This window comes from Trichoplusia ni, chromosome 5, assembly GCF_003590095.1.
Source record: "Trichoplusia ni isolate ovarian cell line Hi5 chromosome 5, tn1, whole genome shotgun sequence".
NCBI lineage: Eukaryota > Metazoa > Arthropoda > Insecta > Lepidoptera > Noctuidae > Trichoplusia > Trichoplusia ni.
Window position 1 is genome coordinate 15287576 of NC_039482.1, and position 72089 is coordinate 15359664.

At 41.2% G+C, this 72089-nt stretch overlaps 4 protein-coding genes across 7 annotated transcripts; 3 read left to right on the forward strand and 1 right to left on the reverse strand.

The window, feature by feature from the left end:
- Positions 1 to 1935: 1935 nt before the first annotated feature.
- Positions 1936 to 5762, forward strand: LOC113493712 (influenza virus NS1A-binding protein homolog A-like). The gene is given in 5 exon segments (XM_026871704.1): positions 1936 to 3396; positions 3472 to 3630; positions 3708 to 4566; positions 4643 to 4890; positions 4893 to 5762. Coding segments are annotated over 5 exon segments (2064 nt in total). The 5' UTR covers positions 1936 to 2868; the 3' UTR covers positions 5163 to 5762.
- Positions 5763 to 7717: 1955 nt separating this feature from the next.
- On the reverse strand, positions 7718 to 11446 carry LOC113493714 (chondroitin sulfate synthase 2). Its single transcript, XM_026871707.1, has 7 exons — positions 10947 to 11446; positions 10507 to 10872; positions 9380 to 9821; positions 9199 to 9304; positions 8787 to 9131; positions 8448 to 8711; positions 7718 to 8199 (listed from the first exon to the last, which is right to left on the reverse strand). Exons 1-7 carry the CDS (start codon positions 11206 to 11208, stop codon positions 7771 to 7773), a joined length of 2214 nt encoding a protein of 737 aa, XP_026727508.1. The 5' UTR covers positions 11209 to 11446; the 3' UTR covers positions 7718 to 7770.
- A 28-nt stretch (positions 11447 to 11474) lies between these two features.
- Positions 11475 to 14279, forward strand: LOC113493716 (ADP-ribosylation factor-like protein 6). Of its 3 annotated transcripts, none has more exons than XM_026871711.1 (5): positions 11475 to 11554; positions 12240 to 12456; positions 12806 to 12934; positions 13242 to 13370; positions 13449 to 14279. In XM_026871711.1, the coding sequence occupies exons 2-5, from the start codon at positions 12279 to 12281 to the stop codon at positions 13586 to 13588; spliced, it is 576 nt and encodes a 191-aa protein (XP_026727512.1). In that variant the 5' UTR covers positions 11475 to 11554; positions 12240 to 12278; the 3' UTR covers positions 13589 to 14279. The 3 variants fall into 3 exon arrangements, with proteins under 3 accessions (XP_026727512.1, XP_026727511.1, XP_026727510.1); XM_026871710.1 differs by lacking the exon at positions 11475 to 11554 and adding an exon at positions 11609 to 11933; XM_026871709.1 differs by lacking the exon at positions 11475 to 11554 and adding an exon at positions 11609 to 11881.
- A 73-nt stretch (positions 14280 to 14352) lies between these two features.
- On the forward strand, positions 14353 to 48537 carry LOC113493717. 2 transcript variants are annotated; one of them, XM_026871712.1, is made up of 4 exons: positions 14353 to 14495; positions 16898 to 17026; positions 46724 to 46989; positions 47110 to 48537. In XM_026871712.1, the coding sequence occupies exons 3-4, from the start codon at positions 46795 to 46797 to the stop codon at positions 47410 to 47412; spliced, it is 498 nt and encodes a 165-aa protein (XP_026727513.1). In that variant the 5' UTR covers positions 14353 to 14495; positions 16898 to 17026; positions 46724 to 46794; the 3' UTR covers positions 47413 to 48537. The 2 variants fall into 2 exon arrangements, with proteins under 2 accessions (XP_026727513.1, XP_026727514.1); XM_026871713.1 differs by lacking the exon at positions 14353 to 14495 and adding an exon at positions 15860 to 16324.
- Positions 48538 to 72089: the final 23552 nt, after the last annotated feature.

Consider the following 72089-nt stretch of genomic DNA (forward strand, 5'->3'; position numbering starts at 1 on the left):
ATGTCGGACGCATTTTTCAACTACTTCATTTTTTCAGCATTATTATCTCGCTTATATCTAGCACCGAGAAGGCGTATTTTATTCGAAGTCTAAGATGCAGTTTGACTTTTATAAACGATATATTCTTCGGTTCATTAACTCTTATAGAATCGCCGAAAACTCAGTTAACCTACGGAACCTCAGCGCTAACAAAAATATACGTAGTAGTACATAACATGTGAGTTCCTCCTACTCTATATTTGATTATTAATTCGATTAAAAATAAAAATGTTTTGTAGTAAAACAGTATTTTACGTTCGTTCCAAATAATTAATGCTGAAAGCATTCGGCTAACAAACAATATCAATAAATTTAAAAGAGTGCTAATTGACTTCCTATTAAAAAAGCGTACTATACCATCAACGAATATCTAAATAACAACAACGTTATTATAAGTGCGTACAACTTACAATAAAATGTTCACATTATTATTATCTAATTATATTGGCATTTCTATTTATGATATTGATTTTTATTCATTCTAACATTAACTGCAATATTATAATTATGGTTAATGACCTGGCGTTTAAATCCAACTTCTTTATTTATCTGACAAAAAATTATGTGGATTTGTAAATAGGTTAATTTTGTTTGCATCATAACAAAAAATGTATTCAAAAAAATTGTATGCCAACCACAACAAAACATAGAGATGCAATAGGTATTTAATTAAATTAACACCTACTTCACGTAATTCCTATGTTTATGCAAATAAAGAATCTAGATCTGAACCTATTTAATGGTTTTGATACATAAAAGGCAGATAATCTCAGTGAGTTTTTGTAAACCAGAATTGACATCAAGTGCTTAAATTCGAAAGACTTATTTGTTGAAAACACGTTTCAATGCAATTAAGTTATTCTATTAAAATGCATGAAATTGGCACTCAGGCCTTTTTTATTGCCGATTGCCGATTGCCACTCCAGCGTACCAAGATATAGGTATACGTAATGGGATGAACATCGTTAAATATGTGTCCCACTGTCGTAAAGGTATCGACAAGAAACCGGATTTACTCGACAAGTGTAACTCCGTAAGGATTATTTCAATTACAAGCATTACTTAAAATATGACCTACCAAAACACTTAGAAAACGTTTATAACTTTATTTGTTTTAGTAAATATGTATTAAAATAAAAAATTTACCCCAAACGTCAGCAGGTCTTGATTTTTTTTGAAGCATGTCTACTATTTTTAGTTGACATGCAATGTTAATAATATCACACTAATCCTTTGCATACTTCGTAGGTCTTGAGCTGAAATATTCTAGGTCTGCGGCTACTAATAATTTTTGTTAATTTTACTTGAATCACTTTAACTAAGTTTTCTTTTATAGCAACCCCAAATGGCGTCATGGGTATGAAGGTTTGACAAACATAACTCAATCAAAACGTCATCTCTGGTCTAGTGAATGAAAAACTGTCAATGTCATTTGTCAAGCAATTACAAAATAAAAACAGAGTGCGGGCGGTGGCAGTCTGGCAGATGAGTGTGTCGCCTGACGCCTGTGTTGAGTGGCGTGGCATCGCGCATCGCAACACCAACTGCTGTGGACACCGGTCGCGTAATGTCACTGTCATTGTCGTAGCTGCGAGCTTTACGAGTAGCGACAGTGCAAGTGCGCAGCGTGAGTGCAGTGCGGCGCATCCGCGCATCAGGTGGGTTTGTTTACGTCGCGGGCGCGCTCGCGCCATGTGACCGCCGCTAACTGCGCCGCGGCCTTCGAGCGTGGCGGGCCACGTGCTCACCAGTGTAATCCGGTTAGCGGCGAAGGCTCGCTGACCGTTGTCCGCAGGTGCAGAGCGGCGCGCAGCACGGAGCGAGCCGAGCGCGACTCCCGCGCCCGCCGACATGAAGCCGCACGACGACTACAGGAACGGCGACGGTGAGTTACACTCCGCGACTCCTAACTACTAGCTACACATACTTGGCCTTGAAAACACTCGTTTTGTACGATTACCTACGGATCGCAGTAACCTGAAGCAATTGAATATTTTCATTATGTAGGTACCTGCCCTGAGTGGGTGATCTATTGTGTTTGGTGGCAGCCCATTGATATTTGAGCCCCTGAACAGATTAGCTGCTCATGTTCTTGACCTCTGACTCTGAAGGTTGCTGCTTGTACACAGCCACAAACTAGAGCTGTGGCTCATATTATCTTTTCAAGATAGGGATTAACTCTGTAAATATTGATATAGATTATATATAGTTTATTATGGAAAATTGTTATCACAAGGAAAGTTATAAAATTACAAAATAATGGCTATTGTATTGTGTGTAGGTGGCAATCAGTAAGAGGTATGTAATGTTGTGAATGTTTATTAGCTTTGCCTCAGTGTGTGTGTCCTGACTGGTTCGGTCCACTGCTGTTCCCGTGAGTCCCGAATGCGGAACCAATTGAATCAATTGACTGACACATTACTCTATTCAAAGTAGTTGCTACTTATTAGTGTGTGTGTCTGGGCCGAGCTACTACAATATCATTGATGTAGTTAATTTAATATACCTCTAGCATGTCACTAGTGGTTTTCCTTGTCAATCTGTATTTACCAATTTCAAAGTGTTTACACCAGTAAGCGGTGTGTTACACCAGTCTTATCACTTTTTTATTAGTATGACTTAGCTTGACAACCTACCCACTACGATGATATAAGTAGATATGGCATTATACAGACTGATACCAAGAGATCGGGCAAATGATATGATTTTAAATTAAAATCTGCCTACTAGTCTTTAATATGTATAAATGGTTCTAGAAATGGAGATGATTTTGTTTCTGTCTTAATGCATTCAATGTAAACGGAATTGAGCATGTTTAACTTGCGAACAATGTCTGAGCTGTTGTGTGTGCACGGCACAGTGGGCGAGGACAGCGAAGATGAGGAGACATCTGCATTGGAGGAGGAGCTGTCGCTGTGCGACCCGCAGGCGCCCGGGCGCGCGCTGGCGGCGCTGGACGCGCTGCGCAAGTCGCGGCAGCACTACGACACGGTGCTGGTGGCGGGCGGCGCCGAGCTGCCCGCGCACCGCGCCGTGCTGGCGGCCGCCTCGCCCTACCTGCTGCAGGCGCTGGCGCCGCCCGCCGCGCCGCCCGCCTACCGCGTGGATGACGTGGACGCGGACGCGCTGCGCGAGCTGCTGCAGTACGCCTACTCGGGCCGCCTGCGCGCGCGGGACGCGGCCGCCGCGCGCCGCCTGTACCGCGCCGCCTGGCGCCTGCGCGTCGAGCCCGTGCGCGCGCACCTGGCCGAGCGCCTGCTGCGCCGCCCCACGCCCGCCGACTGCCTCGAGCTGCGCGCGCTGCCCGACCTCGCGCCCGACCAGCTCGCCGCGCTCGACGCCTACATTGCGCAGAACGTGAGTACCGATCGTCACTGGCCAGCATGTCACACACCAGGACTTACATTACATGCGATTTCTTCTGTATTTTAGTTTGACGAGGTGTGTAAAAGCGGAGCCTTGGCTAATCTGCCATTGATTCGCATCGAGATGTTGCGTGAGACGAGCGCCGAAGGCGGTGAGGAAACTGCATTCGCGGTGGCCGAGGCTGCGTTAATATGGCTGAGAGATCAACAAGCCATCGATGCAGACGTGAGTATCTGTCGATTGATTGTCGAGGAGGTCCCCACTAGGATCCGCCTTAATCGTGTCGTGTGTTTGTTGCGTAGCTCGACGACTTGTGTTCGCGCACGCACTTGCTGTACGTAGACGGGCGCGGCGCGCTGCGGGACTGCGGGGAGCTGCCGGCGGCGCGGGGCGACGCGCCCGAGCTGCAGGAGTACCGGCGCGAGGCGGCCGAGCGGGGGCGCGCCAGCCGCCGCGCCGCGCCCCCGACTGACGCCGCGCCCCCCGCCCTGCCTGCGCTACCCGCCCTGCAGCTGGGCGCGCGCACGCCGCGCGGCTCTTGCGCCGTGCTGGCGGCCACGCGCGTGGCGGGGGCGCGCACCACGCGCGCGCTGCTGGCCCTGCGCGGGCGACTGGCGGCGGCGCGCGTGGCGTGGCGCGACGTGGGCGGCGCCAGCGGCGCGGGCGTGGCTCAGGGCGGCGTGCTGGGCGGCGCGCGCGAGCCGGACGGCGACGAGCGGCGGGCGCGGCTCGTGCACGGGCGGGCGGCTCACGGCACGGCGGTACTGGGCGGGAGGCTGCTAGTCTGCGGGGGCTACGACCGTGCGCGCGTACTTCGCGCCGCGGAGGCCTACGATCCGATTGCCAACGAGTGGACGGCGCTGCCCGACATGCCGTGCGGGCGAGCGCGCTTCCCGGCCGCCGTGCTGGGCGAGGCGCTGTACGTGCTGGGCGGCTCGGACGGCCACGCCGAGCTGGAGACCGTGGCCGCGCTGGAAGGAGGCAAGTGGCGAGCCCGGGCGCGCCTGCCGCTGGCCATGTCGCATGCCGCCGCCGCTGCCGTGGAGGAGCGCGGCGAACTCTATCTGATCGGCGGCTGGGCGGGTGGCGTTAACTTGAAGCGCGTGCTACGGTACTCGCCTGCAGCGGACGAGTGGACCGAGGCGCCGCCACTGAACACCGGTGAGTTTCGAGATGCTGTCGAGACCGCGGGCGGGCGTTCGGCGTGGCTCGAGGTCACTGACTGTGTGGGTTTCAGGGCGGTCGCAGTGCGGTGGCGTCTACTGGGAGGGAGCGCTGTGGGCGCTGGGCGGCTGCGACGCGTGGCACTGCGTGGCCAGCACGGAGGCGCTGCAGCTGGGCGGGGGCGCGGAGGGCGCGGGCTGGCGCGCGGGTCCCGCCCTGCCCACTGCGCGGCGCTCGGTGGGCGCGGCGGCGTGGCGCGGCCGGCTGGTGGCGGCGGGCGGCAGTGACGGCGCGGCCTCGCTGCGGCGCACGGAGTGGCTGGGCAGGGGCGCGGGGGCGCGGGGGGCGCGGAGGGCGCGGCGTGGCGGCCGGGGCCCGAGCTGCGCCGGCCGCGCGCCGCGCTGGGGCTGGCCGTGCTGGGCGACGTGTTGTACGCGGCGGGCGGCTTCGACGGCAAGGAGTTCCTGTCGTGCGTGGAGTGCCTGTACGAGCCGGACGGGGAGTGGACGACGCTGCGCGCGCCGCCCGCGCCCGCCGCGCCGCTGTCCACGCCCGCCACGCCCGAGGCGGGCCCGGCCCCGGCTGCGCAGTAACCTAGTGTGTACATACATACACTGTGCCGCTGCAAGTGATCGATTCGCTACCTCAAAATTCTGCGCGAGCGCGTGTCGCGGCGCCTTCGGGGCGCGGCGACGCTGCTCGTGTGTCGATGCCTTTACTTCGCATTTTACTATGTTAATGTTAACGTTAGCAGGCGCGGCCTGTGATATATCGGCCCTCACAAATCTGTAGTCTAAATTATTTTATCACTGAGCGTTATTTGACGGGATCTTGGTTTACTTGTTGGCATGCTTCCCGTCGTCGTATTATTGTTACATTCCTATTTGATAAGATATTTCTATGATGCGTAGAAAGTGGTTTGTGTAATGTCTTATAGATGTTAGTTTTTCATTGTAATATAACAATTACATAGAAATATGAATGTTAAGTTGACTAGCGAGCTTCACAAGCGCTTATAGTTACGTAAATCGTATAACGAGCTCTATTAGTTAGTAAAACCGGCAATGCTTGTGGGCCGCTAGTCGTGTCGCGTGGCCCAGCGCCCGCGGTCTCTAGTATTGTGATAGCAGTTAAGCGTGTGGTGGTGGCGCGCGGGACTACTCTTTATATGTTAATAAATCGTATTCCCAAATCTCATGACGTTTCAATCAACAACATACGTGTTATTGTATTTGTATTACATCATTCCAATTTTTCATTACAATCAAATCGCATCATGTCAATAATATAGTAGTTAAACTTGCCTTCGGCCGCTAGTTACGTTTTTTTAAGAGTCATCGTGAAAAAGATATAAAAATTTCAATATATTACCAAGTCTTCAACCGGTCTCAGTACCATGCAACAACTTATGATATTCCCTATAATCACATGATTAAATAGATAATTATTTCATAATAATGAGCTCAAGGCTCAGCTATAACCGCATAAGTGAATCGATCACAGGTTAAGCTATGCTAGACGCGGTTGGTCCGTAGATGGGTGACCATCTTTGTCATAAAGTGTTCCTCCGTGTTTCGGAAGGCACGTTAAATTGTGGGTCCCGGCTGTTAATCCTACATCTTTGATAGTCGTTACAGGTAGTCAGAAGCTTGAAAGTCTGACAACCAGTCTAACCAAGGGGTATCGTGTTGCCCAGGTAACTGGGTTGAGGAGGTCAGATAGGCAGTCGCTCCATGTAAAACACTGGTACTCTGCTGAATCCGGTTAGACTAGAAGCCGACCCCAATCTAGGTGGGAAAAGGCTAGGCCAATGATGATGAATCACATGATTAAATAGGTATTGTTTATTTAATAATGAAATTCTTTCACAGCGGTTTTTGAGCATTTTATTTTAAGGGGGTGGGGAGGATACTTTATGCGATGTGTGTTGCTGACGCAAAACACTTCTAAGGAACGCAAGTTACATTTTTCCCGGCACGCGGACGGAATCGCGGGCAACAGCTAGTCGATTCATAAATAAAAAGGTACGGATATTTATTAATACATTAATGTAATATTATTAAAATATTGTAATTATATTATAATGTGTAATTGAATCAATTGGAGATATCAGAAAATAATACAATGAACACTATCTTTACGATATCTATCTATCTGTGATATAACAGAAACAATCTTTCATTTTCCTACCAATAACCGACTACTGTGGCTAGCCGTGGGATAGGAGATATGCTAAGGTTAGATCATTAGGTAAGATTTGGGACATTTTCAAATGCATTTTATACAATATGAAATTGGCATTTATGTTTAAAGTATATATGTTATTCGATATTAAGGATATGTTGATAAAATTTGGCTGGTCGTCAACAATAACTGTGTTTAGGCTATACACAAGAAACATTTTAGATGAATTGTAAATCGGCGAGAGGACATAATTGAACTTGCAATATTTTCATCACAGACTAACGATCAGGCAAAAATAGTAAAGGGAAGTTAGTTACATATGGAATGTAATATAAATACCTAGGATTAAGGCTCCGTGGTTTGTCACCAGGCTGTACCTGATCCCTAACAGAATCGCAAGGACCGATATGTTTTTAGAGATAATCTCTCTTGGCAATGGATGTCTTCTCCCATTTTCTCATCAAATGAAGCTAAAAACTCATTTGATTAAGTCATCAATAGTCTTTATATCTTCTAATATATAAAATTCCCGTGTCACGATGTTAGTTACCATACTCCTCCGAAACGGTTAGAGCGATTTTTATAAAATTTTGTATACATATTGGGTAGGTCTGAGAATAGAACAACATCTATTTTTCATACCCGTAAATTTATGTTTTTCTCCATCTGTTTATCAAGCAGGCTGTCCAACGTGAGGAATACAACAATCACTTCATAACAAAAAGAAAGAGTCGAACTCAATTGTCATTCTTTTTACTACAACTAGCTGTCTTCTTTATTCTCTTATAGGCTTTAGCTGGCAAGGGATGGACTATCCCTTTGCCTCTGAATAAGGATATTTAAAAAGTTTTGGGTGGTCTTGTACATTTTACAACGTTCGCCATGAGTCCTTATCAAGCCAATAAGATTTTCGCTTTAACTCGTCTGGTTTTTGGTAGCTAACAAGAGCAAATAAAACGACCGGTTACAAGATACAAAACATATATATTCGGCGGCGCGGGGCGGACGGGCAGCGCGCTAGGGCTCGAGGTCGGCCTGTGTCTCGAGCAGCAGCTGCGCCAGCGAGTGGCGCGCGCCCGCGTCCAGGTCCGCGAAGTGGCGGTCGCGCAGCGCGCGCGCGCAGGCGGGGGGCGCGCCGGGGGCGCAGGGGCGCGGCCGCGGCGCCAGCACCAGCGCGGGCTCGGGGGCGCGCAGCACGCGCAGCGGGGCCCGCGCCAGCACGTCGGCCGGCGCCGCGCCCCGCGGGCCCCGCCACGCGCCCTGCGCCGCCTCGTAGTCCGCGCGGTACACCGACAGCGCCAGCCGCGAGTGCAGGTTGAAGCGGCCCGTGTTCACCTGCGGCTTGCCGCCGCCCGGCGCCAGGAAGCGCGGGTGCGCGTACAGCGAGAAGCGCGCGAACCCGCTCGGCAGGTACCACTGCTCGCCCGCGATCGTGTTCATGCGCACCTGCCGATTTTTGTTTTTTACTATCTCTATTCCCGCAATCAGGAATTTAATCCTTGTCTCGTACAAAGACACCCAGACTCAGAACAGGCATTCGTGGGTTCATACAAATGCCCGTCCTACACGGGACTCGAACCCGCGACACGACGTGCCCAGTGGGTTTGGCGTGGTGACCTTAACCTTACATGCAGCTTCATTGCTACATGTTAGCAGTGCCCTAAAACCGGTGCGTGTAGGCTGGCATGACTGACCCGGTTGAGGAAGTCCTGGTTGTACTCTGCGTGCGGCGCGAGCAGCAGCAGCAGCGAGTCCCGCGGCAGGCGCGGCAGCGCGGCGGCCAGCGCCAGGCGCTGCGCCCGCAGCAGACGCGCGCCCTCGGGCTCCGCCCCCGGCGGCTCGGGCGCGTCCTCGTCCGCCACGTCCAGCACGTCCAGCTGTGCGCCCGCGTGCCGCCGCGCCAGCGAGCCCACTGCCAAACGCACCGCCTGCGTCTCGTTAGCCGCGCCCACTATCACCTGTACGCACACGACATTGTTAGTAATTTACAACATGGCATTATGATGGATTCAAAGAGAGTGCCTTATGCTCACCACGAGCAGCGCGGTGTTCTTGTCCTGGTTGAGGCAGACGGCCTCGTAGCGCTGCAGGAAGGCGACCGCGTCGTCGTCGTGTCCGCTGGAGGGCAGCGCCAGCAGCAGCGACAGGCGCGCGCTCTCGGTGACGTAGCGCACGGGCACGAGGCGCGCGGCGCCCAGCGGCCGCACCACCTCCAGCAGGCGCAGCGTGTGGCCGCCGCCCGCGCCCGCCAGCCGCAGCAGCAGGCGGTAGCGCAGCGCCGCCGCCGGCTCCCAGCGCCACGCGCCCTCCAGCAGGCGCACGTCCGCCGCGCCCGCCCAGCGCCGCAGCCCCCACGCGCGCGCCGCCGCCAGCACCAGCTGCCGGACATCACCCGCCTCAGTACAAACTCGCACGAGCTGTAGCCGCAGCGCACTATATACTCACGTCTAGAGCCTCGCGGTTGGCGCCCGTCAGTGGCGCTACCTCGTGGTGGTCGTCGGGAAAGAACGCGTGCGTCGCGTTAAATGAAACCCAACGTAGATGGTCAAACCTGTGAAGCCAAAGCAATGATATCAGATGACATCGAGGTCAGCAGTTGCGGTAAGAAGCGCATTAGTAGTCATACCTGGAGTCCGGCGTGGGCGGCGCCAGGCCGGGGTCCGCGCGCAGGCCGGCGGGCCACGTGGCGTTGCGGTAGTGCGGCGGGTGGCGGGCCGCGCCGCGCCACAGCGCCGCGCGCAGGCGCCGCACCTCGGCCGCGTCGCGCTGCAGGTGCACGCGCGACACGTACGCGTGCAGCGTGTAGAAGTTGGCGGCCTTGGTGACGGGGAACACGGTGACGGCGTCGGCCAGGTCGGGCGCGAGCGCGGGCGGCGCGTCCGCGGCGGCGGCGCGCACCGCGGCGTAGCGCTCGCCCTGCGCGGCCGCCGAGCACGACAGGTGCGCGGCGTGAAGCACGCAGCGCCCCACGTTCTCGTGGTGGTGGGGGCTGTACGAGTTGCGCACGCACCAGTCCAGCTCATTGTGGATGGCGCGCAGCACGGAATTCGACAGCAACACACCACCCTCTATGATATACCACAAATTCAAAATTAATCAAGGAAAATTGATACACACAAAACACAGGAAGCTACACCAGAAAAGATGTCCACTTCTGTAATAAAATAACTCATAGCTATCCAACTATATCCATCAACTAAACAAAAATAAAGTTTTAAAACAATGAGATAGAAATGTAATTACACACCAAAAATAACTATAATTGCTATTTAAAATAATATACTTTTAAAGCCTTGAATACTATTCAACTAGCTGCAAAATATGAGTGTAGGTTCAGCTGTTTAAACATGTTTGTTCTCTATTCATGTTTGTTGATGTCCCGGTAACTATCTAAGCACATGCACACATGTTACACAGCTCGCGAAACATCATAAGTTAAAGTATATATAAAAAAATATCAAGAAGAGGTGAACACGGCCCTAATACTGTTATTTCAAATAGCCGAAGAAAGAATGAAATTTGGATTAAAATTAAAATTTTCGTATTCTCTTAAGCATTTTTCTACACAATAATTGTAAAAGGGATGGTATACTCAAAGTCAATACAATTAACTGCCAATTATTATATTGGCAAAATGTTTAAGAAAAAAGGAATAATTTCAGATTTAATCCAAATTTCATTCATTCATCGGCCATTGTAGAATAGCAGAATCAGGGCCCTGATCTTGTGTACGACATATTTAATTCAGCTTACCGAGCAAGCAATAATGGCTATCATCTTCAGCCACAGTGCCCATGTATATGTCCTCGCTCACACTCAGCTGTGACACTAGCTCTGTGAGTCGCCGAGCATTCACAAATGCTGTATCTGAGACCAAGAAAAAGAAGTCGTACTCCTCCAAATAGTTGTCGGCTAAATACTTCAGAGCATGAAAAGGTTTCAACATCTCCCGTGTGTCTGTGAAGCCAACTACATTAGCCAATCCTGGCACTGAACTCATAGCACTAGCTGTTATAAAGAACTTAAGAGCTGGATGTAATCGTGCTGTGGTGTGGTTCAAGGCGGCAATCTGACTCTTCAGGGCCTCCTCTGAGCTGAGCACGCCTGTGAGGAGCGAACCTGTAAGATTACAGCTACATGTGAGATTCTGTTAAACAACGTGGTGAGTGTGATCCTTGGTGAGTCGGGAGTACCTCGCATGCCTAGCTCAGTGCTGTAGTAGCGCGGGCGCTGCAGCGTGCGGGACTGCGTGCGCGGCGCGGGACCCAGCGGCCGCTCCTCGCGCTGCGGCTCGTAGTCGTCGCGCGGCGGCGGCCCGAGTGCGCTGGCACACGCCGCGCCAGATTCTTCCTCCAGCGGCACTACCACCAGCGACACCCATAGTCCCAGCGCCAGCCCCACCAGGAAGTACGAGTTGTGCTTCACTTGGGACACCACGTAGCGCGACAGCATCATGGACGCGCGATCACACTTCTGACAAAGGCGCACCGATCCGTCGCTACTCGTGTCTCACTCGCGGACGTGTCTAACTAATAACGAGTATTTTTTATTGAAAATGCATGTAGATGTTTATCTTTATCAGTCCACTTTATCTTTAAAAAGACGTTTGTTTAACTTATCTCGTTGTTCGAAGGCCCATCGTTGTGAGTTTACTATAATATAGAACACTAGTTGCTCACGTCACTGCTGTGATCACTCGCTGCAGTCGCTGCCACTCGCATTCGCATAAAAACACGTCACTTTGACATTGAAAGAAATACGTTCAATGATCCACAGATTATAAATACGACGAAATGTCACCGTAAGATTTTTTTTTGCAATAAATTCACTAAATTCAATTATAAATTGTTTTAAACTCATTTTCAATTAATTCATAGTGTACTATCTATTTATTTAAACTTAATAAATATGACTTAAAAATGTTTTAACGCATCTCTTGTTGTGAGTGCAGTCGTCATGGTACCTAGCGGCGACATCAATATTTAACCAATATAAACCTTACTATTTTCTAGATAGATAGTATTGATTGAGTTTAAGGAGACTTACAGAATTTATTAAACTTCCTCTAACTTTGTTGGTTCAAATAAGTAGGTACATCAGCAGTTGCAAACGGAAATCAAAAACCCAAGTAAGATATAGAACGCTTACAAGGATACTGAAGGTCTGAAAAGTTATATCAAGTGATTATTCGAGTTCATTTTTATAAACATGAGGGCCCGTCATCAATTAATGATAGTGACTATTTATTTAGTTATTCAACATAACTATTTAATATTGGAGTGCTGGTGTATTGGACTCTGTTGGCTGCTTCTGTCGTCGGAGAGGCCTGAGTTGTTACTTTATTTTATGTCTATTCATTTACTTAGTTCACAAAAATTGCTCCAGTAATAATATGCTGCAGTACATGATTGTACTTGGCCTTAAAGAGCAAAAAGCTTTGACTTGAATGTTTTGAAATACCTATTAAAATTAGATGACTTTTGTAGGTAAATAAGTAGTTGCATGGTAAGTGTTGGTGTGTAAGTATGGGTCTGCTGGACAAGCTGTCGGTGTGGCTGGGCCGCGGGCGCGCAGAGCTGACGGTGCTCGTGCTGGGGCTGGACAACAGCGGCAAGAGCACGCTGCTCAACGCGCTGCGCCCGCCCGAGCAGCGCGCGCAGCATACCACGCCCACCGTCGCACAGCAACTCGACCACTTCCAGAGTATGCATGCTTTTTGCTTGTACAGCTTATTGATTGGAATATTCTTAAAAATGTTCAAGTGCCTTTATCAACCCGACTGCATAACTACGTAAAAGGATTTTTTTTGCACGGATCATTTTTATTTTATTTTTAAAAAAAATCTATTGTAGTGTCCCCTCGAGCAAAACGTTCTGAAGGTGTTTCGGTTATAGATCTTGCATGTCCGTCCGTCATTAAAATAATAACTATTATTACTATTAGGGACTAAAAAGGTTTAACAACCACGCCACGCTTCTGTATATTAATGCTTATGTCAATGTGCTAAAAACTATGAGCTGGTAATGACGAGCTGCTTTTGTATGGTCCTCAGGCGGCGGCATATCGTTCAGCGCGTGGGACGTGTCGGGCGCGCCGCGGCACCGCGCGCTTTGGGAGCGCCACTACCGCCGCGCGCACGCCGTCATCTTCGTCGTGGACTCCGCCGACCACCTGCGGCTCGGCTAGTACACTGCTATTATTCATATACTTAATTAACAGCCATCACCACTATAAATCTCCTCCCAGAATTCAACGACAAGTCAGTCATGTTTAACGCGGACTAAAATACACCTGTCTATATTAAATAGGAGGAAACGCTGGAAATGGATTAAATAAGGAGTCACAACTCCGAGTCCTAACTGAAGTTAAAAATATATACAGACACCCACCCCATGTAAGATATACTGACATGGGGTGGGTGGTACTGGCCTAACACCCAGGCCAAGTCAGTCCCTGAATGTTACTTTATGACTTGTATCTATGAACAGTGGTGGCGCGCGAGGAGCTGGAGTTATTGCTGGCGCACCCGGACATGTTCGGACGGCGCGTGCCGCTGCTCGTGTTCGCCAACAAGAGCGACGCGCCGCACGCGCTGGCGCCCATGCAGGTCGCCGCCGGTACGTGCTCCACTGGCCTGGCTACATCCAGTACCTACGACATGCAGTCACTTTGAGACACAGGGTGTGTTTTTGCAGCGTTGGGGTTAGAGCGCATCGTGGAGAAGCCGTGGCATATCGGCGCGTCGTGCGCGCTGTCGGGCGCGGGGCTGGCGGACGGCGTGGCGTGGCTCGCGCGCCAGCTGCGCGACGCGCGCCTCCCGGTCTCGCACTCCTAGCCGTCCAAGCAAAAAAGACGTTCATCCAAAAAAACATCTATCATTCTCGACAGTCATAAATTCTGCTTTATACTGCAAATGTTGTCACTATTGTAAAGGGATTGCCGTGTCCTGAAGCGGGCGAGGTGCCGCCGAAAGCGAGCCGAGTCCATTACGTAGGGCATAACCCTTAGTTGTTTACACAAGACAATGTTACGCATCTTTGTTGCTTGTTATCATGTTCATGCGCATGTACGTAATTGAAATCATGTAGGAGATTTACCTTCCCGGGCAATTTATTAGCTGAGGCTACGGTATTAAAGATATTTAATTGAATACTATTATGAACACCATATTGTAAGTATCTAATGAAACTGAAACAGTTTACCAACAGTAGATTGGTTGTTGAGCCGTCGTCGTTGTTGGTAACATTATTTTTAATTGTCTTTAAACCGTAAACTTTTTATAAGTTAATCTTTTTAGTCTATGGTGTTTATTCCTGCCGAAAAAAAAAAAACATTCAAACGTCAGACGAAAATAAATCGAAAGTCAACGTTATAGGGAACTTTAGGTAACTTACCCACTTAATTTAATTTTACGCAGAATTGACGGTTTTCTATTCACACATTTTCCAATAAACAAAATATATTCTATTTTCATAATTTTTGTGTTAAATGTAGATAAGTGATTGGAGTCGTTGTTGCATTTAGTCAGTTTTTTATTTTTTTTATTTATTTATATAGGTTTACCAACCTATATAAATAAATAAAAAAAAAATATAAGTTTTATTGTAATGTGATTAGGCGAAGTGCATTATTGAGAAAATTTATTAAATGGCTCGATTTATTATATGTCGCTCATCGTATCTTAGTGAATGGTGATATGATCTGTACTGCGAATTCGAATGAGACATCAAGCAGCTTGCTAGGTGAGTAAACTATTTCTGACCGGCCAAACAAAAGCACCTAAAGTAATCTTTAAACTGTCATGTTTTTAGTAACAGTTGTAGAGTAAAAGTTGTAAAGTAGATCGGTATTTTAAATAATTTATCTTAAATTGAAATTGTAAACTTAGAAAGAAATTCACTACAAGAGGTTGTCTTTGTGTATAGTCCAACCACCAGCAGCGCGGCAGCGCCGTTGGAGTGATAAACACTTAGATTATTTTTAGTAATAATTACTATTTGAAATAATTTGAACTATTTTCTTAATTAATTAAAAATAAGTCATAAATAATTTTTTTATTGTTTTATTGAGTTCAATCATTTCTATCGTATAAAAATATGATCTGTAAAATGGAGGCATAGGGCACAGCTGTAGGGTATTATGTCGAGGTTACTCTACGGAAAGATATCGTCAAGAATATTACAATTATACATTTTAGTCTACTTCAACATAGCATAAAATACAAGAAAAGATATGATACTAACCATTTTTTTTGCGGGGATAACGAGCGATAACGAGAGACGCGACGGTACAAACAATGTAGCCTTATTAATTAATTTATAATTTTATTAGCAGTTGATGTTGGCACATTTCTTAAGTTTTTAATAAACTCAGAATCCGCTCAGCCATTCTGACGTGTTTTTGTGTTTGTTTAAACCGAGCTTTGTACCAGTTGCTGAATTGCTCAGCACCTAGGTATCTTCGGGTGTAAGTTCGTAGTACTTAAATATAATTTGTGATGTAGAGGTGATGATTAGTGTCAATGATAAATACACGAACCACGGATGCGCTTGTTAGGGTGGGTCACTGATGTCCGCCTGCATGCGGCGGCGTGTTCACACTGCCTGATTCCGTCCAAAGAACTTTAATTAAACCCTGACTTAGGTCTGGAGACGTCAGCACTCCGACGGCCGTACAGTTAGGTATCTTTACACAAAGTCCGATATAGTCGTTAGCCGAGACAAATGAAAAAACTTTGTATTATTATTTTTGTCTGCGATCGAGAGATAGCGCAAAGTTGTAAACGAACTGAATGACCCGAGAGTGGGGAGGGCGTTAGTTACTGGTCTTAAAGACGGTCCCGGCTACCAATGTTGTGTGGCAAGAAAACCTTAAGCTTAGCCTGGAGGAAATTGATTGAATTGTGTTTCATAATTATAAGACTAAATCAATCACTATACAAAACTTTACAGTAAAGTATAAATTAATGGATTGATAATACCTACACAGCATACTTACCATAGCGAGAAAAAATATTAGGCTTTTTATTTAATTTTTGTATAAATTAGCATTTAAACTATTTGGATAAATAAAAATAAAAATAAAAGTGTTATGGACATTGACAATCGATTGATAAAAAATATATGGAGAATATTTTTCCATTTTGCTGAATCAGGAAGGGAAGTAGAAAAGAGGTAGAGGTCAGGATCAGGCAGCGCGGCGCTCCTGCCGGCGGCGGGAGGCCGGCGCCAGTCGTGTGGCGACCGCCGCGAGAGCGACGCGCACCGACAGCGCCCGGCGCCCGCGCGCTCCTGTCTAACGTAACTTCAACTGTTTATGGATAACGTCCATTCTTATTTACATACAAAATGTATTTACACCTAATAGACAGTTAATGTTATTACTAGTTTTGGACCACAACTGTAAAGTTTTACTATTTGTTTAGATATTTTATTGACTGTATATTATTATGTCAAAGATTTTAGTTTTCTGATAAGTAGTGTGGGTTACGGAATAACAAAAATAGGAAGTGGACTATGTTATGAGCATGAACTGTGTTAGAGATCCTGATTACTGCTCTTCTTGTTAAACGGTAGGTTTATTAATTTACCAAGCAATTCAGGGTTCTACTATAACAAGGTCGACTCACACGTTAATAGCTTCTCAAATACATTTATTCGTTTGTAGAAAGCTAGTTCTATAATTATACTATTCTATTAATGGTTAACATGTGGTTTCCATTACTTTTCACATTGAAATAGCATCCTGCATCCTAAAATATTAGCATGGAAAATACCAAAGAAATTAATTTTTAATTTATTGACTATGTCTGATCACTACAGCCCCTACCTGTTGACCAGTTGTCGCGGTACTGTACACTGAGAAAAGGCTGTCACTCTTCCTTTTATCACTTGTATTACTATGTCAAATTCTCTTTGATTTTTTCTGAGCGGAGATCCCTGCTGGTTCCTCTCCACTGGGATGACCCTACCTTTTTAGGCCTACTAGAATTAAAAAAAAAATTATGATTCTGGTTTTTCCTGTATTTCTACGAAATTGTATTACTAGTCTTATTTATGTTCGTTGTTTCGCGTTAAGAGTTTATAGGTCACTTTACCGCCGCAGCTAATTCAGAATAATCGCCAATACTTGTTACTTGTTTTAGGTGATGGCATTCTGAAAATAATGAGTGCTGTTAGCATCAAAACATTGTGAGGCAAGGTTGCAGACGGACATTAGCTGTGCGTGTGTGCGTGTTGTGTGTGCGTGTGTGCTGCGCGCCGGACAGCGCCGGGTGAGTGCTCACACCTCCCTATTTGCTGACTATTGTTAATGAATTGGTTTGTTTACACATAATACACCGAATATCTATCCTCAACACTCAATAAAAGTCCCTCGGCATTGAATGGTGTCAAGGTGATAGTTTCTGACATCACTACTGATTTACCTGCGTAATTCGGGAGCTATTTGCTTGGGCACTGGATAAACACCATGAATATTAATTAATGCTTCACCACGAACCACCCTCTGTGTGGATAGTACTGAGAGCATGTTGTCTCAGCGTCCGAAAGCTGTGAGGTGACCGCAGGCCTCCTGTGATGTGCACGAACATATGTCATAAGGTTTATATATTATGGAGTAAATGGGGTAAAAGCAGAAATCAAAGGTTTCGTCGTCTGTCCGTTCAGCCGCTCATTCGTCCGTCTTTTAACAAGCTGGTTTTCTTAAGTTGTGGCCGAGGACTTGAACATTTTACATATTTTTTTTTATGAAACCGCGGATGGTACTATAATGACGCGAGCCCAAAAGCTACTAATTATACGGAACCCTCAGTGTCGCGAGTCACACTCGCACTTGACTGGTTTTAACGTAGAAGTGTATTGTTCGAAGCTTACGAAACACAGTGAACTATTAAGTTTCAGTAATTTCGTGTGATTGTTTTTGGGAATTAATTTTAATATTCCCATTATACTGAGTAAGAGATAAAGTTATATACACTTGTTTACTACTTGTGCGGTGAATGGAGAGTGGAGGATGTCGGCAAACCTCCCGAGTAACTCTTCTCTGTGAATACACGCATTCTTACAAACTTTTGTTTTGCAAGGAAACTCCAGTTCACTATAACCTAAAGGTATAAATAAAAATAACATAAAAAAAAACAATATCTTGTGTCCAACATTTATAAAAGAACAAATCTCTCGCATCGCTTAAAGTTGAGTGGACTAGGCAGTGCTACGTCAACCGTAGCCTCGTAGCGCCGCTGCGTCGCCGCCTACACACTGCTACAGTTATCGCTCGGCATACATCATAAGTCTCTCTTATCAATACGATATTGATATAAATCGTTAGGCGATATTTGCATGTAAATTAAATCGTAGTGCTACGGGATTGGGCGCCTTATGTCAGTGGTATAAGGTACATAAAGGCGGTGTAGGATCTAACCAACGACATCGTACGTTATAAAATGCTATAATAAGATGTAATGGTATTCTGGACCCCAAATGGATGAGCTGGCTGTGGAGTATATTAATGTTTTGTTGTACTCGGAGACTGTGACCGTCGTCATCCTAAAACCAATGTAGATGCACGGGTACTCTGGCGGCCTTTTTTGAAAAAAATGAATTTTTATTCTACTATTTGATCAAGAAAACTGTGCACGCAGAGAGGCGACACGTATGCGACAGTGTTGTGTAAGAGGCGGTCGCGGTGGTAAGCTGCTTGTTAGCTTCAGCCCTGGAGCGACGCGTGTCACCCGGCACAACACGTCTGACGCTAGTCCTCTAGTGTAGTCATTAGACACACCTTATATATTTAAGACAATGATCCTTAACTGCGCGTGTAGATACAATGCGTTTCATCATCATCTGGCTGTAGCTCTCATCTCTCGGTAACTATAGTATAACAAATAAAAAACATTCCTCAACACTATAATATGGTGCAATTTAATGAGCTAGGACGACGGGTAACTGATTAGGATTATGATGACATAATATATGATTATGTAATACAATGACATGAATACTCCATGCATCTGCAAGTCCCCTTCTGCTCCCACCGCTGTCGCTTCTGAGCTCGACGTGCCGTTGGGAAGTGAGGAGACAAGTTAAGGTCGTGGCCTACTCTCAATATAAAATCACACATCGATAAGTATGACACACATCATCAGACTTCGTCCTCTATGCTACTACTGTGCGGGTTCCGCGTAATGTACTCAAAGTGTTCACATTCCGCTCAGGTTCCTACTTCGCGCTGACATTGTCCCAGTTTCGATTCTTCTATGTGTGACCAGGTTTTGTTACAAGTTTTGCTAGAACTAGGACCTTTTACGAAGGAGAAACCGGCTGTAGTTACGGTGTAAGTTACCGGTCGATACTTAGTCCACTTATGCATCTTCTTGTTGATGACTGATCACTTCTAATGTATCTTCTACATCTTGTAAAGTGGCTCTATTAATGTCATTCTTTCCTGGCTGCTTTGCTCAACTGGTGTGATCCTACTAGTAAGTTTCATAACAAATTAACAATAAAGTGATTTAAGTAAATATTCAGAGCTCTCAAAACTTCTATGATGTTGCTTCCCAAACTTATCATCGGCAGATATCATGAATGGGTGACTAAGATAGATTATTAACAGGTAAGATATTACTTTACTATCTAATTGGTGAAGTAGTTCAATTTATGATCAGGCGAAGGACGGGGCGGGGGGGGGGGGGGCAGGCACGCGGACCGTTTGAGGGGGGGGGAGTTGGAGGCATCCTTTGGAGCGTCAATTAACGCGAAACGAAGTGGTGTCGGGTGATTAATCTGTCGTTGAATATCATATTAAATTAATAATTCTGTTGTTCTTCATTGTTTCACTTTACTAACACGCCTCTGTTTTATAAAGACAGTATTGCTGTGGTTTGGTTGGTTCCTTATTTTGCTATTGGAATGTATCTCTACCATAACACAGTACTTTGTGATCGAATTGACCGTGTCCTGCGTCGGGCAGCGAGCACGCGTGTGCGGCCTGTAATTAATGTTGGCGTCCGATGTTACGGCGCTGACTCCCGACACGGTCGCCAGGTGTAATTTTGTGTAATTTTAATTCCGGAAACTCTCAAATAAAAAAAAACTGACTAGATGTATTCGCAATGGCAAAACAAATGTTTTCACGTTAGTGCAGTGGTGCGACTAATGCAAATGGTTGAAAATAATAAAATCTTTCCCGTAGGTTTTACGCGCAGCACTAACTCTACGCTACTGACACGAGATGGCGTCGGCGGCTCGCTGTCGCCAGTAAATAGTTTGCATATTGGACAGACACGGTCGCCCGGACGGCCGCTCTGCATGTACTCGTAAGCAAGTGGTGTCGTCATTTTGGACACAAACGGTTAAAATTTGTCGTAGCTTTGTTAAATGTAAGCGCATGCATGGACAGTAGTTTCACTTGAAAGGTTTTTGAATTTAACCAAGTAGAGAATTCATGAGATCTGTGATTCCGATAAAACTAATTACTTCTACATTCATAAAGCTTTTTATTAATCAGCTAATGTAAGGTGCACTCTACTCGGTCGAACGTGTTCACGAGATCTTTGCAAAGCAAATGTTTACAGTACATTGAATGTCCGCGCTGTATGGCGGAGGTCAGGGGGCAGCTCAGCGCGCAATCACTCGCCTGAATGGAATGTAAATCACTAGCCCACAGAAATGGCGCACATTTATCACTTTCTGTACCTACTTAACATATAGTTAAAAGGAATCACTGTAACAAAAGTAAAAAAAATATGTTAAAACTAACACTTTGTTCTCAGCTTTGTCCATGTTCAAGTCTCCAAAAACTCCCTTTCTCCTTCCAGGAATATGATCTTCCTTTACAAAATTTTAATAGAATTGAAAACGTTATCATAACGAATTAGTCAGACATAGAGAACTGCTGAAATAATGTTGTTTTTAACCTTCACATAATTAACACACGAACTCTATTTTTCGAAAGGACTATTGAAGGCCTAGCCAGTGCATTAGGACTGGCAAAAATATAAAATTTCATGTCTGTGGCAATAGCATTCCTCTTCGACACTTGACGTGACTTGTCAGTTCCATATTATTGGATGAGTGTTAACGCTCGGAGTAATGTAACTGGTTTTCGGGGCTATACGTGACCGCGGTGGGCGGCAGAACTCCTGGCCGCATGTCAAGGCGTTCTGTTAGTCGCACTAATACGATTATAAACCCATCGAGTCGCCTTCCAAGAGATTAAATTATAAGAGAACGTTTTTCTCCTTTTAATAAGTCGTTAGAGTGTACTGGCAAATTCTTAAAAATTGACTTCCATGTCTACTTAGGGACATCTCTGAATTTGAATAATTCAAAACTATGTTCTGTCAAAAACCAATTTGTTTACTAGTTCGACTCACGACCGATCTCCGCGTCAGCTCATGATTTAGGTTGTGATAATATAAGTCCGAAACTATACTACTACTCTGAAGATCCCGATAGTTACGCCTAAATACATCGTTAAAATAAAACAATTGAGAAACTCTGATCTAAATAGCAAAGAAAAGCGCACTCTCTTAAACTCCACTAATACTATTAACCGAGTGAGAAGGTGAATGAACTTGTGATTTAAAGGATCGCAGCTAGCGCCCCGCAGAGCTAATGTTGACGCGTTTTAATTACACGAAGTGGAAGTTGGTGCGGAGTTCGCGGCTCGATCTAATAATTGCTAATTTCCTCAACAGGTATAAACTTGTAAAGGCTTACTTTGGAAGTTACGCACCGTGATTTATGAAATATATCGCATGTATAGGCTCAGTGAGAACACACCTTGTAGAGTACAGTTGCTCTGCTGGCGGTTCAGACAAGAATCTAAATTCTGTTCTATTATTGTTGTGTTGTCTTATGCGGCATATTATAAAACATGATGTTCACTTCCAGAGTCTCCACGCTTATTAATCCACAGTACATATATAACCCTTACCATGGACGCCGCTCGCAGCAGGAATCCTCAATCCTTTATAGTCTCTCGTCCGATGTTCATTAATTCGCAGAAGCTCGGTATTTAGAGCGCAGAAATAATTCATCCGACTATTATAGTTCTCTTATTTCACGTATGACATTATACTGTATGATGTACTGCGCTAATACGTGGCACAGTCAAAGGATCCTCTCTGCTCATTCTTAAGCTCAGCATTTTTATGGCCTGTAGTTTGCTGCTAGAAAAGTATCCCAGTCTATACTTGTCCCTGTGATAAATCATTTAGTTATTGTGTGACTCTATCGTTAAACAGAACAGTCAATTATTACATTTTAATGATGCAATGGTTGCATCATTTAATAATGCATCAGTCTCACGTCAGTTACCTACTATAAAAATATAGAAATAGTAAATGTAGACATTCAAACAAAGCCAACACTGTATCATCTGTGTCATTATAGAGTGAAAGTTTATGTGATCGTCACGTATATAGCTAATATCAGCCATAAAGGACTCGGGGAGCAGAGGCCCAGGGAAAGTACTCCTCAAACTTTTAAATTTTACCGAACAAGTTCATAAACGTGTTAGCTGTCACCACTCATTGTTGCCAGTTTAGAAAACGAAGTTTGTTCTATCATTACGGGACGTGCGTTATGCGAGCGACTTACCTCATCAAGGGGATGATTTGAATTGATCTGCGTTATCAAAAAAAATCTTAACGCTTAAAATTACCTATTAATAACGTTGGGTATTCCTTGAAGGCGGGGATTTAGTTCTAGTCTCCAAAGGAGTTAGTGTTGTATCTTAGGATGACTTAGTGTCGTGTGCCCCGTCCCGCGTCCTCCCGCTTGCGACGTCGCAGCCTCACAGAGTGCAGCACAGCCGGTCACTAAGCGCGGCTAACTCCTCCACACTGTAATTAGTTGCAACGCAATTAAGTGGAACACGCACGTGAGCTTACGTCTTACCCGCGTTGGTACTCACTGTACCGAGTGGCTACAGGGGAGGTTTTGTGTTCCTAATTATCATGACACAAGTTAAACAGTTTCGCCAGTTGTAATAGTGCTCACTGTGCTTACAGGTACTCGGTACGCTTTGCTGTTTCAGTTTATAAAACGACTTTAAAGCTTAATATACTTTTGAAAAACAAAAATGTATTCGTGAGCAGCACTTGCAAAATGCAGCAAATTATTATTGTTGTTGGCTGTAAGCCAATGATCGTCGAACGGCAAATACCAGTTTCACAGAAAATCACGTAAAACTTATAAGATTTTTTAAGCTATTACAATATCATTTTTGTTCCACCTAGAATGTGGGATATGTATATTGGTCAATACTAAGCTATTCAATAAAATCAATTAAGCCTACATAGTTGGCTGTCAGGATGGAAGTAAAAATACATAGGTATGCAGTGAGGAGAGCGCGGCGGTGGTGGGCGGTTAGCTCTCACCGCAGAACTTAGAGTTATAGTGGGAAGTGGCAATACATCGCCGTGGTATTGCTATCACTGGCGACAAACTTGCTTATTCATTCTTTGAATCTCGCTCTTCGTGGTTATCAAATACGATCAAATCAGAATCTGTCAAACTTTTGGTTTCAATCGTCATTTTCTGATGCTTCCCTCTTCTTTTCTATATTTGGTGATAGTGGCTCGACACAATGGAAATTGGGAGCATTTGTCGAAGCAATTACATCGCAGCAAAGTGTACACGTGACTGCCTTGTACACGTAATCTGTGTAGGTTAAAAATGTGTGAGATTTTAATTATTATATTTTTATTAGCGAAGCTGCGAAGGTGTATTTTTTTCTGATGATATGCTTTTAGTCGGTGAATGTGTAACACATAACTTCATAATTTTGATAAAACCTCCCCGGAACAGTGCGATTGTACTGTATGATACGAGTGACTTGCGTAGCGTATAATATCTCCCTTTATATACAGAAGTTGAATGCTCCCTGGCGACCAGCGACGGCCTACGGTAATAAGTTTAGCGCGGCTGCGGCATCTCCGGGGCAAGCAGCTCAATATATATTATATTAAAATAAAAATAATCCAAACAAAACGAGACCCTGTAAAGCTCACGCAATCATATTTAATTATATAGGTTTATCAACAGCTTCTGTGTACAGTAATGCTTATGTATATTAATAATCATCTAAGACTTACATAGTTGCCAATTACTGGTTAACATGCATTCACAAAATAAGTGATGAGTGCTGGAAAGTATATAAAACTAAATTAACTAGGTAACTTAAATGAGCTCGAGGCTAAAATATAATATAGCAATAAACTTAAAACATACTTATAAAACAAAAACAGGAGAACAGGAAAACTTATGACCTAATAATAAAACCTACTGATATCGGAGCTGAACTTAATAATCTATATCTACATATACTTCTATCCTAATATATAAAGCTGAAGAGTTTTTCTTTTGTTTGAACGCGCTTATCTCAGGGACTACTGGTTCAATTTGAATAATTATTTTTGTGTTGAATAGACCATCACGCTGCGACTAATAGGAGCGTACAATGGAAGATGTGGATAAAGCAGGGTAGATATAAATCATAACTTATATCTTCTAACCACGCGGACGAAGTCGCGGGCAACAGCCAGTAAATTTATAATAAAATATTCTTAAAATGTTAAACTCTGACTAACAACTTTCGCGGCTTTAAAATAACAAACATAATAATGTTCCTTATTTCTTTAGTACGAAATTCTGCCCTCGGCTTTGCACGTGTGCGTGTTGGGTATATTAGAGTGAGGATGGTCTCTATCTAACTTGCGCTATGCGTAAAGGTTTAATTAACACGGATAGTTAAGCGTAAGACAAATATCACAACTGTACTACTAACTAAACTCAAACTGAGGTAGAATATAAACCAACATACATTACACTATCAAACTCGCGTGCTTTTAGGGCCGGTGCAAAGATGGCGGAAAACCGATTAGTTAATGACATTTAGAAGTACTCGATGCTATTCTTGTCAAACAATGATGCACGTGATGTGGATAGTATTTAAGTTTATTTTCGAGCATCTTTAGCTTCACGCCAATTATGCGGCGGCCGTTACAATGGTGACGTCATCGTATGTTCACGCAAGACACATTAAGCACGATGTCTGTATCGCGTTGTGTTGTTCCCAATAACACTACTAGGTATTATGTATATTACTACGACACCGCGGTGCGATCGTCTCCTTACGATCACTTTTTATCATCCATCGCATCCTTACTGCGGAGCCTTTCGTTACATTTGCTTCAGTAATGCGTAATGTATGTCAGGCCATTCGCGACGTTCGTTTTCTTTTATTTGTACTGAGCAGTAATGTTTTTTGTGGTAATAGTTGTTATTGGTTGACGATCAGTGATCTGATTTTATTCGTCCTACTAGAAATTCTGCCGACAGGGTAACTTGCAGGTTGTAATGTTATGTATAAATGGCAATACCTACTTTTAGAGATATTGATACGTATCCGGTATATGTAAAGGTTCCGTGATTTAACTATTTTATCATAACCTAACTACATTTGTTTAATTACAAGCTGCCTCCAGCCCACAGTCGACACAGTACGACATCATTATTTTGTATTTGGATATTCGTTTGTTGCCCAGCAGCCGTCAGCTGAGCGCGTGACGGACGCTGACGCGGGATGGCCGCGCTCACAGATCACAACAAGTAAAGCCTTGTGTAGGTTGTGTACACAATATTGTATTACATCATACTGTAAAAGCTCTCACAAAGAGTAACAACAGCAGCACGAAACAGACAACAGTGAAATAGTCAATTAAGTAAGTTGCAAGTTTTATTATTGCTGTTTCTTTAATCGCTGACAAATATTATACAATGTGAAAGTCACTGTGTCTGTCTTTCGGTTTACCTGTTTCACAGTCATAGCTAAGCATATCAAATAAAAATCGGTTTTTTGATAGTTTGAACTTCTTTTAACAGCTAAAGTTTTTGCCACTTTAACAAACATCCACACAGATGAAGCGTGTTTAACAAGAAGAATTGTTTCTCGCAGTATCGGTTATGTTGAGCAATGTCCTCAACTCTGCCTGCGGTACCCTGAATGCCAGCAGACCTGCCCCCGCACAGCGCTCCTCGCTCTCGACATCCTTTCGTACCGCGTGAGAGCTTGTTTGTCACCCCCCCTCCCCACCACCCCTCCTGCGTCTGGTGTTTCGATTTCCGTTTAATATCGCGTTAATTTCGCTCCGCGCGACGCTCACTTGTGAAGCTGACAAGTTTCCTTTTTATCAAATAACCGAGTGACGCGCGTGACTGGAGGCGGGCCGACGACCGCGCGAGCACTGTCTGCTATGTTTCCTATGTTCTCTTGTGGATTATGATTCATTCACGAACTTTATTTATTTTCTTTCTTAACAACTCTATTACATTATTTGTATGTTTGATAAAATTCATACTAAGTTCCCCTTAACGAAATGTATGCACGGAGGTAAGCAGTGAAGTAAAAGTGTTTACAGTATGACATGTGTAAGAGCCCTCACACGGTGAATAAGCATTGAGGGATGTAAATAAAATAATTGGCTTCATCAAAAATAATCACTTGCTCAGGAACATCTTAGAATAACTAAGCTAAATCTAAAATTATTTAGGTTAGTATTAATTTTTCTGGTCACAACTTTATTTGGTACAATAAAATCCAAATATTATGAATCGACAAGCAACACGTCCCGCGCTGTGGGTTCGGAGTGGTGACCTCAACCACTCGGCTATCCGTTCAGTCTAAAGTTACGAGCTTATTACTAAACCTAATGCGAACGATGGCTCAATCAACAAGTTCACTCACTTATTACTTATTCACTTGTTTTTTACTCCGCTCTGATGAGGGCTTGACGTAAACATTGTTCTACGTTGGAGCTTTTACAAATAAATTTTATTTCCTGCATTCTATAACAACTTTACGACTTGACACTTGACATAATTCACGCATTACTTTCATACTTTAAATAAGAACGAGACTACGTGGGCCGCGACGTCGCAGCGACATAAATACTAAATATAAAAGCAATTCTTCCAAAATTCCCCCTTTTTGTGTTGCGATTACTTTGAGTGAACAGAAACAATGGCATTCTATTTACGTAAAGAATTCTCTTTTAATCGCTTAACAAAAGAGTTCCGTCGCGATGTCGTCGTCAAACAATATCTTTGGGAAACTTTAAACTTTTATTCGATTCACATTTTTTTATTGTTACGTGATAACCGAACATTCCGATCATGAAGCAAATATTATTCTTGCTTTAGTTATATTTTCCGCACTGTTACAAATGAGTAACGAACAGTTAAAAACATTTTACTTACAGAACAGTTTAGGTATAGTGTAAGGTATTGTAATGATTCCCAACCAATGAACCATTGAACCATTTTAGTCTCGTAATAAATATGTCTCATCAGCAAAGTGCCGATGACTAACTTACATTTACCACCTTTTCCACTACTACAGCTGAAACCGCCGCTGTTATTAGTATAACAGGTCGGTGTGCCGTGTGGAGTGGTGCCCGCGCGCCGCAGCGCCACTCGTGCTCATTATAACGAGCTGTTGGAGTGAGCAGCGCAACTCCTGTACTCCCTCTAAGAGTCGGCCTTATTTATGAAATAAGAAATATTGCTGTTCTTGTATTATAATAAGGACTTATAAAACAATGACAGCTTTAACAGACTTAGTTATACGTGTAACATAATTAAAACATTTACCATTTTTTTAACTGTACTTCTATACGGCTTACGAAATTAATTTCCATTGAAGTATCATTTAAATATTCGATCTGATTGAGTCGTATTATGCGTCACGCACGACGCACGCAGCGCTCTGATTGGTAGAAACTGTTTGCCGGTCAGATCTCAAATAATAAAGCAATGGAGCGGCCATGTTTGCTAATAACTACACCTTATTGACCTCGGCACGTGCCCGGGCGGCTCCATAACAGCTTACCTACAGTTTTGTCGGCCATATAACCTTCTGATTAAAACTAAACCCATACCTGGCTGTGTGTTTTCCCGTGAGATTTGAGATATTTGAGTAAACGTAATACATTTGACCATGACTTTTGACCGTACAAAATAGTTATTTTGACTGATATCAACTAAAGGGCTAAAAAATGTTAAACGTTGTAGCAGAAATACAGCGTCTGTGCAAGTTGTAACGTCTAGCTATCATAGTTCATGTGAATGAGTGCGGTGACTAACAGAGGCGCAAACTCAAGCAGACCGCGGTGCCCCAGAACTAGGATACCGTTTTGACATTTCAAATACGGTACCCTAAAAAGTATTCCTTTAAATAAAAATTTGTAAAACTCGGAAATGACCGCAAGCGGTCGTACCGTAGGTTGTGTACAATAACTCGTAATTCTTAATTTAGCTTTTTCAATTTACGAGAGAAGTGTATGGCGGACGAGAGCGGTGGTGAGAGGGGGGGGGGGTAGAGAGGGGTAAAGTATTCAGCAGTCGCTGGCGATGTGAGGCGGTATGTAGCGAGGCATCCACCGGGAAGGGTCACCACACATTAGTACTGGGGTATAGTCATGCAAGGCCAGAAAAGACCACCGATTTGATTTAGATGTGAAAAAAAACCTTTTTTTGATTCAAAAACAGGGCAATTACACGTTAAACATTCCGGTCAAAACAGTCATGTTATCGTTGTGTCGGCTTGTCGGTTGGTCGGCAATCAATCACAATTGTCGGGAGCTTTGTAACGACTTACGTCAAATTAAATACAACCACTCGTTATGACTTGGTGACGTTCGGCGAACTAACTAAGCGTATTACATATAAATACATAGAAATAAGTACTTTCATTTAAAAATAAAGTTTACTATCGTGATTTATTTTATGATATTAATCAAAGGCTTCTCTACCGCTGCTCTTAATGGCTATAGATGTATATATATTGTCTCAGCACACACTTTATACGACAAAGATTCGCGTTAAAGAGTTTATCACCGATAAAACTAAGTTGTTTCATCAACAAGTACCAACATCACAGTCGTCACACAATATCATGAAAACAATGATCTCTTGATATTTCAATAATATTTTGCTTAAGTTACAGTAACGTGCTAATCGCAGTAATGCTTTGTCGGTAATATTTTACAATTCCCGTTTACGTGCAGTTTACTATAGCTTAAAGCCTCGCCTAGGTCCTATTTAGATTTAATGTGGACTGCTCACGACACGCCGTAGACTCTGAAGGCGCTAGTACAGCGGCGACTGACTTGATTATACACGCAAAGAGCGAGGTCTCAGCGCGCGTTTGAAGCGATGTGGCTTATCACGATATTATGTCAAGATTTCTTATACTATGTAGTTTCACCCAAGGTCATGACAGGTCCATGTAATTTCTTTTGAACATTAATTTTGAAGAATAAAAGCGGTATCTAAAATACGTGAAAGGCCTGATTAAAAACTTTGCACGTGCAATTAAGTTTAACAACAACAATTACTATCTAAAACCCGCAGAACAAGTTGTGTTTCTCTGCCGCTGAAAGTTCTCCCCCGCGTTCCTTATGAAGTATGACCCCCGCTCTACGTCATCAACTTCATGAGTTTTCAAATACAACGCGGACTACGTCATGAGCATGAGCTATAACTTGCCTATTACTTTACAAAAATAACGTTATCGCTACTCTATGCGAACTAAACCACTAAATAAAAATCGCTGAGGTCGTTATTATCGTTGGTAGGATAGTTATTGTTTACTCGTAGTTCATGGACAAATCTAAAATATCAATGGAATTGTGGATGCTCCTTTAGGGTTGTCCGACTACTTTCGGACCCAACCAGAGTCTCTGAATTTGTTCTGCTTCTAAACTTCGAGAATTCATGAATAATTTAAATATGAATTAAGAATAATTCATTCATTTGGGTCCAAAACTAGTCGGAACCCGATAAATAGGTGATAGAAAATCATTTCATCATTAACGAAACAATGGTTGATAACTTAAAATGTAAATATGCCATAATAGATTCGTGTATTATATTGAATCTAAGTCCCTTCAGTTATATGTTCGAGATTAACTGTGTTGGTATGTTCCACTAGTCTCTAGTTCCCTAGTAGCCCCCGTAGTCCACGGCAGCGCGCGAGGGTGTTGTGCTGCCGTCGTCACGCGTCGCTCCGGCGACACCGAGACCCGCGCTAATGTATTCACATAAATTATATCCCGCGCTGTTTGCGAAACAATAACACGACCATTGTTTACTTTTATCTTTTGATCAAAGGAAACTGCCTTTTTAGGTTTTTCTTTTAAGTTTAATACTTTCTTCTTTTTTAATTCTGGCCTGTTGGTATTGATAACATCTCCTACTCGGCCGTGCTGGAGTGTTGTTGCCAGACTTAACCGGACGCGGCACGGTATTGCATGCAACGGGTGACCATGAACACTGCACTGTGTTGTAATGCACACACAGTATTTTCAGTAAGTATAAAAGCATAGCAAGTTGTGTCAAAGAAGTTACCTCGCAATCCTTCATGTTATTTAGTTGTAGTTATTAAGAGTGCTTTAAGTTCATTTAGTGTCGAGTCAACTAAAATATGATGTATGCAATGACAGCTATGTGATAGCCATTCCAACCATGCTATTGCTAATTTAATTGACAATTTCGTCAAATTCATAAGTCATTGACGTTGTTTGAGCTAAGTAATTTTCTTCGATTCCTCCGCCTGGCTATAGCGTGGTGTCCGCAGCGTCGCGTGCCGGCCAGTGCGGAACCCTCTCTAACTAGTGCTGGCACACGATCGCACACAAAACCATAATTGCCGGATCTCCGGTCACTATTACCGGCGGCACGCTGACCTGCGAGGTGACTGCGATCCGCAATATGTTGCTGAACTAAGAGCGTGCAACGCCTGCTTTCTTTTACAACTGCAAGAAATATTTCAATAAAAATGCTTTACCTGTACGCTGATAGCTCGGTAGAGTGCAGATTGTGCTTGCACAGATTATTGGCAATAGAAGAAACTATCTGATATTAATAGGTTATTAATTGCTTACTAATTACTTAAGGACTTTAGTTCTTTATGTTGCAAAGCTTACTTATATAATTTAAACATCAGGTCTGGTCTAGTTCATTGTGTCATTATTAAAAGCGCCAAGTGTGCAGCATCAGCAGAGTCCATCAAATGCGTGCACTTGTGTGTCCCCTCGCGGAGTGTTTCGTGTCGGAGTGCTATGGGGCTCTCTCCAACCTTACTTGAGGATCCTTATCAAAAACTTTCATAAAATCAGCCTCATGACAATATATCTGTAGTATGCTGTTTAATATACATTGTCTCTCGGACAGTACGTATTAGGGGTACGAGTAGATGCAAAGTACTGTGAAGTAACTCTTAAACACTAATATTCTAGACCTGAAGAGTTCTGACTAAATATCGCTTATTAGAAATTTTCGTTAGGATTAGAAGAGCAAAGTACTCGCAACCTACTTTCGTAGCACGTAGGCTGTAAGCGCGCAGATCCTTGAAATATATCTTGTTATATTTTCGCATCATTACGAACAGGAAAAGGTACACAAATAAGTAACAAAGTTAACGGCGCGTGAGACTGGCATTAATTACCGCGGCCTCGAGCTAAAAGGAGTCTAACTTCTTTGCACAAACAATTTGCTAGCATAACTGTATTTTAGACAAGTAAAACAACACAAGTATAAACAAATAAGCCATAATGACACTCTTACATTTATCTTTAAAACATATATGGTACATTCTTTGTAATTAATATCTCCTTCCAGCAAACTTACTAAAAACAACAAAGACTATTTCCTAAACGGGTGCAAGGTCATGTCAGATGTAGCTTATCAGCTACGAGGTGCTACGCCGTTGCGATACAAGTACGACGGCTTACGGTAAATTAGCTACAGCGCTAATCGGGGAAGACTCGTGTGTTAAAATACTTATTATGATGTAAGTGTACAATGTCATACGAATACTAATCACTGAATAGGTGTTAAGGTTTGTTTGGCGGTCACACGCCATGACGTCACGCATTGCGTCACTGAAGAAAGATCCCGGCGGAGATTTACGAGCGCTACTGTTTATTCCGAAACAGTCCTTAGGATAAAGTTATGGCAGATATCTATGATAATGCTGCTTGTGTTTTGGTATAGACACACTTTTATAGCTGACTCGACTTCTCGATGTGGGGCACATACTACGAGTATTTTTGTTTTCAAGTTTGATCACGATTATGACTTTTTTGGCCTTGCGCACTATACTGAGCTTATCGTCTAGTACTTTAAAGACTGTTTTATGAGTAACTTGGATACGGTACCCGATCTCATAAAGTTGTATCGATACATGTATGTATACCGGGATACTACCTACCTGCACAGATCAGATGCTGCCGGAACATGATCGTAACTTGACGCACTCAGTGGATTGCTAAGAGGAGCCGGTTCAAGTGATTGGCTATCTTGTTTTACAGTTATGTTTCTCGATTTGTGGTCATTTCAAACCAATAACGTATTTTGAAAACCTATCTATTAGATGGAGAAGGAAATTAAGATTGAAATGTATTTTTAAACGACTCTCACTTTATTTAATTTATTCCTTGTGCAATCGAGCATAAAGAAACCCGGACTCAGGAAAAGCAAATGTGGATCAGACAAACGCTTGTCCTACGCGGCGACCGAACTCGCTATACGCCGCAATTAGAAGGTTTGGCGTGGTGTCAACTACTTGGCTAGTGCAGTGAAAAATGAAAAACTAATTCACCTAGCGTAAAACAGTATCCAGATATTATATAACGTCCTTACCGTCACCCTGACTCCCCCGTATTACGTCGACACCATCATGCCGACTGGAGCCGGCTAGACTCCTTCGCGACGGGACCAAGGAATTAGTGTCTTAATAAAGTGCTCGACGAAAACAACCCGAAACGAAATGAAAGCAGCAGTTTTGACTGCTGAGCCACGTAGACACTGCCGTCTGGAGGTCGGGAGCTAGAGTCGTTTGCAAATGTTTATGGAGAAAGTTGACTGTTTGATAACGGTGGAATTTCGGCTATTTTATAGTTTAGTAAATAATCTGTAAGTTTTCTTGGGTATGAAGTTTAATGTACTATTTTTTTTAACTTTGTCCTTTACAACTATATTTAGGTAATAAATATACTAAAACTAAAGCACAAATTAACATTTTGGAATTTGAACATGACTGGAATACTCGAACATATTATGGTAAGAAGAAAAATAGAATCCACACAGCAAATTATTGTAATATCTATAGTGTATTGTAAGATCGTCGAGGTCGCTCTTAAAGGGATTTTTACAAAATATAATAGACTCCCTCGGGACCCAAGACCACGCGGGTGAGGCGCGGTGTGGAGACGAGGGGGGGGGCAAAAGGTAGCGTATTAGCGCGCGATCTTCAGCCGTTTGATAAATTGGAACAACATCTTAATTAACATAAACTGTCGCTGCGCCGACAGCTCGCTAATAACATGTTATTAATTAACTTCACACACCCATAAACACGGTCCGCGCTGCACATACACGTCGTCTATACTGATTGGTTAAAACGTGTGTTAGTAAATATGTTGGAGACACTTACAATATACACAAACTGTTGCAAAATTGCATGATCATAAGCTAGAATCTACTTATTTATTGCAATATGGAGAAATAACAACTATACAAGTGTGGAGTACTATTCGAGGTTTATTCTAAATCGCCACGTACTCGCTAATTAAGAAAGTTCATTGCGACATTAAGGATACTAGTGTCCAGTAACACACATACAGCGTGACGCGTTTCATAATGATGTGGCTTGACGTGTCACTAGCGGCGTCACTGCAACTCGGTCCCCAACCCGCTGATATTTTATGAACGCCGCCGCCTTTGTGTTGCCTTCGCGGCGAATGTTCTGAAGATAACCGCTCTTTGAAGTTTTCCACTTCACGTTGTAAACACTTTTCGCTCTGATCCCTATTTAATTGGCCGCGGATGAATATTAAGATACTTAAAAATGATTTTGTAATGAATTAATGTGCTTAGTTTGTCGAATAATCGGATTATTTTGTTAATTATGTACGTATTAATTTATTTTTGTTACAAAGGCGTACAAGATTAAAATGCCGTCGTCTGACCTGGCATAAATATCTATATAATTCACTTATAGAGATTGTCACTTAAAAATAAAATAATTATTAAAGAGGGTTTTGCCCAGGGATTGGATGATCAAAACGAAAATAAATTTATACACCTTACTTACATAATTCATAATTTAATAAAATCTGTAATGAAAACAAATTAAAATTGTATGTGTCTTCAAAGGTATGGCCTTCTTTGATAATAATAACAACGAAGTTCTTGAGAAATCTGACGTAGGACGGGATTCCACTGGCGACAGTATTGAGTAGTTGATTGCACAGTAAGAGTAGACTTTTATAGAAGGACAATAAGGTTGGTTTTTGTAATATATTGTAAGCAAAGAATAAGGGGCCTATCTCACTTCTTAAAATACGGTGTACAGCATGGGCGGCGCGTAGAGCAATGACTCGTATACACAACTGCATTAATACTTTTATAGATGTTGGAAAACCCCGGTGTTCTGTTCACACTTCTGCACGCCATTGATAACACTGCTCTGTACCTCACTGTACCACCTACATAGTGTCTTGTACTTATAGTATAAGTTAATGAAAACAACTAGCAAGTATAGAACATGGCGCAGAGACAGTTTACGTCTGATCGTGTGGGCTCTGAGCTTTAACCAGGCTGAGTGGGTTACGATACAGTTACTGCTTACTACTTAAGGAACTTGAATATCTTACTAACTGTTGCCAGGGGCTCCAACCAGCAAAAAAATGATCTTACGGAGTCACAAAATCGTTATAGAAGCTATTCTATGTGATAATCTGTTCAGTGATTTCTGTATTGTATTAATAGGATGTGCTTCTATGTACTTGTATATGTTTTGTCATAGTTCTCTATTTAAACCTAAAATTGAGTCTGTCTATAGGTTGGGCATTGATTACGGGCCACAAAAAAACGCAAGGTTTTGATAACAGGCTATAGTTTTGTTTTGTAATATAACGTATCTGCCAGGGGTCCTCTTCCCGCGTCGGTGTGAGCGCGGCCGGTCGTCGACTTTACACAAACAAATCTAAATCGAGCCTAAATCCCTCGTCGACTCATTCACTCAGTCATACGTTCAAATTAACAGATCTGCTGAACCGTTCCCATCAATCCATTCATTGTGTATTCTAATGTAGAGCTCAGTTAGGCAACTGTTTTTGCTCTGTGTAGGCTGACGCTCTTTCGCATATATTTTAATGTAGCCTTTTGGATTTCATTACTATCTACATGAAAAGAATATATTGTATTGCTGGGTGCGGAGGTTGCCGGGGGGGGGGGGGGGGGCGCAGGGACGCGGGGGGAGAGGGGATAAGGTTCGCGGATGCAATACATATGTTAAGCAGGAGCGACACAAAGCTGTTTGTGTGCTGAATGTATAGAGGGTCGACTCTACTAACGACAAATAAAGTTTTATATTTAGTATATCATAAACAACTTCTTACGATACTGCAGCATGTATTTTGACCTTTATTCTGCTAGCACAGTGTCATTTACTTATATAAATTAATACTAACAAGGTAATACGTTGTGTTGCTCCTTAGGTCTGCTCTCAAAGAGACTCTTAATACAAATGTAGGTTATATTCTTGTACGGAAATGAAGTACACCATCTACATCATAATACAATGATGATAATAATAATCCGCGCCTCAGTCACTGTGAGCAACAGGTTGCGCTGCCACGCGGCGCCATGCGGCGCCACACACCGCGCTGTGCGAGGCTGTTGCGAGGCGAAGCGGGAGAACGCACCGTGGGCTAGTGCGTGTATTGTAACAGAAACTACTGGGGGCCGCCGGGGATGCTTAGGAACGTAAATCTTGCTTATAGAGCACGCTACTTTAATTGTTTAAACTGGCCCGATAGGAAATGGGTTTCATTTATATCATTAAGTAAAAAGTGCAGGTTCATTCTCGTTTTTGGCTGTCTGACTTCGAAATAAACACAATTCTTATTATCTCGTTCTTTGTTTGCACGTACAGAAAAATTGATATTGAATATTCCTGCACAAAGAGCCAGCTCTCCATCGGCAATATCGCACAGTAAACAGCCGCCGTCATAAGCTTGTCCCGCGGCGTTCTCGCCGAGCTACAAGTATATCGCGAGCGAGCGCCCGTCGCCGGCTGACGACCGACAGATAAATCTGCAATAACTTTCAATTCATCGTGTTTTTATTCGCGGAAGAGGATTGTTTGATGGGATATTGCTTCCCTCCTCCCACCCCCGCCTTCCCCCTGTGGACCGAAGTGTTGGTTATTATTGTATCGCGTATAAGTAGCGGCGTCACGCGGCGTCACTCGCGCTCGTAATCTTATATCCGATTGTGTTTTGTTATCAGATGATGGCAATCAACCGAATGTTCGAAAATAATTCTATGACAATATACGCCACCAAATTACAGTTCTGAGTGATTGTGTACGCGATTTACCCAAAAATATACGAATATAGCACAATTTATGCAATAGCAAATTTATTTAAATTAATAATATTTTAAATTAATATAATAATATTTTTTAATTTATTTCTTTGAAAAGAATAATGACAAACAAATTATTTCGTAATTTCTTGTTTTCAACCATACTGCTGGGTAAAGGTCTCCACGCCTCATGCCTTTTCTAGCTACCATTAGTTTTCTAAGTTCTTTTTAGTTAGGTACTGATTTGTCGGTAAATACCGCAGCCAATACAGCGCACAATACATCATCGTATTGTTCAGTGATCCTCGCATTACGTCACACACAGCGCTACGTATCGAGAATTAATACTTGTGACTAATGACATTCCGTCCATGCCGAATGATAAATCATATACTATGTAAGTACATGTAATACAACTAACTAGTACACAAGTACGTACTTGTTACAATATTATATCGGAATGTCTTGTTATAATATTAAGTCTGAGGAGCCTGTTAGGTAACTCTAATTACAAGGGTACATGTATCGATATGACTTTCACTAGAAGTATGCAGTATTTAAGGCTTCTGTGCCGGATTAATATCGAAATCTAATATTAGGATCCTTCTTATAGCGAGTGAGAGAGGTTATTATGATATGAGGTTTCATGTAACGAGAAAATAAGTTTCTTCATGTTTTGGGATAGATCTATCGTTAGATTTATAATGGATACGTATGTCAATCCTGTTTCGAAAATTCCAATATCAACAGACTCACTAGCGATGGATGCGATGCATACATTTTATCGAAATTGGGCCAGTCGTTTAAGTGATAAAACGTAGTGGTTTCTTAGGTTTACGCGAATGTTAGACATTGAAATGAAACTACTTTTACGGATTTTATGGCGGTTTAATTTTAGATTACCTGCAAAGGTTTGAAACGTCGGGAACCGCGATAAAATCCGTAAAAGTAGTTTCATTTCAATGATAAAACGAAGTGAACACAGTCATTATAAAATGACTTTGGCATTCATAACCTAAATGTGCTATTAATTTATTCAATAAACTACAATCTGTAGTCAACAAATATAATCTACATACTAATACGCTAGACATCGCTACATCGCTGCTAACCATTAGCAATGGAACAGACATGAATATATTAGTCCAATTAGTGCGCTGGTTGCACCGTACGCCCACAGTGTCGCCTCTGTCCGCGTGACCGACCGGCGCGCGGCGGCGGCCGCACTGCGAGCTGTGTGAACACGCTGTATACAAGCTGTGTTTATGTGGATGGATGCCAGCGACTATTAACTGCCGCTATCACAGTTACTCAGGCAAAATTGCTCTGGCGTGTGTATTATAATGGTTTAATGATTCGACCGATGTATTGACGGTTTTGGCATAATTATACATTATGATTTGACAAATCTGGAATGCATATTCCAGAAATAAAGAAAGAATATAGATCTCATTTTTAAAAGGCTAGAAAAAATGTTGGTGGATAATTTCAATTGATTACGTTAGCTAAAATCAAGTTATGCTCCGTTAAAATTAAATGATAGTTACCCCAAGCACCAGTAGCTAGTAGTTAGGAGATTTCTAAAAATGAATTAAGTCAAATCGATTTTTCAGAAATTACCTTCCTTTTCCTTTGACAAATTTCAGAAAATGTTAAAAAGGCTATCCTAGTAATAATTATTTAGGAGCGTTTTCTTTGAAAATAAAGAAATAGGATCTGGTTTCTATTCGAAATCTTCCTACACGAAACGGTTTTTAACAGGTTTGACAACTCTAGACTGTGGCTTGGTATGTTCAGTGCTGTTCAAAGTTCTGTGGAACTGAGCAAGCAATGTAACGAGTCCACTGTGTTCGAGTCGCTCCGAGCCGCAGTACAGGAGAGATAATCTTTTTGTCAATTTGACACCGCGCGCTAAATTGAGTTAATTAATGGCCGACGGATTTATGAATAATGACTGAAAAGTGGAGCGCAGTGTGTGGCGCGGTGCAGGCACGGACTGTACTTATATACGAGATTGATAAACGTGTATGTAGGTATTTGTGTATTTGATAAATTGTTGAATAAAAGTATAGAGTCACTTCATAATATGCGTCCTACGGAAACTGTAGAATTCCAACGCTATATCATTGCCTTCATAATATTCATGTACAGGCTGAATCCCGGTAGCAGTCTAAAGGACAATGTACTGAACAATTATTTAAGTTTACAAAGTCGACGAATCTATACATAACGTTATAATCAACATTATTTAAGATTTTAATATTCATAAACAATACCCTTTTCACAACCCCTTTGCCAGCGGTCATCCTTCCTGGTTGTGACGTCACGACCGCTACGTCATCCCCGACGTAAACGCGTTGAAACTAATTGCTATTAATAATTAAGTCGTAGTCTGTCTGTCATAGTCGGGAACTCTCTTCATTATTAATATGGGTCGTCAAATAAATTATTGTTATTGTTTTATCGAGTTTACTTTAAGGAAATAATAAACACTAAATGTGTTTGAATCACGCGACGTTATCGGAGTAGTTTCAGCCATGAGTGAACTCTATACTCGTGGGCTTACGACGCGGGGCGCGCGGCTATAAGTGAAATATTAATAGTAAGCTGTATTTCAAGGGTTTTTTTTAAAGGCACTTCTTTATTATATAAGTATACTTTAATTCGGTGCGATTATCATGAAAGTACCACCAAGCGCAGCGTGGGTTGGCCACCTGCCAGATGGACCGACGACCTGGTGAAAGCCGCTGGGTCTCGTTGGATGCAAGGCAATGAACCCGTCGCGCTGGAGAACATATGGAGAGGCCCATGTCCAGCAGTGGACGGCTATAGGCTGAGATGATGATAATGATGATGATATCATGAAAGTAACAATTTCTTTCGACGCTTTTTAACGTATTTACAATGGTTCTATATATTTATTTTCTCATATTATGATGCAAGTCCAGTAGCCACTCCGGTCAGTATTATACGTGGCCGAGTTTCGCTGTGTTATGTCCGCGTGACTCGCGCTCACTGACAACTCGCTGACAACTCGCAACTAACAACAGTTCACTTTGATCCCTTCTCACTCCAATTACTTCGAAATCACTTTTTACGTTTCTTTCAACATTTCTTTTTTTGTGTGTTTATTTATTTCTTTCTCAGTTTTTTTTTTCAATCTTATTAGTTCTAGGTGACTTCATTATGGTTTTAATAACATCTTTTGTCAATCTATTTTGGGCTCCCACACGTACATTCAGCTATAACAAATATTTAGCATTCCAAACTTTTTTTATAATTAGAATTAGACATAATATCGGCCTAAAAGTAATCTAGTGTTAATATTCCCACAGTTAGCGACAGCCCTGGCCTCTGGAATCCTATTACTTATAGCATTTTATCACGTACGGTTTTGATGGTGACCTTCATGCCATTATGAACCTTATCTCGTTGACGTACGGTTTGTAATACGATAGTATTAGTGTTTAATTTACATGCAAATATCATCCCACGATTTATATCAATAGCGTATTGATAAGACGAGTTATGATGTATGCCGAGCACTAACCGTAGCAGGGAGTAGGCGGCGACGTAGCGGCGCTACGAGGCTACGGTAACGTAGCATTCTTTATGGAATTTTGACTCGATGAATAATGCAAAATGTAGATATTAATAAATAAATGGTTTTAGAGCCGCATTTAACTTTTCTCCTATTATTGTAGAATTATCAAAATCGTAATGGTGCAAAGAATTTATATAAACCAGTAGTAAGTGAACTCCGAGAGCTGATATAAGTAAGGATTCAAGTTGGTATCTAGTTACTTACTCGAATACCTCTGCCTAATTAAAGCGTACATATCCTAAGTTAGGTCCTGCGGAGAGCTCAGTTTAATTAAACTTTACGTTTCCTCACCTCCGACAGTTACATTTGGAACGCGTCGATTTACTCAATTTAGTCTTTAGGGTTTTTGTTTACTCACTTGCTCTTTTCCAAATGGCGCAAATTTTGGGATTGAATATGAAGGGACATGTAAGTGAGTTTTTAATTTTAAAATTAATCAAGATTTTAATGAATTCCCGTTATTAAAAGTCGGAATAAAAAAGCTATTGTAAAACAGCGATGACTTTTTCACCCAGTTTTTGTTAGAATAAAATTCTCAGACCTACATAGCTATCTGCTAATCACGCTGCAAAGTAAATATATTGTTTATTCCGAGCACGGGGCACAGAGCTACACACAGGCGTCCCCGCGGGGCAATCACGCGCGGTCTGCGGACCTCATATCCTCGTCCTTAGTGCAGGCCAGAGCGGCTACTGAGGTACACACTATTGACTCTAGTGACCCCGCGAGACAATACGTGTGGGGGGAGGAACATTAAAAGGAAACGTTGCCCTTCATTACAGCGGGCGGACATATTGTTGTGTTCAGCTTGTATTACACACTAGTGTTTACTTTTTATCACTACTTAAGACAACCGACTCTTATTAAAAGTAAAAGCGCAGGCTAAGGAAATATATATGCTAATGCCAAATAATAGCTAGCAATATGTAGCTCTGTGGCAAATCTTCCGACATCAAGCTACAGAGGGTTCCCGTTTCAGCCTTACTGCGCTTATCTTGTGACTGAGATAACGCTAATCTGGTAGTAATCCGTGTGTCGTCTCCATCAGACGTCATTAGCATACAAACACGTTATGTTAGGCGAGTGAGCGAGGAGAGCGACACCGCAGCGCTTACTAAGATGCGAGCGGTTAACGCTCATTGTGGTTAAACGTGCCTGAACACATTCTACGAGAATGCTGCGGCGCAACAGACTACTCTACAGAAATACTACTTTTTCAATGAAACTTAGTAGTTTCAGGAAAAAAAACTGTTTTGTAATCTTTATACAATCGAAAGACGTAGAGGAAAGCATTTTATTCATAATTTTTATAACGTTACATTTACGTACTATGTCCTGTTGTTGTATTGTATAAAAACCTCCACGTACTGTATTTTGTGACGTTAACTTTTATTACTTTCATGTGTTTTTTTTTAGATTTAATTTGCACTTAGGAATTTAATCCTAGTATCGCGGGGTGTTTCACCAACATTCAAGTCACAAGGTCACCCAGACTGAAGACAAGCATTTGTGGATCATACAAACGCTTATCCTACGAGGGGATCGAAACCGCGACACGTTGCGCTCAGTGGGTTTGGCTTGGGGTCACCAAGCCAACCAACAGTCAAGTGGCTTACCTTCTGTAATAACATGTCGTGTGTCGGTGAGTGCAGGCGTCTTGTGGAGTGTGGAGTGTCTGCACTCAGTGCGGAGGCGTGCTGTAAGTGCTGCAGGTAACGGCTGTCGATGTTATCGCCGCCGAACTAACCGCTCTCTCTAACTGCTACAACTGTATCTACATACTAATGCGCAATTTAGACAATTTGCTAAGGAAATGTTCTTTTGGGCAGTGATTACAGTTTGCTCGCTGCGTATGATTCGGTTGCAAATGTTATGAGTCCCCGTATAATGGTAATTGGCAGGCTATTGAGATTAGGCTTCCAATATTCGTACTAGGTTTGTAAAGTACAATCAACTATTTCTCTGCTAATTTATACATTTTAAGGGTTTGTTATATCAATACAATATCGTATCGATTCATAGCTAGCACAACACAAAAACATGAACATAAATGTTGTCTCGCTGTCGTTCTTAAATCAAAGTATTAATAAGAGCGAGTGTTGACGTAGTATTGTTTGCGATCGCGAACCGGTTAACCGGTCAACTTTGAACCGTAAATTACGCGAATAGTTGGCAAGCTCCCAATAGACATAGTTGATAACATCAGATTAATGGGTTTGCGTTCGACGCCCGATTGCGCTCATATTTACAAATTAATTGATGAACTTTATTGTTTGTGTTGGTGATTGTTTGCGCAGACTGTGCAACAAATGCGTGTGTGTGTGTGTGTGTGGAGATGATATTAAGCTTGTTGTTTATGAGACGGGTAGTTGTTTGCGCTGCAACTTAAAGTAGAAACGTAAGTGCAAGTTATTTACTTGGTACCATTTAATCACGCCTATGTCTGGGGTTCATCGAACCGTAAATAACTAAACAATTAAGAGTGGTATGGCTTATGCAACTGTTAGTGATAAACTTTATTAATAAAACCTTAACCACGATGACAGTGTACAAAACATTTGAGTCTATCTTTATAAGAAAACCGCAGAAAGTAAGTAACTCTCTTAAAACCGAAACTTAAACTTACAAAACTCAAATAAGCAAAGTCATGAAAGGTAAAAAAGTTAGTTCCAAATCAAAACTGAAACAGTACAAGGAGATAAAACAATGAAATGAGTGTTCAACCCCCCCCCCCCACAGCCCTTCCCCCACGGCGCGTCACCGCAACATGACGTCACAGCTCTGTATGGGAGTGTTGTGCAGTCGTAGGAGCTCGATGCCGGGAGATAACTGCTCTTTCATAGTTCTTTATATTTACGAGGTTTGTTTATCATTGGAGTTGAAAATAAACTTAAAACGTTGCCTTCTTGTAATTACATCTAGCTAGTTTTCGCATGCGGCTTGACGTCGTGGATGTAGTGAAAGTTTCCAAAATATTAATCCCAGGCAAGGTGTCCATATCAAATTTTATCGGCATTGGTCCAGCCGTTGTGGCTTAATGAGGTAACAAACACACAAAATGTTTCGTCGTCTTTATAAGTTGTGATAGCATTTAACAACTTTATAAATAGCAAGGTAATATTTTAAAATAGTTATCGTGTACCATTTCTCGTGAAACCTCTGAACGGAGCTCTTAGCGTACATGTACATTTAGAAAGCTTTTTATGAAGTGCACGAAGCACGGGTTTGATTCCAGACCTAATGGACAGTGTTCAGTAGAAACACATAATTCTTTATTTGACCGTCCACTTACATGTACGCTGTAAGGAGCGCAGGATTATATTCCTTTTAGCTTTTCTTTAAAGAATAGTGACGTGAGAGAACGTAATGGCGAAGGGTTTTACTGTTACGTTCTTTCTTAGAATCAGACACGATGAAAAATGCATGGTGGTTAGTATAATAATAGTAATAAATAAGTTTTTTTTTCTTTAAAACACGACTCCCGCAATAAGGAATTTAAATCCTTGTGTCGCGGGGGTTTAACAAACACACAAATCACTTCCACAACACACCCAGACCTACGCGGGGATTGAACCAGCGATACGTCGCGCACAGTGGATTTGGTGTGGTGACCTCAACCATTCTCGGAGACCCAGTAACGCCGTCTACACAGATTTGCTAAAAGACAAAATGTCACCGTGTCCTTGTAGAAAGTTGCTTACACTTTGTTATTGGGAGTGTGGTATTGAAGTTGTTTGTAAATGCTGACTGAGAATAGAAACTTGCTACTGTGGGTGTCATTAGTTTCAGTTTATAAGTTTGATTACGCCAGCTTTCCTTATAACAACAATGCGACACCAGTTCCGTTCATACGTGTAGGTATGTACATGTACCTTCCAACACAGGCGTTAACTTTCTGTTACTTATAAGAGGCACGTAGCTGCGTAGGTACCTACTGCCGGGTAGCGCCGGGTAGCGCCGGGTAGCGCCGGGTAGCGCCGGGTAGCGGCAGGGCGCTCGCTGCTCCGCGGATCATAAATCCTTTTATAAAGCGGGAAGTGATTGTGAAGTTTATGAACTTTGTATTTGTCTGTAGCTTTGGAAACATAACAACAACACACATACATACACACGTGGCAAAGTAAACCTGCTGCGTTATAAAATTAGCTTTACCGGATAGAAGTTTTAATCTTTTGAATGTTTATTTTATTATTGTAATGCTAGTTACCTACTGTTTCGGGTTACGTACCCAAAGGATAAAGATTGAAACCCCAGTACTCAGGCTCCGCTGTCTGTCACCAGACTGCAGTTAACTGTCGTCGTACAGAGAACAACACAATGTGACAACAGACATCTAGTCAGTGGACACATAAATACAATACACATTAAACATACATCGATGTGATTCATATTATTCTAGTCAGATTGTAGCTTCAAATCAATTTGTTTCATTATGTTTAACGGAAAATGAACAAAGTATAATTTGACTTGGTTGCAAATAACTATCGGCACGTTTTATTAATTTGTCAACGTGATTGGAATTCATTTTTAAAATGAAACTTTAATTCGTTAAACAAATAAATACTATTCTGTTCTATTCAGAATTGTCACATAATACTGTCGAGAAGAACGATACCTAGAAGAGAAGCTATAAAAGACGCAAATAACGTTGTCAGAGAGACAAATAAAAGATTAAATAGAGGCTTCCGCACTCGAGCCGCTAACAATAAGCTTTTCTTAGAAGCACTCCTGCAGTGCGTGCGGCCCTGGTACATGAAGAACGGCACTGCTGACCAGAAACTCAATTTACACTGCTATTGAAAAGATTGCAAGTTAATGCAGGTTATCTATAGAGTATTTAATTGGGTAATTATTGAAGGTAGATGTAACGTCTAAATAATTCTTAGACACAATTGAGTATTTGTGAAGGAAAGGAACAACATCTCTCATCACCATCCCGCTTACTCGTTCCTCCTATTCATACGAGCAGGCTTATCGCAGAAGTGTGAAAGCAGTTCGAACGTAACCCACATTTTTATTGTTGTTTGACGGACGTATTGGGCTAAGATACGCAAAACCAACACTAGTAATAAAATCGAAGAAAAGTGTAATCTGTGCTTTGAATATTTGTATATAACAATACTTGCTGCAGTTGCTGCGTGCCCTACATACGATACGGAAGCCTTTGTTTGTGTGTCTGTGCGACTAACTCGGCAACGGCTAATCTAATTCAGTTGCGGCTTCCTCATATGTTTGGTATAACATTTACTTGACATTACTTTAATAAAAGTTTTGCCAAACTAATGAATCTGTTCTATAACAAAGAACATTTTTTGTATATAACAAAGTTATATACAAAAAATACTACCAAAATTTACTTTTCCACTGGCATAAACAGGCAGAAGCCCCATCAGTGCAAGTAATCTGAATTGAAGCCACTCTGGTTTGGTTCACGGCTGACTACTTGTTATTGTTTCTTATGACTTGCCTACTATCGGAATGGATTAGGATTAGAACACAAGCAAAAACTGTTCTAAGTAAAAATAATGATTGTAATCTATTTTATGAATAAACATTGTGTGCGGACGCTCGAATCAATCAGTTTGAGGCAGCACTTTCTAAATATTCGTCTAAAGTCGGGCTGTAATGTGCGGCGACTCATCGCGTAATGGATTGGAATATAAATCAAGCGGAGCCAGGAGTCGCCGCCTAGTCACGTCGCCACGCCGCTACTTCATACCTACGTGACGCAGCGAGAGTAAAACCTCGCTCGCATTTTACCGATGACAGGATAAGTCTCCTTCGTTTCTTGTAACACAAAGAACAATTGCTTTTTATTTGGCACAGCTCCAAACTGAGTCCGATGTAAGGATCTTTCACGGGAACCATCAAAATAACAAATGGACAATTACAAATACTTGTTCAACATGCAATTCTAAAAATGTACTACGATTTATAATTTTGATCATTTTTGATAATAAAGTATATAAATAAACTTTTTTATTGTGTGTCGATGGGTAGCTGCTGTAGCCGGGCGTGGATAGTGCCCGTTAAACTATCCAGAACCGTGATGATGACATTCTTTTTTACAATGTTTGATGAATAATATCATATCCGTATTTTTTCTTTTGTCTCGCAAACAAATTACAGTAAATGAATGATGGAATGATCATGTGAATGGCAGTGTTTTCACTGCTATTCACATGATATTCCATACGAGTGTCACCCAAGCCGTGTAAATATTTTGCTTCTCCGTCATATTTTAAAACAGTTGATCTTGGTCATTTTGTTTGTTTAGTTATAGTCGAAAATTACACGAACGAAATAAGTAATCGTTTCAGGTATCTATCTGAAGGACTGTAGATAGTCATGATTGCTATTACGAGATCTTTAAATATTGATTCTGCAAGTCATCATCCTCCAAGTAGTCGCGCACGCTGCAGACTGGCGAGGACCCACTTCCCCAGTATCCGTGCAGTCGAAAAGAGCACACACTACGTAGGAAGTTAGTATGAGCAGTTCTGAGTTCTGCCTACGAAGGTTTTAGACAAAGTAATTAATTATTTGATAGGTGTTAATTAAAGAGTTTGTTTTAACGAGTTATGTGTGTGATAAGCGGCCGGCGCACAGTGCCGGCGCGCGGCCGCCATGTTGCGATGGCTTGTGCTAGTGGTGTTCACTTCTAGTATGAGTGAGTATTCATCACTTACTACTTCTACCAAACTATACTTGTTGATTTAAGGCCATCCGGAAGATATCTCTGTATGCGATAAGACCAACAATTGGCCAGTGATTGTAAGAGTACAACTCTTACAATCTATAAAATATATATGTATGTATACGTGCAATAATTCTATGGTGTTTAATCAGTACAATAGAGAATATTCAATTCCTGATAAAACTAAAGACTGTTAAAGAAGAGTGTGGATGTGGTGGCCTGTTCCAGTGTTGTGGAGGGGCTGCGGGCCGGTGTACCAGCCCGGCACGCAGGACCGCCTGCGCTCCAAGCTCAACAAGATGGCGATGGAGCTCTTGAAGGACGCGCAGATGAAGACCACGGGCATCCGCTTCTATCGCGACCAGTACTACAAGAGCTTCGAGTACCAGATAGCCGAGATGGTGTTCCAAATCCGCGAGAAGTTCAGGAAGATCGTCATCCTATACCAGCTCACCACCAAGAACATCTCGCAGGGACGCCTGTACCACGGCGAGGTATGCCATACATCTAGCTGGGCTCGGTGACACATGCCCAGAACACTTTGCTCCTGATCAGGGCATGTGTAATCTTACTTCAGTAATCCTACATTACCGATCATTAATTCTGCCTTACAGAACCTTCATACTTTGACGAGAATACAACAGAAGGGCACGGAGATTGATAACTTAATATTGATGGTCGAAGAAATGCTTATTAGGAAAGAAAAGAAAACAGACATTCACAAGCGAATGAGGGCAGTGATCCGTCAGGGGGACGCCTGGAGCGACACGAGGCTGCGCGCGGAGTACGTGCGCGCGAGCGAGACGCGCCGGCCCAGCGACTACTACACGCGGCGCCCGCGCAACGCCACCAGCGCCACCTCGCCGCGCCGCCGGAACCACAAGTGGGAGTACATCCCGCCCAACGACCAGTTCTGACACCACAGCGGCATCACCTCCACTCTTTATATATATGTGTCGCGTCTAGACTCGGCGTGAAATGATTGTGAATTTGATTTGCTTATTGTCTTGACTTTTATTGTTTAATAAATGTAAACAAATAAACGGCTGCCAGTAAACTTACATTCGCAAACATTTTCATGTTTATGATATTAAACGGGCGGCCAAACAATGGTGACGTCACAGGCCGGTATAATTGTAAATGTTCACAAACACTGAGCTTACAGTGTTTGCAAAGTAATCAGAGAGTTTTGAATTGCTCGCGTGTGCGTGTGTGCGCACGTACTGGCGACTACAGCGTGTGAACAGTATTTAATGTATCTTTTCATAACTCAGTTACCATAATAGATGTGTAATATTGTACTAATCTATTTCTTGAGAGGCCGAGTATTTCATGCATGCAGGTATGATCCACAATTTACTACAAGACATACTAAAAATACCATTTAATGCAATCGCGTGCCGTGCAATATAAATTATAAGTCTATGGCCATTACAATAACGTCAAACTATAAATCAAAGAGAAAGAGACCGCTGCTAATGCTGGGCTCGGCTCGGGTTGCGCAACCTCGGGGACACTACAAAACCAACAAGAAGATTACTCCATACATAAAACCATAAAATATGAACTTAATATGTTTACGTTCATAATACTGAGCATTATCCTCAAGCTCGGGAGCACGTCGACGAAAATGTTTGGATGTCATGTTTTGTGACTGTTTCCGTGTGTCCGAGACGTGGCGGATATTTCGTTCGGATCGTGTCTTTGATATTCGGATATTATATTAGAACAGCCAGTAGCTGACGCTAAGGAATACTGTGTTTTAGTTAGTTTTATTTAATAACAATACTCTACAAGGCAGTCTTTGTAAAGTCGTTGCATTTTTAGTAGACAGATAGATATTAACCGTCGGTATTAATGTTATTGATAGTTACAAACACGCCGTTAATCTGTTTGTAGAACCTCACAGTTCCATCCCCAATTAGGACAAACGTTATAAATGCAAATAAAACTATTAAATTCCTTACTGAAAGAGTCGCTTATAAAAAAGGAAATGGCTGGCAGCACCACAGGTATATAATAAACTAGCTGTTGCCCGCGACTTCGTCCGCGTGGTTAGAATATATAAGTTATGAATTTTTGAACGGAAGCCCTCGAAGATGAATAATTTTCTCTCTTTTTTTTTCATATTTTCCATTGTATGTATCTTCGCTCCTATTAGTCGCAGCATGATAGTATATAGCCTAAAACCTTCCTAGATGAATGGTGTATTCAACACAAAAAAAAATCAATTTGAACCAGTAGTTCCTGAGATTAGCGCGTACAAACAAACAAACAAATAAACTCTTCAGCTTTATAATTAGTATAGATAACCAAAACTTTTGTTTCGAGTAATTATCGGCAAATATACATAAGCAAAAGACTTTATTGCGAAGTCATCACGGCGTCGGCTCATAAACCGAACTCGTAAAGTTATTGACAAAAAGACGAATCGGAGGAGGGGTAGGTCAGGCTGGGGGGAGGGGTGTTGTCTATTAACAATACAACATGAATTTATCATAATGAGCGATCAAATGAGAAGAAACGGTCAATAACTAAGTAAATTCGATATTATCTTTATACAAGGTTTGGCTAAATATTGATTCCGACGAGAACTGGGAAATGTTTTCCGACAACATTTCATTACTAACTAACCTAACATTGCCAGTTAAACATCGGCTCCTTTAGTTCATTTCATTTTCGAAATGCAATCCTTTTCGTTACTAGTACATCTGAAATACATTTCAGCCACACTTGTATTAGCCGATGTGTATATGCGATGCATTATAATGCCCCCAGTACGTCGGCCACGTCGGTTGACGTTCGTCGGTCACCTGCGGTCGCCATTCATTCAATCGTTCGTAATTTTGGTCGAAAACCAAAATCTAACTTTAGCCACGTTCTACCGAAATGCCGAGCCGTTTATTTCGATGTGTGATAGACATACCGCTACAACTCTTTATAAACTACATTCCATAATATTACACCCCATAAGCGGATTATAAGCGGGTAATTAACGAAGACTATAACTAGATGCATATTCGTCACAACCTAGATATATTCCGGCTGGAGAAATTCTCCATCACGGATCCATGGCGGACAAGCCATGAATGTCCAGCGTGGGAATAGACATATACTGCTTCTTGCCGAAGGTGGAACTGCATCAGCGAGACCTTAAGCCCGGACCCTCCTTTCGATTACTTGTGTAATGCAACGATCAGCATTATCTTTTCCTTGTTATCATAAATACGACCAGCCAAACAAAGTTCGACACGTTATATCATCGTAAGAACACATACAAAACGATCCATATGTAATGTTCAGGGTATCCGCTACTGACGTCCCGGCGGTATTTACTGGTCATGTGTTGGGTACAAGTTACTTAGACTCCGGGAGGCCGCGCCCTCAGCCGGCAGTCGGAGCGAATTAATTGACTCGCCGCAGCTTTCTCTAAATCACGAGATAACAGCTCTCGTCTGTCGGAGAGAGATGTTTCCTTTCAACGAAATCTTTGTTTTTTCTTTCAAAATAGTTTCTATACATAATATACACTTAGTTTATGTGGTGTTCCTCGTAGCTTCTTGCAAGTCGGTGCGTTTACTGCACAGTTACTTTAATATCAGATTTGAACATGAGTTAACATTCTATGACATGTGTATATATCAATAAATAGTATCCAAAGTGAATACTACACACGCTTGAGTTTGTGCTCAGGAAGGAAATACTTTTCTAACCGAACACTTTGACAAGTCGTGGTATAAAACTAGTTTCGTTTTCATGGTACGTATGATAGAAGGTCGTCGCTAAAGGCTTGTAAGCCCGGGCTCGGGTCAACATGTTCTCGGTGTTAGTCCGTCTCGTCCGCCGGCGCTCGCTGTGAATATAAACTACATCTGATCGTATTCCGGACACCCCATGCGTGTAGTCTTCATTAAAGTGTTGTACAGACACCAAGTAAAGTGCCAGTTCCTAAATCAGTATTTTGAACGTCCTAATATATTCTTTCGACTTTGTGCATAAGATGGGGTTCGTCACTTTTCAAAAATTGGACAGGCAGATGAAACGGGAATGAATTCGTGAGAGTTGGCCTCAATTGAAATAGATTTTTAAATATGGGATTGAAAGACAACAGTGGGTGAGATTACAAAACAAGCAAATGCCGTGCTTCGTTATGCAGAGCTAGTAGAACAAACAGGAGCTGTGCGTCCCGCTCGCCGCTCGCCACTCGCTGTGCGGACTGAGTTGACTATCTTTTTACGACATTTTGCATGTGTTCGTATAACAAAACAGAAAATCTCGAATGTTAATTTTAGTTTCCGGTATATTCGAACAATTACGTCATATGCAGCAACCGCACATTAAATAGTTTATACAATATATTTTAGAATGGAGAACAAAAAAGAAACAGTTATAGTTTTATACATATTATATGTACCCTAACTATCACTAATATCATTATTGTTTTAGGCTACACACTTTGACAGTTATACAAATGAATGTCACGACAAATGTGTATGAGTATAGTGTAAGGGCAGTGATATCTAATTCCTTAATGAGCTGAACAACAGGTGAGGCGGCAACAGGTAGGCGGCCGCGCGCGCCTCGCGCCTCGCCCTTACATCTCGCCTTTACTTCGACGCCTTCACATCTCACAGGAGCTGGCACCTGCTAGTGCCTGCCAAATGGTACTCACCACGATCTCTAAATTTATTCTTCTGCTGTACATAGGACTCTATTGTTATGGGCTCTGATTTTTTTTTTGTACTTTGAATCTTATTCTACGAATCTAGTTCTTTTAAAACAACATTGTTAACGATAGACAATCGTTTCGAAATTTCTATTAAAATTTTATATCGTTTTTTCATTATATTCAAAATATTCTATCATCAAATACAAATTGTTCTCCCAACGCCGATAGTAAGAGATCCGGTAAAATTCATGAGGTATTTATTGACTGGGCAACAGCCGCGACCCCCCCCGGCCCCGCCCGCAGCCCAGTGCCCCCCTCCCGCGCCCGCCCGCCTCCATTGTGCCTGCTCAATGAACCCGGCGACGTGTCGCGCTGCACTACACTCCGATGTGAAGCTATGATTGACGTATACACTGTTACGTAGGCTTTGTATGTATTCAAATGATTCATTTGATTTCAATATGAGTCTGTGCTTGAGAGATATTGCACAAATTCTCTTTAGACAGTGACCCTGCTAACGTGCAACTACCGAGCTGAATTATAACCATGTTACCAACTTATACATGTTTATTATGATTATTGAGAATCACACTGTTTTAAAAGATAAGACGTAAATTAATCAACGAACAAGTGTAATGATCAGAATGTATCTAGTTATAATGACTAATTTTCTATGCATACATATAGGTAGGTATCTGTGGTAACCTACTCTAGAATAACTTTTGAAGCAATATTATTATGCGAACCACGAGGAACTCGAATCCCTGAACCAAATCTTTCCAATAGATATTCATGAGATGACCGGATCCAGACAGAGTGACAACTTTGTAACATAGTTCACTGTTTATACAACTAGGTTAACTGTCATGGAATGTTTTGTACGTTTAGCAGGTTTGTTTGGCAATGAGGAAATTAAATGTTTACTAGTATCTGTTCTTGTAGGTACTCAGAAATGAAAAACAATATAACATTGATAAACTGATTAGTTTGTTACAAGAAAATGAATTACATTGGGACACTCTTCCTGCTCAGATAAGATCGTATTGATTGGTAATAAAATTTACCTGATAGCTTATCTGTACTGTCGTGACTATTGTACATAGTGTTACACCTTCCAGTGCAATTTGTCACATGGATCAATGTACAAGAATAAGTCATTTGAGACAGATGTTTAGTTTCGTTACACGCAGAATCCTCTTGACACCCACTCTGTGTGGCACGAAGTAAACCTGAGCGGCCGCGGCGTGTCACGTCTCCCATACTTAATCGGTGCGTGGTAACGGTTAGCTTTTTCTCAAGCACGACTTATAGAATCAACCACCACTTGTCTTTACCAAGAGAACTATAATATATAGCTATACTACTATTATAATGTAAATACATAATACTCGTAACATACCAACAAATCCGATACATTTATTTGGATGTGTTTCAGATTTCTGGTCTAATATATTTGTTGTTTAACAGTTGCAGCAATACCGTGTTATTTGTTCAAAGCATACAATATAGATCTGTTTTGTAAATTAAATATATTTAACCTATTTATTTACTAGGGGTGTAATTAATTGCGAATGTGTGTTTCACAACTTTAACGCTTATTCAAATCAATAAATGGTAATAGTTTTATATTAAATAACAATGAACATATTAAGCATTTAACATTTATTGAACAACACTATTTACGATGAACACAGGGACCGCCAGACCAGCTGTGCTCCTATATGGCGGGGAGAGGAGTGGTGGAGGAGTGGGGGGGGGGGTGCCACCGCAAATAAGAACGCGTTAAATTGAAAGTAATTGTAGATGTTATCTGCGGCTCAACAGGCGCCTGCCGACAGCTGGCTGTGCCGATATGGGTTTATAGCTTTTTATATTGCACGTGCATTAGGTAATGAATTGAATTTAAATAAAATGATTGTTTGCCTGAAAGTAAATTTATTGGACAGTCTTTACGTCAGATTCCTGCTTCAATTAGTGCTGTGATTGAAAACTGCTCTTAGTTGGCTTTATAATTTTGTTATACGTTAAACCTACTTCTATTTCATCCATGAAAACTCGAAAGAGTTTTCAAGTAGAATTCTACAAATTTGTCATAATGTTTGGAGTAGTAACTCTGCCTATCTACCATGAATATCTTGACGTCTTGACCCAATATCGTATTACCATTTCCACCTGCGTCCCTGTCAGCAGGCTCTCCCTGGCGACGCTCACAGCGACCTGTTGCCTGCCACGTGCTCGAATAAACGCGCACTTTAGTCACGGTGTATTGTGAATGGGATCGGTGCTAAGTACCTGCCAAAAGTAAAAGGAAATGCGTACAGTTAAATAATTTAATTGGTATTATTTATCGCCATCATGATACAAATTTATTTGACAATAACAATGTGTAACACTGTCGCTTTATCTTGGCAAGGTTTTCGTACTGAAACATAACTGTGTTTATTGACAAGAGTTTATGTGTTGCAGGTCAATAACTGGACGTTTCTTTTAACTCTACTTTAGCTCGCAGTTTTTATAGTACATTTTGATGATCTGGTTTTTCAACACGGAACGTCAAAGTTTGTAGGTCGAATCCCGATATTATTCAAATACAGTGACCGGATATTGATGCGATCTAGAAACCTACATTCTTCAAAAGGAGTTTACGTAATTTCTACGAAAGAAGGATTCATTTTCTAAATGATGTAGTTAAGATGGTAAACAATAGAGTCGGGTAAGCCTCAAAGTAATCGCCGCGGGCTGTCATCACTCTCATTAGGTTTGTAGATTGCAGATCCGCGACGACCGCTGTACTGGCGGCAAATTAAATTTAACTTCCAAATTGCACCTTTTTTGATTATGTCGTTGTCCTTGAGGCGGAGAAGATAAGAACGGGACAGGGGTGAGGGCAGGGGGGGGGGCGGTTCTGATTGGTTCCGATCTTATTCGCAAGGAACGTGTCTTGCCCTTCCATCCCTAAGGCATACCATGATGACACCGACCGGCAAACACTACGTCAGCGGAATACATAATGAAACTCCAATTATATACTTAACTATAACGAGTCAGGTCTCTATTTCTGGTCTCATAATACGCAACGCTAGTATAAACAACTGTTCCTATTTACTTAAGTAAAGTGCACTGCTTCGTAAACAACTAAGATGGCAGCTTGCTATGCATTTAAATTGAGAATTTATTTCTAAAGTCAACTGTTTTTGTAGAGACGATCCTTAAGCATAGTTTCTGACACAAACTGACAGAAGCACAGTAACAGTATAACAAGTGTTGTGAAGGAAAGTACTTGAATATATAACTCGGTTCAATACGTCCAGATATAGAGTTCAAGGACCAAAGGATATTGAATAAAGGGCCATCCTTCAGCACACTTCGTGGAAATTTTCTTCTTTGCATTATGTGCGCCTGTTGGGCTTTCATATAGAGGAGTATTATTTTCAGACTTATATAATAAAGGTAGTTTGTTTCCTACCTTATAACGCTCAAAGGTCTAGATAGATTTGTTTTTTTTTAATGGAAATATGTGTGACCTTGAATCTATTAATGCAAAGGCTATTTTTATGAAGGTTATTTTTGAAACAGATATATTCGACTCGCGACCCCGTTGCGGCGACAGCTCTTGATTAAGGTATCCGGTTGGGTCCAAAATTAGTTGGGGTGTTCCGATAAACACGCGTGAGTAAACCGTTATATAAATAATTATGATATCTAAGCAGACAAAAGTACCTAAATATTATTATACCTAAGAAGACGATTCACGATTGCATGAAGCTATAAAATTGTACAATACTTTTCCATTTTCAAGTCTTGTTTTTTGCTAACATTAATTAGAGTTGCTTCTGCATGCAAAGTCGCGAGCGGACACTAGTTAAATCTTTAACTTAATGCTATCGTTTGATGTAACAAACGCGTACCTTTGGAATGTATGCTCACATAAGACATGTGAATGTGCGGAGCGCCTGCCCGCGGCGCTTTGCGGCCAGCGGTATAGTTTCTGTGGGAACCATAAATATACTCCAGTTAGAGCGGCGTGGTGCTGTAGCAACAGGACCTCGTGAATCTCAGACGTGCGGTAAACCGGGCGGTTTTGCCCGCAGACGTCTTAAATGGTTCTATACTACTTCTTACCTAGATAGACCTAGGTACCGCCTAACAGTCGATGATCACAGCTGGGACAAAATATTAAAGGTGGACAACCCTTATCACTTAGGGTTATGAGCCGATTCTGAGACTTCTCAGACTGAATACGCATATAAAATTTGGTAAAAATCGGTAAAGCCGTTTCGGAGGTGTACGGTAACTAACATCGTGACACGGGAATTTTATATATTAGAAGATAATGAGTTTTGTTACTCTGAAAGTTCTTGACATAGATATCGTACATATTATATGATCCATTTGCAAACGTCGTATGACTTGTGCTGTATATAACATTGATTAAAATTTCCCGAAAGGAACTACCACAGAATTTTCCGTAATATTTCGTGAACACTCGATTCAATAAAACATGTTTTACGATGTCCACCAACAAACGTCTCTTATCAACGTTGTTCGCCCTTGTACCAGTCCTACACAAATGTAAACAGCGCGGAGACAATGGCCTCTCGAGTTAATTCCGTCCCTGTTATTATGTAAATCAACGCGACTCATCTCAAACAAAAAGCTGTTAGTAATAAGAGCCTCTTTGTTCATTTAATGCGTTTTTTTATTCCGCCCAAATCCGGGAGCTAGCTCATAAACATGTTAGACTGTCGTCTCGGGGACAGCAGAGAGTGGAGATCGTAAATATTCGTAAACCTCTTTAGTGATAGATAATGTTTTACTATATACGTACATACATAAATGTATGTATTATGTATATTACTCATGAAGAGAACTGTCAGTGTGCGAAAAGACTTGGAAGTGCCTTCGAGACGATCGAACTGTTTGACAACTTATACGCGTTTTTTTACTTAAGCCGACTACGTTCTTTGTAAACAACAAAGTTGTGAACCTACTTGTTTAATCACATAGTTCATAGTTTGAGTCCCACACACCTTGCCATTTAATATGAAGTTCCGCGTGGAAACTACCCAAGATTAAGTAAAAAGTAAAAGGAATAAGTAGTTGGTTAACTTTATTTCTTCGTTTTTTTTCCAACATGTTTTTTCGATGTCGGCATGGAACAGACAACCGAATGTTGTCGATGACCACTCACGCGTCACGCACCGAGACCAGCGCCAGATAAAAGTACCCACTTATCGCGATTTTCGTCTTAAACGCTGTAATTGCTTCTCGAAGATCGATCGGGAAACAATACTTGTGCTCGTATCAAAGACTCGTGGAGTTCCGACAAGTTTCGACGAGTTCCGCCGAGTTTCGCCGAGTTGCCCCAACTGGCGGCGGCGTGCGCTTTGATCTGGAGTCGCGGGAGAAGGATCGCGGTTTTACTTACGAGTACATCGGCAACTTTTGTTCGCATTAATTAGAACACAAGTTAGAGTTTTGTACTTCGTGTCAATAAGCTAGTGGGTTTTTTAGGGTCTCTTCTGAAAAAGAAATTCATAAAAGAAATTCAGGTTTTGCTCAAGCATCTTTAAATAATGTCCGTTAAATAAAATAAGCATTAAGTAAATTTAATTTGTTTTTGTCACCAGGGAATTTAAGAAGCTCATGCTAGCGATGCATCTCATAAAGGCGTAGAATTTAAAAGACACATTATTTGTCGAGGAATACTGATACACTAATATGACTAAACTTGTCGTGCTAACTGCAGATGTACAGCCATTTAACCGCAACAAGTTAGCAACCACTCATGGGCAATTTCCTCACCCCCTCCTCCTCAGCTGTTTCCAACAAGCCGGCGTCCACTGTCCAAACGAAATGATTTCATTTCCCGCGCCGGCACTTGTAGTGAGCGCCGATGTCAACTTGATGGCGCCGCGACCCGCGACTGCAGAGAAACTGTTTGTCAACATGCAGGCAGAAGTACCAGCTTGCGCAATATTTATCTGAGATCTGTATAGTTTTCAATGCAGTTGTTAAAAACAAATAATGTAAAAGAAACTACCGGAGTTATTAAATGATGTAACGGTTTACTCACGCGTATTTATCGGGGTAGCCCGACTAGTTTCGGACCCAACCGGAGTCCTTAATCATGAGCAGACGCGGCGGGATCGCGAGTCGAACTGGTTCGACTCGCTTAAGTTACATCATTTAATAATGAATCATTCTCACGACAGTTACTATCAACTACCGGAGTATCCGTAGAAAAAATTAGAAGGCTTGTTTTTTCGTAGCAGAACTACTAAGTCTTATATTTAAAAATCTTCGCTTTTGCGACTAAAAACCGCATAAGAAATAAACAAGTCGGGAAATTTCCCCGAAAATGTAAGCAGCTCAAGAGTGCGTTTTCTCGAGAATAATACTTTCGTATTGCATATTGATGTGTATCACGTGCTGATACTCACAGCTTGTGTAAAGTGGACTTCTGCAGTGTTCACACGTTGTGACTTTATCCTTTCTTTACATGAGTATAGTTTGATTTAGTACAAGAACTGAACCTTTGATACTCGGACACCCAATTTTGACGATTGCTATTCGTGTTGAAGGGCGTAAAAAGTAGTGGTTACCGGTTTATGTAAAAGTGTCATATATATTATGTATATGTGTGTAAACTCGATATCATTTATTCTGATAGCTATTTAAAAATATGGAGTTCGGTTTCTTTCTTCGTTATTCTTATAACATTTGTTAGATAAATTCACGATATACTAAATTTAATTTATCCTCTTGGATTTTATCCTCAAAAAAGTTGATACAGATGACCTAATGTTTAAATTCGAAATTATTGAATTAAATCTTCGTCCTTTACTTTCAATAAACACTTTAGAAACTCAAATTCTAGCAAAATCAACATCGGTTTCTCAATCACTCGGCTCGAGTGTAGTTTGTAGTACATAGTATGTGTGACGTCATAAGATGTTAGTTTGGTCTCGGCTCTCATCTCGGTGCGCTCAGCAAACAGCTCGCGGACATATTGCGGAGTGGTGCCAGCATGTGTATGCACGATGTACCTAGGAAAGATAAACTTCGTGGGTGCCAACAACCGCTAGGGATTGATTGAGGGCTGTATCAAGTGTCAAATATTTGTTGCTTGTGTTGTCTATGAATAATAAACTAAGTGAAAAGCCTTGAGTCTGATTCCGAGGCGCTCATCGTCTTTTCGAATATTGAGTGCGTTTTATAAATAAATACCTCGGCTTCCGTGTTTCGAAAGCCACGTAGAAGTTCTAAACTTGATCTCTTTCTAGTCGTGTCGGGTTAATCTCGGTCGACTGAGAGTATAAACAGAAAGCGCACCTTTGCTTGCACTCGCGCTTGTGCACCATAATTTATCCTGCGTCTGTTGTCTTGCAACACTAGATTAGTAGCCGTGGCTGAAATCAATCGGGATATTATTTTTCTTATGTTTGTCTTTTGGTTGGTTCTTATCTTATGGTATAAGTCATCAGGTCAATCCCACAGACCGCGACGCGACCTACTCGACCCCCAAGTAGGGCTAGCGTTTATGCGATTTTTAAATACTCGTTTTGAGAATCGGTGTCTCTGTGATTACTTAATATGTTATTAAAACTCCTCGACAAAAGAATTAAATTATTTTTCCACATTATTGAAGAGGAATGTTATAAAGGTTATATAAAATTTAGAGATGAAACAACCATAATATGACCTATATCTATCTATCTTAAAATAACCTATCTTGATGTTGACTATCTAGACAACATATAGCCTATCAACAGAGTTAAATCTAATTTACAATAATGGTTAAAACTTAAATACGCGGCGGCGGTAGAACTCGTTTGAAACTAAGTTATATTGCGTCTTAGCAGTCAGCTCCTCGCTCGCGGTAATGTACGGTGCGTGCAGTCTGTAGCGCGTGTACGCGGCGTGCATCAACTTTACTTATTACGTTACGCTGTGGAAGTTGCAACGCGCCACTTTATTCAACTTATGTTATAAGAGAGTTCCTCATTTTGCGAACGGTAAACAATGCACTTAGGTATGTCATGTATTTTGTCATAGACGGGAACTTCAAACTATCTGTTGGCCTCTAAAGTTGATTAACACATCCTGTTAAACGGCCATATCATTAGGTTAGTTAACCTAAGAAGGATATATCGTATAGTTTTAAATATTTTTTTGAAACATAAAATAAACTTCTGAATACCGACTTACTGCTCTGAATGGGAAATAGATTTTTCTCGTAAAAACCTCTATTCAATAAAATATAAACGTACATATTGACCGTAAGATACGATCAGGGTCCGAGGCAGCTGTAATAGCTCAGCCGGCCACTCTGGCCTGTTTGTTTACTGCATATTGCGATTGCTACGATTTATGTTGATTGTACAATATTATCTGCGTAATTATCCGATGTCCGCTGTAATCCCGCTCACATAATATATTGCACGCGCCGTACACACTAGCCAGGCACTCCGTTTGTCTCGTGTTATGATATCACAAATACTGCGCTGTGGAGTTAAATCACCTGGACTATAATACTTAGCGATGATTCTCTTTAAGAACTACAATTACGTTATAATTTATTCGATAAAGTAAGTTTGTAAGCAAATAGGTTGGATGTTATCAGATGACTTCAGAAAGCACGTTTTAGAGATAAAGATTATCTTTAATCTGTGTAATAAAGACAAGAGCCGAACGGAGCTTGAGATACCAACTCAAGACCTAAATCATCAGCTTATAGCAATAAAATGGTAATGTCCTTTGTTAAGAAAAAAATAATCTGACTGTTTTTCGCTGTGCTGAGTTTCATTAAGTTGAAAGCTTCAGTGATGACAAGCACAGCTGAAAAACAAACCTTCACTAGAAGTGCATGATAAGCGTTAATCGCACTTCACTTTATATGTACAGCGACCACGTTACTTTTATACATTATTTGTGAATGCATGCAAAACCATTTTAACACGGCAAATATTAAAAAAAAAAAACAATAAGAGTTCTCAACAAGGTCCTGCATGTTTTGTCAGTAACCCGTGTACGCCTTAAAATTATCCCCTACATGATAAGATGCTAACCATGACTTAAATCAATCCCGAGTACCAGGAGCTCAGGCAAGTCAAATAGGTTAGTTATCATATTTCCATTCCATGGTTATCCCACAAGGTGTGTGGGGCCTGCTCTCGGCATGCATCCTGCTTGGTTTTATACTCAGTAAAATATTCACGGTGATCCCTCGTGCATGTTTCATGTGGAGTATTCTCTCAAGTGGTGTCGTAAACCTCGGCGCTTACTGCTTACCCCATGATTTCCTGAACGCCTGGTACGTGTACGTTCACGCTTTATTATGGAGTATCTACATGTTATGAGATTTTGTGGTAAATCTTGAATTTTTTATACCTTGTTTTCGACCTTACGATTTTTTTTATATAAACTGCTTTGTTTTCAAAGGTAATGACGCAAACTAGGTAAACATGAAAATAAATAACGTCTCGCCGCTCTCCCGGATGAAAATACTGAAAAGATTTCGCTGAGATCTGATGTAAGGTTATTTTTGTTTGTAACTTTTACGGTTTACGGTTTAGCTAATTTAAGATTAGAATAGTGTGTGTCTAACTGATATTAGTATATTCTAAGTTATAGCTGTAGTAGATTAACTGCTAATGAGTACTAAATTCGTACCTCGAAAACACATAACCTATCTATTCATATTTATCTCTATAAAGTAGTTTGAATGGCGCTCGATTCGACGGCTGGATACGTATTAATTACGGTCAGTGGAGGATAATTATTCAAAACAAAGGAATGTCATTTACGTGATGGCGTTTTTATGCTAATCATGACGATAACCTTTAAAACAAGGTGGTAATAAGGTTTGCCGCGACGTCTCGATGTGGCTTGTGAGAGAGAGATGCCTTTCTACGTCTTGCAGTGCTTCGTCTCTCTTCAACAATTGCAACGTTATTCTATAAGAACTGGTAGTAGATCTTTTCAAGTTTCTGTCCTCCATAAACCAGATTTATCAGCTAGGCTCTAGAGTTTCTCTTAGGGAGCGGTTTAAAGAGATAGGCATTTTAACTGTAGCATCCCAATTTATTTTAGATAATATACTATGGATACGACAAAATCTTCACTTATACCATAAAAAGAGTGATATACATAGTATAAATACACGGAACAAACATAAGCTAATTGGTACATCGCACCGTTTACATAGGGTACACAACTCATTTGTAGGGCTTAGTGCTCGCCTCTACAATAAACTACCTCCTAGTTTATTGGAATTGCCATTCAACTCGTTTAAATCAACGGTTAAAGATAAACTATGCAAGAAGGCTTACTATACAATAAATGATTACTTGAATGATAAAAATAGTTGGTCGCCGTGATTAACACAGGACGGTTTTAGTGTGGATTAATGTATGACGTGTTATTACGATTATTATGTTATTTGATAGGCATACTTTATGTATGTAACATTGTGTTACCTATTTTGTTTTATTTTTAGTATGATTATACGCATAAACGTATATGTTCTTTATTAGAAATTTTGACATGTATAATTTTATTAATTATAAGATTGAATGACGTAGCAATTTATGCCGCCTCCGTGTTCGGGGCTGTGCCAGGTAAATCAACGTTTGGGGTATTTCTTTCTTTGAGTTTTATTTTATTAGCCGGCAGCAGATACGTCATGCTCCCTTAGTCGTCACTGCCTGCGGTGGCGTCTTGGGTCGGGTCACCTCCTTCCCTCAAATATGGCGAGGGAGGTGATGGCTGACCCTTGCGTCATACTCGTGAACGGGTGCTGCTTGCGGTGGCTGGTCGGTCTGCTGACCTTGGCCGAGTAGTTGACAGTTTAAGTTCATAGTGGCTTAGGTACCATGACCTCAAATTTTTGTTTATTTGGCACGGCACCTACACACTTATTTTGATATATTTTTTAATAATTATATTGTAAATGGAAAGACAGCGTGCTGCTGGGGAGTTTGTTGCGCCGTTTCTTCTCTCACAGCAAAAGCACTTAGGAAGCGGTGAAGGGTGGGCGAAACTGGGTGCTGTCAATGTAATTTGACCTTCAAAAAGTGCTACTTAGTAGCCTAATTTGAATAAATGACTTTTGATTTTGATTTTTTGATTTTGAGATGATAGGTCCCGCGGGCTCTGGTGGGGGGGGGGGGAGTAACCGCCGGCTAATATATGCATTAACTTTCTGCTTCGTCACACAATCAACAACCTGCGCTCAATTGCCTCGTAAAACGGACTTCCGGAGAAAAAGGTTATTTAAAATGAACTATTGTGATGAAGTGTAATGAACAATTTAACATGAACTATTGTTTACAAAACTAGTAGGTTTTTTCTCAGAATATTGCGAACCAAACAAAATGATAACAATATTGAGAAGACGGAAGCAAGGGATCCCTGGAGAGTACTACTCAGAACGGAATATATTTGATGAATCAGATGTCCTTAACGAGTGACAGTCAGCTTGTTTTAGTGAGCGTGACGCTGTAAATAAACACACATATACTTTTCTTTTTATACCATATGCCACACATAGTCTTTTGCCTCATTTGACCCATGAATAAGATTGTTTTATGAAACGCATGTGCTATACCTACATTCCATAAAATTCATGAATATCAATATGGTTCTGATGAATTGTCAGATTAGTATTTATAAAATCGGCTTTGTGTGTGGTGACAAATGCAACATTTTGTAACTTCTCAAAAAGGTCTCTCACTTTCTCTTGAGGTATCAAACCTCGTTCTATAATACCCTATTGGTTGCCTCCTAACTCAAGCGCTCTCCTGACCTAAGCCCATAAGCCCACACGTAATAATTCACAGGAGCTAAACACGAGACGCAGATAAGGGCGAGCAAAAGGTTCTGAAAGTACATTTGTATTTTGAAAATGCCTTCAAGAAACCGTTAATAGTTTAGGATGACAGTCTAATATATCGCACCGCGGTTTTGTATGATTTATCTAAATGGCGCTTATGTTAATGTACTCATTATATGATTTAACATTTACCCTTGCAATACGTATTTACAAGTCCCATACCTTACCAGTGCAGCGGGTGAGGTAAGGTACTCCTTACCTCACCCACCGTTATGAGGTCCGTGAAGTCTACAATATAAACCAACGTAGCCTGGTACGAAGAGAACCTTTTTAAGTACATTTGTACGTACAGTATAAAGAAGCCGAAATAAATATTATATCGGTAAACACACTCATACACAGCTTTGACAGCCGACAAACATCCTTGAATCTCCAAAAAATGTGTAAGACACGAGTTTGTACTTCAGTATTGATGTGGAGCATGTCGCGTCGTAAACCCGGAGCGACGACACTTCGTGATATCATCAGTGACGTCACGATCTTACGATACACAGTCAAAAACTCACATATACTACACTAGCTGTGGATTGCGATTTAGCCCGTATGGATACTTTAAAGAACAAATTGGAATATCGCAAAGAGTATGTGCTAATCAGCGTGCAAAATAAAACAGGCTTTATATGTTTCAACCATTGAGGCTATAAGTATTTTTTATGTGTCTCCTGTCTCAAGAATTTATTTAGTAAAAAATACTCTCTCGAAAGTTCCTAAATCAGTTTCAAAGTTTTGTCTCTCAGTTACAAACATCTGTCTAACAAACGTTCACTTTAATATGAGTGGGATTTATTTACCTCGTGTTCTTGTATCCCGGGATGCAGGTCCCGATGTCCGGGAGACGGCCGTCGCATTCATCTCGCAAATCCCCGGACACTGTTTTATTGTGATCGTTTACAATCGGAACGGACCGCTCCGGTACATTTAATGTGAAAGTATCTTAGTTTATTTATATATCCTATAAAAATTGGTGACGTGTCATATTGTTTGGAATAAGAAAACAATGTACTGCTAATAGATTAAAAACGTCTAATTTTTGCCTTAAATCCATAAAAATAAAGATCTGTGTCAGTGCAGCTTTAATTTTTTTGCACAATGTAAATTTTTTCCTCCTAAACACAAAAATAGCAATATCTGTAAAACAAAATGCACACATTGAGTTGGTTTTGCACGTTTTGTTGGCAAAGTAGAAGAGTTTGCAAGCGTCGCTCGATTGGCGTAAATATGAGTATGATAAATGTCGCCAGAGAGACACGAGACCATTCATTATTTTTATGCCAATTTGTTTGTTGATGGACTTCATGAAATATGTCATCGTCACATCTATAAGCAATTAAACGGTAATTGGATTTTCTGTTTACATTATTATTTCATGTGTTTTAAACTGCTTGTTTAGAATAGCGTGGGTTTTGAGGGTTGTCTATTGAAAAATAGTAGAACAGCTACGCTGCTTACACTTGAAATATATAAATAATAAATCTTCTAGAAGAGACCCACGAAATTCATGTTGGGATTTGTAACAACCAAATTTGAAAAACAACGCTTTGCTACTAATTTCAACGCTTATTCAAAATCTGATTCCCTACAAAAATCAGAGTTGCTACGTAAATTCCCTCTGCTACGAAGTATAACGAGGTCCAGAATCCGCGTTGCTGCGAATGCCAAACTGTGTGAAAATTCCGGTTTGCTAAGAAAATAAAATTTGCTATAAAACCCATTTGCTACGGAATTGAAAATAGGTTCCAAAGTGGCATTTGCTACAGATGTCAGATTTTTTATGGACATAGAGAATATACGCATCTGATCTTAAATTATATTTTGAGTACCGCAAATTTTGAGCCTATCTATTTTCCTCAAAGAAGCATTTTGTGGTATACTATAAAATATTTTAGCTAAATTTTAATAAAAAAGGTAAATTTTCGTTAAAGAGGAGGTTTTAGCGTGAAAATGTGTGTTTATACAGAAAAGGTTTCGAGCGGAATTTTGGCTTATTACAAGTACTTAAAAGGCAATAAACCTTTGGTCAAAGCACGCGACTACAATGTACATCACGGGTATAACCTCCACAGCCTATACATGTTAGACTAGCGTACCGACACCGCGTGCTAGTGCAATCAAGAGCCACTGAACAACAAGAACGTGAATGTCAGCGACAATCTTAACTGGCAGACACTTGACACTGACTGATTAAGGGGAGAAGAGGTACATACAAATGTATAGGTATCTTGAATTGGCATATGTCCAACAGTGGACTTTGACGGGCTGATGGTGATGGTGATGATGATGTATTGTTGTCCCGGAGTAAAACTTCTGTGCACATTTCTGTTTATATTTTAAGCTATATAGATACTGTGTTAATCTTTAGTAACATACATGCACAGTGCTAACTGTTAATTTTTGTCTTATGAGTTGATGAACATAATACTTTACATACATATCTTGTTTTCTTTATGACAGAATTCATGTCAAAAATATTGTATACTGACAAATAAGGTATAACCCACGAGGCTAATATAGTGAAACACTATTATTGAAATCCCTGTTGTTTTCATATGGCACAGGATTGTGTTGCAACCGAACTGTTCCTGAGTTTAGATTAGTTTAGCGAAGTTGTATTAGAGTATTGAACTGCGGTAACACCGTGGAGCCTTAAATAAGAACACCAAACTGGTTCTGTTTTAATAATGTTCAAACATGTGCACTAGCACTCATCAATAAACTGATAACTCGAGTATGTATTTTTTCCAGAGTATATGAGGCTATGTATCACAAACTCGTTATCATCAAGAGCTGTATTTTAAACATTCTTAATAATGAAACATTACATTTTGCGTACACAAAATAAAACAGACAAACAAATGGAATTACGTAAAATTAATTCAGTACCAATGATATCAGTACAATAATATTCCGAAAATATAGGGACACCGCCATCACAACCTGTAAAGTCGACCACAACACAGCAGTATCACTAGCATATAAAAACACTTTAATGTCGTAGCAGTAAGGTTGATTATTGGTACGTATCATGCCGATAGTCGCATGGTTCACTGTACGTTAATAACGCTCCCGCGGGTGTAGTAAGTCACCAATAAGTGGTAATTACAATACCCACCAATATCTTAATTGCTATTAAAATTGGATATTAACGCGAGCCAATTACCGGGCTCCGTTCACAGGCCTCTAATATTTACGGCATTAGGCAAGAAACGTTTATATTTTAATCAGAAAATTAAACTCGTTAAGGGACTAAAGAAATTAAAAAAGAAATATTGTTGATCATAATTTTCTTTTTCCAGCTTTGCTATAGTATAACGTTCATGTTTAAATTACGACCTAATCAAAATTGTGTCAGTTGCAGAAGATTTTATAATATTCGTAATGTCTGCCACCATTGTAATTTTAGCAGTTAATAGCAGTCTCTCGTAACATACTGTTTAACGACACAAACTGAATACAATCACTTCCCTATTTATTGACTGTAGAGCTTCTATAAATATTATATGCTTACCAATAAACCTTTTCACGAAAGCTCTTTACAAATTATTTAAATATCTTAGGATATTAATAAACGTACACAGACAATATTCCGAAACGCAATCAGTATAAAACAAAACGATTACTACAGTGCGACGAAATGAGCGGATGGTGACAATTTAATCTGTTATCAAATCTAGTGATCGAGACAATGATTGATTGACAAACAGATTAACAAACAATCACAGCACTTGATATGACGCTTCAGAACAACTAATTATAGTGTTGGCGTACCAAAAGAAGTACTCAGAAGCCAAAACTGTTTAAATTAGAAGGAGAGCTCTCCAACTCAAGAAAGCGATTATTTTACCACTTCAAAAATAAGCTATTGTTCAATGTTTTGCGCAATATAAAGTTCTTCAACGAGCTGTGTTTATATCCGAGGTTTCGAATTTTCAGTAGAACTTTGTTTAATGTAATGAAGAGTAATGGGAGTCCTTTCTCACCGCTTGTAATACTTACGTAACTGACTGCGGCGCAGCTGACGGAGGTATGATTCTTTATAAACCTTTGGTGTGATTACTGTAATGACATGCTCGTATTGATAATAAGTTAATGTGAAAATGTAATCTATCAGAGTTCGGGCGAATGTAAAAAGATCGTATGTAGATACTGTCAGGGATTTTGATGTTATTAGCATAATACAAGTCTGACATATTCTTGGTAAGAGTGAAGATCGTTAGCGTGTTACAAGAAGCTTCAGAACGTTAGCATATCACAGTTTTTATAGATATCAATCATTCCCAGGCGAGCGCCCGACAGGAGTCGCCTCCCACACAGACTTCCAGTTTGCAGGTCAAATAAGAGGTTTTAAGGGTTCTTTCAATCACCGAGTGTTTAGATTCAAACTCGGTCTAGCCAGTCACATCAGGGCCCACGCTAGGAAGAACAAATTGCCAATGGTCCCCGTTATCGAAAACGAGAAGGAGAACTATATATAGTAGATATTATAGATAGAGGGTTTTATATTCTCACAGAGGCAGACAAGAATTAATAGGACATAACGCGAGCAAATTCCTGCCATTATACAATGTATGTATTCTCTCTCTTTTTATAATGATAGAGGTTGCTAACTACAGTCATATAAGTTAGTAGTTTTAGTAGTCGATGTCACACAATTTCATAAGTCGCTGTAAGCGGAGTGCGGAGCTATCGCGGCTCTCTGGCTGCAGACTTATGTGGGCTCTGATGTAAACAAGATCATAAATACAGTAATATAAGGGCGGCGACACACTGTTGTAGGCGTTATGTGACTTTCCTCAGAATTATTTCAGTAAAAGCTTAAAAAAACTATTGCAGTGAAAAAATATTTTTCAGTGAAATAAAAATTTGTCATATTAAAACTTTTTTCAACTATGTTGAGGTCGGCTACCAGTCTAACGGGAAGCAGCTAACTTGGTGTGTTTTACAATGAGCGATTGCCTATTCAGAAAGGCAGCCGCTTAACCTGTTATCGATCCAATTATGCAGTTGTAGCTTAAAGCTTAGCTACGAGTTTCTGACTAAATACTCTAAACTTATCATCTATGATAAACCGTGTATGCTAAACCACTAGAAAGGTGTCAAACAATGATATTACAAACATTCGTTCCTTCCATTCTGTCCACAACTTTACTTGGTACTATATTGTGTTCTATAGAAGAAGCTTTCTTCACTCGACCTCCATCTAACAGATCCATAGCGATATAAAAGATATTTGAATTTCAATCTCCATTGAAGACTCTCTATGAAGGAATGTTTACGACTTCGTCAATATGATGCAATGGATGGAGAAATTGATTTTGTTGTTGAAATATAAAGCGAATAATATTCCTACCTCTATATATTAGAGACTTTAAAAACTAGACCTAAACATAAAAAAAAAACATAAAAGGTAATAATACTGTTAAAATACTACGTAGCTCCTATAACTTAAGTCAGGCACTCGCGTAAAGGTCGATGCTACGTCGTAGTCACTCGTAGCAAAACCGTAGAGTACTCTTAATTGTCTTTGTTCGGACGTCCTTCTCATTGAAGATATTATTGCTATAACATTTTATATTTAATGTTCCATCCTCTTGCAAGTACACAATATTCCACTAAATTCTATATGTTATGTAACGTAGAATTTACAGAGGGCCGCGTCAGGAATAATTTAACTTAATTTATAATGTTTATGTCTGTGAATAATATTTCCATAACAACTAAAGTATACATTTCGTTTGTTTCAGGTCCATAATCACGGCGTAAAATAATTTAACGGCCTATAAACCGCTCTGAAGGGTTGGAATACGATAAGGTGTGTAAAAATACCGTGTTTACGTGCAAATGAAACCGTATACGCGTCGTTAAAACGCGGCGACGTAACTGCGCAGTAAAACGGTGCGACCGGCGGGAATGCACCTTTAAACACAGCTCGTAAAACAGGCACCGGTGGAAGTGGGATAGGGTCTGTGGAGTCTGTAGAGTCTGTAGAGTCGGTACAGCCTGCACGCTGCGCACGGAATAACAATCACATCAACGACTCGTGGGAAGCGTTTGACACTTTGTGATGCGCCATTAAAAAGTTTTCAGTGAAGCGTACCATCGTAAAAGTTAGCGTTTGACTCATAAAAGTCAAGTGAGTAAGTGATTTGAGAAACTGTTGCTCGGAATCTCTTTTCAAGAAAAACTGTAGAGTACGCAATAAAACGCGGTTGTGAACGATACGTAATGCGACGCTACGCAGTTATGAAACAGTTGTGGTAGTGTGACGTGTGGTGTCAACATGCAGACAAACGTGCAGATCGACACGAAGGCGCTGCGGCACTCGCCCGAGCACGGCAAGGGAGGCAAGGGCGGCAACAGGTACACTGCCGAGGTCAGTACACACACTTGTTTTAGTCATTAAGTATTTTGCAATAATGTGTCACCTTCATACTGTCACGTGTCTTGCAACTTGATTCGGAAGAATATCTTTTCATGCGCGTGTTTGAGTTTTAATGGCACGCATTATCAACCAAGTATTATAAATTTTATAAATATAAGAAGATGTAATGCTGAAAGTAGGCTTTTTGGTCTTAAATTCTTTTTAGTTACAACTTTTGTGTACAATAAAGAATAAGAATAAATTAAATAATTAAATTGTGAATTCATAATGTTTCTATCTCCTTTTGAATGTCAAACTTGGTGAAGACGTCGCTACATCGAGTGACTCCGGCATTCACTACATAATTGAGTTCAACGAAAGTGAGGGTAGTAAAAGATTATTTGCCTGAAATTAATTGTGTTGGCTGAAGTTCGTCCGAAGCGGTGCGACTCGTCGTAATGTCTTGTGCCGAGTGCCGATGTTCTAACAATTACATCGATATTTAGGTTTTAGATTAAGTTTACACTTATTGAGTTCTAAACCTATTCATTTGTATTGAAAAGAAGTTTTTCAGGCATTTCCTAAGTTACATTTTAAATATCTGTTGTTGTATTGTTTTAACAATGTAGGAATATTTGATTTTTAATGTATGTTTATTGATTAAGGCACAATTATTTCTTGAGACATAATACTATTAATATCTCTTTTCATTCACGGGCTAACTTCATGAGAAGAGACCCGGTCCTTTTTAAAGGCTTGAACGGGGACACAGGTCCAACGCACAGAGGCCTTCTTGAGAACTTTAATATACAATGTGATGGGGCATCTACTAGGGATAATTCACCTCCGCTCTATGGGAGAACAAAGATGAAGAATCCAAAGTAGATGCAAAACTATTGCAATATGTATGTAAAACTAAATAGGCTATTATATAAATGAGACATGTTAAGTGGACCAGTTCCTTAAAATGATTCGGAGAACTATGACACCTGCCTTTTTCCACATGGTAATGCAAACAATTAGGCAGGCGGTGACTCGCCGCTCACTAGATGGGCCCCCTATAATACCGTCACGATTGACAGCAGGTGGGCAACACCAGTGCGAGCGGCTAGGGGTGTAGAGAGGTGCGACACCGATTTCACCATCGCGGGTCACAGACCCGGAGCGGGTTTCCTCGTTATTACGCCATTAGACACTTCCACCCCCGAGCATATAGCTCTAGCGACCCCTCTCTAGCCAGCCAGTTAAGGCAAGAAAGAGCTGGGAGTCCCCATAAAGAGTGACCCCCTGGGGTATTCAGGTTCCATTGTGTCGCTACTCACAAACAGCTCGCCACAAGCTGCCCTGCGGATGTATGCTCCTACATAGACCTTCAGATACATTTTTTACTATTAATATTATTATTAATATTATTGAGAATAATTTATTCAATCATCAATCATCATCAATTGATGACTTGATGATTTGATGATTGATGATTTGAATAATTTATTGCATCAAAGAAACCTCTACTCAACTAACTATAACTAAACGTAAACATTATTTCTATCTTAATATTTTTTTAATAGCGTCTTTAATAGAAATAAGCAAATCACTTTACTATAACCACCATAAACACAACAGGTAAATACTGCGTACATGTAGGACAGCTATCTGACGCGAACACTGAACGGTGGAATCAATTCCTGGTATCGTTGTCTTCAACATCCGTGAAATATCATGTGCTGTGTCCGCTTACCACAAACTGTAAACCAGGACCGTTGTCTTTGTGAGAGAAGGAAGTCGCTACCTGCAGTGTAGAGCGGCGTCTCGCTTACACGGTGCGAACAGTTTTGCTGTGAGACATCATAGTACGGGGTGTGTTCACAGCTGCAGGCTCACCTCATAGCGCCTTCCGATCGAATTGACTTCGTTTATTAACAAGCATTCAAGCGTGAATATTGGGGGATTTCCGTAACTAAATATTCTTCATTTTTATAATAAATATCATTCGCGCACTCTATTGCGCACGAGTAAAGAGATTTATTTGGTAATAACTTTCTTAAGTTTGGATAGAACTGGAGTCTTTGTTGCAGAAACTATATAAAAAACGCACTGAAATTACGATTATACATATGTCTATGGTAGAAATAATGCGGGTTCCGTAAGCCTTCACTGCATCGAACCTAATAAATAAAATATTGTTAAAATCATATAAAGTGTGCCTAATACGTTATATTTTGCACAAGATACATTTAACGTTTATCACAGTCAAATGTTTCATTACATTTAGAAATACATTTGTACTGAGATGGATGAGATTTAAGTTGATGTCGTAAAACACGGTGGTACGGCAGTAAGTAAGTACGGTCGTCAGTGAAAATGTTTTAATTTTCCTAGCTATCAGTTAGCGAAGATCTCCGCTCCGCGCAAAGTGCTGCAGCGAATAGGAATAGAGTGATTACAGTCTCCTACGTACAGCCGCGTCATACTGAGATATAAATGTGTGGATAACAGTCTACTTGCATGTATTACATGTTAAGTTATCAGATGTAGATCCTCATATGGCTGTGAACAATTTTAGTTTTGAATGGTATTATATGGCAGACACAAAACCATTTCAATTATATTTAAAATATCACTAAGACGCAGAGATAAATCTCTTATCTATAACACCTGGGTGTAACTTAAA

What these genes read in the sequence shown, in the direction of transcription:
- LOC113493714 (XM_026871707.1), bottom strand. Translation starts at nt 11,208, where the DNA reads ATGATGCTGTCGCGCTACGTGGTGTCCCAAGTGAAGCACAACTCGTAC. An exon ending in TAGCCATTATTGCTTGCTCG is followed by an intron (nt 9,822 to 10,506) that starts GTAAGCTGAATT and finishes GGTATATCATAG; the next exon opens with AGGGTGGTGTGTTGCTGTCG. An exon ending in CCAACCGCGAGGCTCTAGAC is followed by an intron (nt 9,132 to 9,198) that starts GTGAGTATATAG and finishes GATGTCCGGCAG; the next exon opens with CTGGTGCTGGCGGCGGCGCG.
- LOC113493717 (XM_026871712.1), top strand. Translation starts at nt 46,795, where the DNA reads ATGGCGATGGAGCTCTTGAAGGACGCGCAGATGAAGACCACGGGCATC. An exon ending in GACGCCTGTACCACGGCGAG is followed by an intron (nt 46,990 to 47,109) that starts GTATGCCATACA and finishes TCTGCCTTACAG; the next exon opens with AACCTTCATACTTTGACGAG.
- LOC113493716 (XM_026871711.1), top strand. Translation starts at nt 12,279, where the DNA reads ATGGGTCTGCTGGACAAGCTGTCGGTGTGGCTGGGCCGCGGGCGCGCA. An exon ending in GCAACTCGACCACTTCCAGA is followed by an intron (nt 12,457 to 12,805) that starts GTATGCATGCTT and finishes TATGGTCCTCAG; the next exon opens with GCGGCGGCATATCGTTCAGC. An exon ending in GCCCATGCAGGTCGCCGCCG is followed by an intron (nt 13,371 to 13,448) that starts GTACGTGCTCCA and finishes GTGTTTTTGCAG; the next exon opens with CGTTGGGGTTAGAGCGCATC.